Consider the following 72,089-nt stretch of genomic DNA (forward strand, 5'->3'; position numbering starts at 1 on the left):
TTCACATGTTTTCACATGCACATCTTATTTGTAATTTAGTTTTGTAAATTCCTAGGTTAATAATTAGTTTGTTCCCTTGTCATGTATTTGTTAGGCATTCATATACCAATGTCATTCTTGTAATTTGTTTTTGTCACAAGCATGATTCTATTAAACCCTAAACCCTAAACCTTAAACTCTAAATCTTCAATCCCAAAACTTAAAGGCTAAACTTTAGACCTCAAACCCTAAACTGACCCCCAAACCCTAAAGACCCAAACCAACCTTTACCCCATCACTCATGTATTTGCATTTCATTTTACATTGTTACATGCATCCTTAAAATTGTTTGTTATTCATACCATGTCATTCATATCATGCATATCATGCATTTATTTTCAAAAAAGAGTTTTCAAAGTAAAATATTCTAAAATAAGATAATATCTCAAGTAAATATAGTTATTGAGATCTGGACTAAATATATGGGGACTCTTGGTGATTATTATTTTTGTGAAGTATCATCCCAGTTTTATGGGACAAATTAAAAATTTTTAAGTTAGAAATATTTTTGAAACTCTTCATAAATATAGAAAAGTGGAAAAGGTATGTCAATATTTAGGAAGTTTTCATTTTGATCCAAAAATAAATTGATTCACTTTTCAAGAAAAAAATTAAAAATATTTTGTCTTTAAGAAAAAAAGAAAGAAAAAGATTTTTGTAAATAATAAAAAAAAAGAGAAATTAATCTTAAACATTAGAATAGGACCATTTTTAACCAAAGTTTAAGGATAACATACAGTTAATTGGTACCATCTTTGATGAGCACTATGTGGGTGCTAATATTTTCTTATGCATAGTTGACTCTCGAATCCTAAATCTGATTTTGTAGACCTCAATTTGCTGTTTCTAAAAAACTGTCAAATATTTTAAATGTTTTATTAAAAAGGATGAAAATTTTTGATTTATTAATCACACCCTAAAAAAGATTGATGGCATCTCTTTTTTTTTTTGTTTTTATTGAAAATGCTTTAAGTCCCCAATTTTCCCATCCCCCATTCATCTAGTGCTTGGGTTACCACCTTGGGTCCCAAAATGTCATGACAAAAGTAATGAGAATGTCATAACGTATCGGTCCGGAGACTCAATTGCTAGATGTAAAAATTTAAAAATCGTGAAAAACTTAAGGAATCGCTACCAATCTTTTTTAAGATATGATTTGTCACCCAAAAATTTATCTTTTTAATAAAACAATAAAATAGGTTTAAAGTTTACTAAAAAGACAGTTTTGGTCTACGAAAATAAGATCAAGTCCAGGAATTAATTACACATGGGGAAAGATTAGCACTCTCACAGTGCCTTCAAAATTGGTATCAATTAATCATGCGCTATCTATAATTTTGGATAAAAATAGTTTTTATATGAAATTTAATTGTAATTCCTTTCTTTTGTTGGGAAAGAAAATTAATTTAAAGAAATCTTTATTTAAGAATATTATGAAAATTTTAGATTAAAAAATACCTTCAAATTCTCATACATAAAGGCAGAATTCAAAACTAATCTTTCCATCTAAGATTTATTGTAACATTCTTTCAAAAATAACAAAATAATATTCTTTGTAAATGATAATCATTAATGACTTCCAATATCTAGGTAGAGCATCAACAATTATATTTTACGAAATACTATTTTAATTTTATTTACTTAAAATTAATATTTTAAGAATTTTTTAAGTAGTAAAAAAATGAAAAATAATATAATTAATATTGAACATCAATAATTAACACAAACATATATATGCATTACAAATGAACAAATTAATCTAAAAAATGAGACATTTGCAAATGATGATAAAAAGTGAATTTTTGAATCGGGTTTTCAAATATAAAAAGATCACTTGGACTATTCAACCTTTAAACAGAGTTTGGGTACAACTATTTACATTTAAAATTTTTTTTATAATTTTTTATAATTTTATAATTTTATATTCGTTATTTTAGCAAAACAAGGTTATTTTAAGTTGTGAAAATATATGAAAATTCTAAATGAGATAAAATTTCTTAAATATTTCATCATATAGGCAGTATTCAAGAACAAGTTATTTCACAAAAGGTTTCTAAACAAATTTTTAAAGTTTAAAATGATTTTGGGGACTTGCGACTTTAAGGTTTAGGTTTTCATTTAGGGTTTCAAATAGGGTTTTGGGCTTTACGGTTTAAGGTTTCACCTAGGGCTTTTGAGTTTTGCTTGGGGTTTAAAATTTCACTTTGGGTTTCACTTTAGGGTTTCACGTTAGGATTTCAATTTAGGGTTTTGTTTTAGGGTTTTAAGGTTTACCTAAGGTTTAGGGTTTCAGGTTTTAATTTGAAGGTTTCACTTTACAAATCTATGAACCTCTTTAAAAATCTCCAACATCTAGATAAAGTTTTGGAGTAAGCTCGTTTTTCGAGTTATCTAAAAATGAATTTTTATATTTTTATACTTATTTTTCTTTTCATTAAAAATTTTATTATTGTTACAATTTATTTGTCCTTTATTATTTTGTTTTTATTATGTAACCTAATACCTAGGCGAAATTATTATTATGAAGACATGATTTTTAATTCCCTTCAACATCTAAGAAAGGTTTAAAAATTCCATCACTTTTTATTTATGTTTTAGAACATTTTATTTTATTATTACTTTTAAAATGCATGATGGAAATAAATTTAAATGCATGGAGAATAAATTACACTTAAAGTGGTGTACAACATAGAAATTAAATTGCATAAAGACTAAAATAAACATAGAAATGAAACTAATAAGAAAGTTAAACATGCATGAAATTCAAATTATACTAAACCAACATAAGAAAAATATTCATGAGCATGAATGATATAACAAATGTATGAAAATGAACCTTAAAAATCAAACAAACTTTCAACCTGACATTTTTAAGTCTTTATTTATAAAAATTTTTATTACTTAAAAACCTAAACAACACGTCAAAATATTGACTTTTAAAATTTAATCCTGAAGTTACTTTTGGTAATCTTTTTACCAAGATGTACCATACAAGACTAGATTTCTCTAACAAAGAAGAAAAGAACCAATTTTGATATTAAAATTTTTCCCTATCATTTTCATACAAGTATGTACCAAAGAAAGAAAAGAAAAGAATAACCAGTACACTTATCAAAACCAGTACTGAGCATGCATTTTAACCAAATACAAATCAATATAATTCATAAACAACATCTCATGCGGAGAAAAAAATGCATTATGAATGAAAATGAACTTCGGGTTTTCATATAGAAGGAGACAACTTTAGCAAATTACCTTTTGTTCCTGTTTATGCTTTTATTCTGTTTAATCTTTTTGGTTTGTTTTTCTCGTTATCTTCTTCTCTTTTGTCACATTTTTTCTGTCATTTTTTTTTTTAGTTTTCTGTTGCTCATTTTTGCCTCAATTGTTTTGCATTTCCAAAGCTATTTTTTTTTATTTTTTTTCTTGCCTTTTCTTCCTTTATTGCTCGTGTTTTTGAGTCCAAGAGCCTTAATTATTTGCCGTCGGTTTTTACCTTACGTTCTCCTCTATTTTGTTTTTTGTTTACTTTGCTTCACCCTTTGTGTTTTCTCTCCTTGAATCCCTCATTGTTCTTGCTTTTTCACTTTTATTTTTGCTCTTTGCCATTTTTTCAAGCCCCACATTACCAGTTTAGTTTTGTTGAAAGCTTTTTTTTCACTGCTTAGAGCTACTAGTTACCTATTTTTCTATAGTTATTTTTTTGCTGGTTGTGCGACTATTTTTCTTTCATTTTTCCTTGCTCCTTTGCCCTTTTTATTATTGCCTCACACAATTTTTGGTGGCTTTTTTTCTCACTTATCCAGTTTTCTTTAGTTTTCATTTCTCCTACTTATCCTGTCTTCTTCTCTATGTCACCCCACGTTTTCTATGCAACCGTTGCAATTTTTGGTTCCTTAACTCCTCTCGCATGATGACTATTCCATGCAAGCTTCTTGTTTTTCACGTGGGGCCTTTAGTATTTAGCTTAACAAGGCCAAGTGAACTTTGTTTCCTCTATTTTGGCCATGTTTGATAGCCCATTTGGGCTTTTGTTGTTATTTTTTTTTTCTTTTTTGACTTTCAAAATAAATTTTTTTGTTGGGCCAGCTTTTTTTAGCTTTTTTAAAAATATTATTTATTAGTATCTAGTACTATTTTATTACTATTTATTTTTTATTTTTATAAATTTTTATCATTTTTAATTTTTATAATTTTAAACTTTAAATGTAAATTTAAATTTTATATGTTTATATTATTATTATTATTATTATTATTATTATTATTATTATTATTATTATTATTATTATTATGGCTATTAATGGACTTTTAAGATTGGGCTTTTTATCGGGCCATTTTGGGTCATTTAGGGCCACTACAATAGGTTTATATGGAGATCACATTGGGCTTTTATGGAGCCCACATTGGACTTCATCCCAAAACATTTAAAATGGATTGTGTGATGAGTTCAAAAAATTATAGTCAATGTTCAATTGAAAACCAAACTTGATTTAAAGAATAAAATATCTCGGATAAAATAAGGTATTTATAGTTTTTCCTATTTGTATATTTTTGAAGATCAGGAATAATGTAAAGATATAAAAAATAATTTTATCCAAATATTACCTTTTAAGGTAATTTTGTTTATTTTTATTATTTTTTAATTTTTGGTTTTAAGGTTCAAGATTGAACAATGAGTCAAGTAATTAAAGAATGACTGGGACAACACCGCAAGTCAAAAAATAAAGATCGACTGAGATAATGCCACAAGTTAAAAATAATAAACAACGAAGACAACATCGCAAGTCAAAGAATCAATGATGATTGATACAATACTGGAAGTCAAAAATAAAGGATGACTAGGACAATAACATAAGTTATAAATAAAATATGATCGAGACAACACTATAAGTCATAAATAAAAGATGATCATGATAACACCACAAGTTAGAAATATCGAATGATCGGGACAATATCATAAGTCAAATAATAAAGGATGACTTGGACAACACCATAAGTCAGAAATAAAGAATGATTAAGATAATATCGTAAGTCAAAAACTAAGGACAACCAGGACAACACCGTAGGTAAAAAATAAAGGACGATTGTGACAACACCATAAGTTAAAAATAACGAATGACTGGGATAACATCATAAATAAAAAATAATGAACGATTGGGACAACACCATAAGTCAAGTAATTAAGGGATAAAGTTTATTCTCAATGCCAGCTAAACTGGGCTTTAATTTTCATTAGATTCTAGCTAATCTGGGCTTAAATCTCCATTGGGTGCTTGCTAAACTTGGCTTAAAACTTCATTAGGTGCCAATTAAATTGAGCTTAAATCTTTTATTGGTGCCAAATAATTTGGGCTTAAATCTTTTCATAAAGGCCATGTGATCTGGGCTTAAAACTTCATTGAGCTAAGTAATCTGGGCTTAAAACTTTCATTGGATGCTAGCTAAACTAGGCTTAAGTTTTTATTGGTGCCAACTAATATTAGGCTTAAAACTTAGGTGCCTGCTAAACTCGGTTTAAATCTTTTCATAATGTGCCAGCTAAATTGGGCTTAAATGTTTCATTAATACCAGTCAAACTAAGCTTAAATCTTTTTATGATGTGTCAACTAAACTAGGCTTAATTTTTATTGGTGCCAACTAAACTAGGCATAAATTTTTTCATGATGGCTAGCTAAATTGGGCTTTAATCTTTTCATTAGTGTCAACTAAGTTAGGTTTAAATTTTCACTGGGTGGCAACTAGACTGGGTTTAAAACATCATTGGTGTTAGCTAAAATGGGCTTAAATTCTCGAAAATTGGTGATCCTATTAAAAATAAGAGGTAAAATTTTTTTGTCAAATAGATTGAATGGCTCAACACATTAAAGTTTTTATTTATTCAAAAGGGTTTCTCTACCTGAAGGGGATAAAAAAGGCATATACTTTCTTCATACAAGCTCATAAATTAAACATAAGTTTTTCAAAAACATGAATCCCTTGAAAACTAAACATATTCAATCATTTTCTTTAACCTTCAAATGTGACATTTTGATATATGTCAATGTTAGTTGTACAAGTTTGAGATTTTAGAAGGTTATTTAGGAATGGAATAAGGTTGAGATTTTTGAAAATCAACCTTTATCAAACTTTGGGGACTTTGATACTTAGATCTTTAAAAATGTTTGGCTTATCTTTATTCAACATTTTCCACATTTAGCATTAGGAGTGGCCTTCAAGGTTTGCTTTAGACTACCCTTTTAGGGTTTTTAACTTAAAGCCACATTTATTTTTTTATTTTTTCTATTTTTTGATTTTTTATTGATTATCGCATCATACACTTAAAAAATTCAAATCTAATCAAAAGGGGTTAATGGTCCAAATAGAAAATTAGGTAATAAGGAGGGACCAAAAGGTTCATAGGTTTCAAGGCCATTTTTTCAAGAAAAGCTCTTCAATTTTTAAATGTCCATGCTTAATCCAACATGGACTTTTCATGGGATGTAATATAGGCTAAGGTTCGGGGTTTTCAAAGAAAGGAATAAACAAGCAGAAATAAGTGTTTAAAGGTAATTAAAACCAATGATAATTCTTTCATTTGAAGAATTCAGTCCAAGGTATATTCCTTACCATTTTTCTTTTGCTTTTCACCTATTCATTTCTTTCTTTTTTTTTTCCTTTTCTTTTCTTTGTTCATATTTATTCCTTCATTTTTTTCTCTTTTTCCTCACCTTTTTCTTTTGTATTCTTTCATTTCTTTTTTTTCTTTAATGGATTCAAAACTTTTGGAAACTTTTATATTGGGTCTTTGCCCCAACCTATGAGATTTCATTTGGACAACACATTTTCAACCCTTTAAATGCATCTTTTTTTGCCTTTCTAGTTTGGAGAGTGATCCTTAGTTAAAGTTTACTTCGAAAGAATTTAATCAGGCTTAAAGGGGTAGTAAATGATAGATTTCAAGATTTGAAGAGATGATGAAAGATGACCATTTGTCATTTCAAATATGATTATCTAAATTGAAGAGCAATTCCCCTTTGAAGAAATGAATTTGAAGAAATATTTTTGTTTTAAAAGTTTTTTTCTGTTTTGAAATTATTGGCTTTCTTGATTTTCTTTTGGCTTTTTCTATTTTGGGCTATTGTTTTTACCTTCTCTTTCTTCAAAACTTTTGTATTTGTTAGGTTCTTATTTGAATTTATTCAAACTTCTTAAGTACATGATGTTATAACCATTTTTTTTATTTTTTTAATCTTTTGCTTGACATGGCCTTTCATAATTCATACCATAGTCCACTTTGTTAGAAATGCATTTCATGGAATGTGCCTTATTTTTAGAAATCACCTTTAATGAAAGTTATTACAAGAAAAGGGTTATGTGAAATGAACGAGAAAAAAGGGTCATATGAAATAAACCTGTTTAAGATATCAAATGATTCATGTCACTCCACAAAAAAGAATGACTATGTAGATCATAAATCAAGTTGTCTTAAAGGCAATGAGGTTTTTTTTTTTTGATCAACGTGTTTTCGAGATTATGGGTTAGGCTAATTTTAGGGTAAAAAGTTGAAAGTTTGGTAAGTTTCATTATCAACGAGCCCTTAAATCACACAGTCCATGTCAATTTTTTGGGTAAAAAGGTTGAAAAGTTGAAAAATTTGAGGTCATTTTATAGGACTTGAGTTGGTTTTGATTTTGAAAATTTTTAGAATTATAGTGTAACATTAACACATCAAATTATCGTATTTGGATTTTTAAAAAATGTTATGTTTGCCTGATCCTTTAAGAATCCAAATTTCTTCATTTTTAATTAGATGTTTCATTGTTTATTATCTTAGAAAAGAATATCACCATTTAATATAATAATATTATCAAGTGAAAGTAAGGTTCACAAATTCAACTTCATGGGTTTTGAAAAGTCATGGCTCATGAAATGGAGTCAACTGGATGATTTAAGAATTGATGTTTAGGTATTTGAGAAGTTCATAATAGGGATCACTAACTCGTTCAAGACTCAAAACTCTTTTTTTTTTTTTATCTTTTTCCTTCTTTTTTCCTTTAAGGCATTTTTTTTCTATAGCTTTGGTATTTAACTACGCGAGGCTTTTATTCAAATATAACATTTTTCCATTTTCTTTAATTTTCTTTCAAAGAAAACCTACAATATTCAAAACTTAAAGGAAATAAAAACACTTTAGATGATAATATAAACCCATAAAACACTATGATGCATAATGTCCATTCATGCAATGCAAACATATAGACTAGATCCAAAAATTTACAATCCTAATGGTGTTCTTGTGATGATAGTCAAAGTTATATAAACAAAAGTTCCCCATTTGACACTTTAGCATTATTGACTCATAATTCCACCGCTATCAATCATTAAAAGCATTAACCAGCTTTTTAAACTTTATGGGATCTGAGTCAATCAAATTTTGAATTGTATCCTTGAAAGTAATACAGTTTTTTATAGAATGCCCTTCAACCCCATCATCGAATTCACACTCTTATAAAACCTGCATGTTAGTAATTTCTTTGCCTTTTAGGGAGCTAGTTAATAATTGTCTTAACTCGAACATATGTGCCTCTATATTTAATTGTATTTCCATCACTCTTTCTTTTATCTCCTCCTATGCCTTATCAACCCTGTCAAACCTAACTGAATTCTATTCTTTCATAACTGAAAAATTAGAGTAGGTATTATACTTGTAAGGGATTACTTGAGCTGATTTCTTTGGCTTTGTTATCCATGAACCTCTTTTTATTAATCATGAATTAGAATGCATGGTATAATCATTATTATTATTAGATTATTATTATTATTGTTAATTTGCTTTTATTAATTTACATGTATGTAATAAATGTAATGTAATGCAAAAAGGGTATTGCTTGCTTTGGATTAATTTATTTAAAGGAAACATTTATTAACCATGGAAATCTTTGTACATCAACCAATTATTTGTGCATTAAAACCATAAAAACACTTAATTTAAGCATATTTCTCCTTAGTTTCATATATGAAACTTAACAATTGCTAACTGTAATACTGAGTCAGTATGACCTTTTGCTCAAGTTCTTTAGCTCTCTTTACCATTTCATTGGTTTTTTGCACCACCTTATAGATTTAAGAAGTTAAGTGCTCTATATATTATTGTCTTTTTAGGCTTTTTACTCTCTACATTTTTGAACATCCACTTCCATGTTACAGGTTTGAACCCAATAATCTTTTCTCTCTTACCATTCAATCAAAATCTTATCTATGTAATTCTAATTATTGATCATATGACTTTTCAAACTCATTAGCTCAAGTTCGAATGCCTTTATCTCCTGGTACAAATCAAAACTCCTATATTGTTCTTCTTTCAATCAAGCCCTTAGCTTCTTATTTTTCTCTTGACACTTGGTTACCTTTATAAAGACTCCAAAAAATTTATTTTTCCATTTGTGCTATTCTTTGGTGAATGTAGAGATCACGTCTTTATTTTCTCAAGCTTTACTCTTCCAATGCTTCATCATCTTTTTAAGTTCTTCCATATCTTTCCTAGATACCTTTAAAGGTTCGATGTCCATCTTTAATCTCTTATTCTCTTAGTAAAGATCTTACAAATCTCCTTTTAGTAAATTTTGTTCTTTGGTCAACTTCTGTAAGGCATCATCTTTTATCATTAAATCATACCTCAATTGGTTAACTTGAGCTATCATTACCATTTTCTCTTTTTTAATCTTTTTTTTTCCATCTCAAACTCTTGTTGAGTGATCTCAAAAGCTGACAATACCAACTCTGAAATAGGAGTGGGCAACTGATCTGAAACATCTACTAGTAGGGGCTAACTACATTGACTCAATTTTTTCTTTATGCAAGGTACCTTTTCGTAACATTATTTGCATATCTGACTGGGTTTATTAGATTAACCAGCTTTCACTCATTGATGACCTTTTGGACTTTTTTCATATAAGCAAGTGCCTCATAGTCAAACTTGAATGAGCTAAGTCCATAAGTCGTGAGGATGAACTGATGAGAATCATATTGCCTCTAAACCATGAACGGTGCATAACTCACTGGCCCTCATATCCCTAACTATGTTACCCATGACTTGTCTTTACAATTGTACAAAGTGGTTGCGAAAAGCATCCAAGGTGCCATCTATGTTACATCATCATCAGTAAACTTTAGAAAGAATGACATCAATTGACCTTTTTTCTAATCCTTTTGCCATTTATTGGTGGCAAACTCCTTGATGGGAATAAAATAAATGGAGAAAAGCGAAAATGATATATTTTTTCCCTAAAAAATGACTTCTAAGCCAAACAAAAAGCAACTAAACATTTCTTATGAATTGACCTTCACTCTTCTTTCGACACAAGTTAAGCAATCTAATGGTTTCTACTAAAATGGTCGATAAAAGATTTATACTTTTATCCAACTGTTCAAAAAAGTCAACCATTAATGCCTCTACATGTTCTAATACCTTGGGGAATATCAACAAGCCATACACAACGAAAGCAAACAAGTCCAATCCTTCGTCAACAGTAAGATGTTTCTTTATATGTTTTAACAAAAAGGCTGATGGAATGGTCTCGACCCTATTTTTTTCTTTTTATGCTTGTCTATCTCCTCGACCCCTATTTGCATAATCCTGGTTAACCTTTTTGTATATTTGATGGTCTTTTGCTTTTTCTAATAAATCTTCTCTTGATTGGCAAGCCTTAAAGATGAATATTCTTTAATGTGGGGCTAAGTCTTGTTGGTTGAACATGAAATACCAATAAGATAGATCCCAAAACTGTATCATGGTCATAACTAGTGCCTCATCAATCTTCATTAATAGGAGTAGTGCCATTTCCCTTTTTTTCTACTTCCTATTGGTGCCATATGGTTTCCAATTTGGCTACGTCATTCTAACTCAAATCCATGTGCACCAATTGTGAAAGTGTAGAAACATAACCAAACCCTAAGTAGTCCCTTTTTTTTTCTTTGGATGCTTTCTGATTGGCTATTGACTTCTAAAAAATTATTACTAGAGGCTGATGCTATTGATGGCTTTACGAGTGCTTCTTTTGTCATTGATTGACCTAAAACAAAAGCCCTTTTTAAAATGCAATATCTATATAATGTATGCAATAAAATTAAATGTTATACAAATAAAAAAATTAAAAGATAAAAGCAAACAAATAATAACAATAACAAAACAATCATATAATACAACAAAAATAATAGAATATATTTAGTGTCTTAACTTTTGGTAATTTTTTTAAAAAAAAGTGGCATGGCTCTACCTTAGGCAGGTTTCATATAGCTTATGATATATCGGGTTGGGTTTTACTTGTCTAAAGGTTCCCAAATCAACCTTACATCATTGTCCATTACAGACTAATAAAGTACACCAATCTTTACCCATTACAAGCTATAAACGAAAAGGGTTCGATTTGAGTGAAAATGTTTTACTAGCATACGCGGAGGTTATCACCTAACGAGAGCGTAGCTACTTTATTTCCTCCTAATAAGGATGGAGTTCGGGTCTAGAGCTCATGTATGTAAATGGATATGCAAAAATGTACAAAGTGACATATTAATCAAAATAACATAAACAAATCATAAACACAAAATCAAAACAAAGTAATAACTAACATGCAATTTATGTTATTTATTAACTTATGTTTTTTTTTTAAATTAAAATAAAGGGAATTAAATTAAATATCAAAAACCAATTAAATCCAAAACTTTTTAATAACACATAATTAACATTTAATTCTCAAGATGTCCTTAGTGAAGTTGCTAAGCTATCATAATGTATCGATCCGGAGACTTGATCGTTAGATGTAAAAATTTAAAAATTGTAAAAAACTCGAGAAGTCACTACCAATCTTTTTTAGGGTGTGATTGGCCACCCTATAATTTATCTTTTTAATAAATCAATAAAATGTGATTAAAATTTATTAAAATAATAGTTTTAGTCTACGGGATAGGATCAAGTTTGGAGTTGGTTATGCGTGGAGAAGGATTAGCACCCCCATAACGCCCATAAAATTGGTAACAATTAACCATGCACTATTTATAATTTTGGATAAAAATAGTTTTTATATAAAAATTTAGTTATAATTCATTTTATTATTTGGGTAAGAAAATTAATTTAAAGAAATCTTTATTTAAGAATATTATGAAAATTTTAGATTAAAGAAATACCTTCAAATTTCTTAACATAAAGGCAAAATTCAAAGATAGTATTTTCATCTAAGATTTATCATAACATTCTTTCAAAAATAATAAAATAACATTCTTTGCAAATGATAATCATTGATAATTATCCTACATCTAGGTAGAGTACCAAAAATTACATTTAAGGGAATTTTATTTTAATTTTATTTACTTAAATTAATTTTTAAGAACTTTTTAAACAGTAAAAAGTTAAAAATTAATATAATTAATATTGAACATCAATAATTAAAATAAACATATATATATATATGTATTAAAAATGAACAAATTAATCTAAAAAATGAGACATATGCAAATGATGATAAAAAGTGAATTTTTAAATTGAGTTTTTAAATATAAAGATACCACGTAGACTTCTCAACTTTAGGCAAAATTTGGGTATGGCTATTTATATTTAAAATCCGTTTTATAATTTTTTATTATTTTATATTTTTATATTTGTTATTTTAGCAAAAAAAGTTTATATTAAGTTTCGAAAATGTATGAAAATTCTTAATGAAATAAGATTTTCTAAATACCCTATCATCTATGCAGCATTTAGAAATAAGTTACTTCATAAAAGGTTTTCATACAAATCTTTAAAAGTTTAAAATGATTTTGGGGTCTTGAGACTTTAAGGTTTAGGCTTTCATTTTGGGTTTTATATAGGGTTTAGAGTTTCACCTAGGGCTTTTGAGTTTCACCTAGGGTTTAGAATTTTACTTTGGGTTTCACTTTAGGATTTCGTTTTAGGGTTTCACTTTAGAATTTCAATTTGGGATTTTGTTTTAGGGTTTTACTTAGGGTTTGAGGGTTTACCTAAGGTTTAAGGTTTTGGGTTTTATTTTGAAGGTTTCATTTTACAAATCTATGAGCTTTCTTAAAAATCTCCAACATCTAGGCAGACTTTTAAAGTAAGCTCATTTTTTTTTAGTTCTCTAAAAAATGAATTTTTACATTTTTATACTTATTTTCTGTTTCATTAAATTTTTTTTATTACGATTTATTAATCTTTTATTATTTTATTTTTATTATATAATAATTCCTTAATACCTAGGTGAAATTATTATTATTAAGACAAGATTTTTAATTCCCTTCAACATCTAGGCAGGGGTTTAAAAATTCCATCATTTTTTATTTATGTTTTAGAACATTTTATTTTATTATTACTTTAAAAATGCATGATGGAAATAAATTTAAATGTATGGAGAATAAATTACACTTAAAGTGGTTTGCAACATAGAAATTAAATTGCATAAGGACTAAAATAAACATAGAAATGAAATAGCCACTATAACTTCATTTTTTTGTAAAGGTTAAACATGCCTAAAATTCAAACTATACTCAACCAACATAAGAAAAATATGCATGAGCATGAATGATATAACAAATGTATGAAAATGAACCTTAAAAATCAAATGAACTTTCAACTGACATTTTTAAGTCTTTATTTATAAAAATTTTTATTACTTAAATACCTAAACAACACATCAAAATATAGACTTTAAAATTTTAATCCTGAAGCTACCTTTGGTAATTTCTTTACCAAGATGTACCAAACAAGACTAGATTTCTCTAACAGAGAAGAAGAGAACCAAACTTGTAATTTTAAGTTCTTCTCTATCATTTTCATTGAAATACGTAACAAAGAAAGAAAAGAAAAGAACAACCAGTATGCTTATCAAAACTAGTATTGAGCATGTATTTCAACCAAAAACTAATCAATATAATTTGTAAACAACATCTCTTGCATAGAAAAAATGCATAATGAATGAAAAATGAACTTCAGGTTTTCATATAGAAGAAGACAACCTTAATAAATTACCTTTTGTTCTTGTTTATGCTTTTATTCTGTTTAATCTTTCTAGTTTATTTTCCTTATTATCTTCTTCTCTTTTGTCGCGTCTCTTCTACAATTTGTTTTTAGGTTTCTACTGCCTATTTTTGCTTCCACTGGTTTGCGTTTCCAAAACTATTTTTCTTCAGTTGTTTTCTTGCATTCTCTTCTGCTACTACTAGTGTTTTTGAGTCCATGAACCCCAGTTTTTTGGTGCCAGTTTCTGCTTTATGTTTTCCTTTGTTATTTTTTTTTTTTACTTTGATTCACCCTTTCTAGTTTCTCTGTTCGAATCCTCTTCTTATACTTGGTTTTTCTCTTTGCCATTTTTTCAAACCCCACGTTGCTAGCTTAGTTTTTGTTAGAAGCTTCTTTTTTCACTACTTAGTGTTACTATTTGCCTTTTTTTCTATAGTTATTTTTCTATTGGTTACATGACTCTGTTCCTTTCATTTTTTCTTGCTTCTTTGCCCTTTTTACTATTGCCTCACACAATTTCTGGTGCTTTTTTTTTCCCATTCATCCAATTTTCTTCAGTTTTCATTTCTTCAGCTTATCCCAACTTTCTCTCCATGTCACCTTACGTCTTTCATGCAACCATTGCAATTTTTGGTTCCTTAACTCCTCACACATGATTGCTATTCATACAAGCTTCTTGTCTTTCATGTGGGGCCTTTAGTATTTAGCTTAACAAGGCCAAGTGAACTTTATTTCCTTTACTTCAGTCATGTTTAATAGTCCATTTGGGCTTTTGTTGTTGTTGTTATAGTTTTAATTTCTTTTTACTTTTAAAACAATTTTTTTTGGCTTTTTTAATATTATTTATTACTATTTATTACTCTTTTATTACTATTGTACTTTTTTTATTTTTATATATTTTTATCATTTTTAATTTTTTAATTTTAATTTCTTATTTCTAATTTCTAATTTTATATGTTTATATGTTATTATTATTATTATTATTATTATTATTATGACCATTAATGGGCTTTTAAGACTAGACCTTTTATCGAGTCATTTTGGGCTATTGCAATGGGTTTCACTATAAAGCCCATATTGGGCTTCATCCAAAGCATTTAAAATGGAATATGTAATGAGCTACAAAATTTATAATCAAAATCCAATTGTAAACCGAACCTGATTTAAAGTAATAAAATATCTTGGACAAAACTAAGTGCCTACAGTGAATATAAAGTTGGTTAAGGATGTAAGGTAAAGTATAACTTTAGAATTTATTTTCTTAACTCTTGAAGTGAAATCCTAGTTTGTACTTGACTTAATAGATGATTTAGGCCATTTTTAGACCATTTGAACCTTTTTAAGTCTATTTATGAACAAATCATCCTTAGTACTTTATTTTCAGCGTTCATATTCCTTTTTTCTTTGTTTATTTAGCCACATTAATAAGTCCAAGGCCTTTCTATACATTATTCATTCTTTTTCTCACCTAACCTACATTGTTTATGCATGTTAGGAACCAAATAAAAGAACAAGTCATATTTGAGAAGTAGCAGGCACAAGGAAGAAAGAAAAAAAGAAAAAAAAAAGCAAAAGCCAAAAATGGCTATACAAAATTTCAAAATAATAATGCCTCAAGCCTTGTAAAATTCTCAAAAGTTCTAAAGTCCAAGTTTTAAAAAAATTAAGTAAAAGGTTTTGAGCCTAAAATATCATTTTTTCTATCTTGACCCAAACCTTATATTACAAGTTTATAAAGAAATCTTAAGTCAAGTGTGTAAGTTTACATTAGTGGAAAAGGAAAAAGAAAAAGAAACATATGAAGTATACTCTATCTTTATGTTGCATACTTTTTACACAAATTACATGCGTAGATTAAAGATAGATTAACTTCACATACATGAAAGTTGCATGAAATTAAAAGCTTACTTCTGAATAAGTTTTTTTATCTAATTATATCCGTAATTGTTTTTATATTATACCATAGTGCATAATTGGTAAGTTGTGAAACTTTGACTTTAACTACATTTATTTTTATTGTTTAGTTTTGTTAATTTAAACATTTTGCTTAACGACAACCAAAAAGCTGAATGTGGGGTGTCATGAATATAAAAATTATAGTTTTTATAGGTTCATTTTAGCTCTAAAATTTTAATTTTTTATTTTTTTTTTTGTAAATTTGGTGCTTTTAATGTGTGAAATCTTGATTTTAGGATTTGGTACATATAGATGTGATGCCATGCAACATATGCAAGATGGTGGAGTTATTTGGCCAAGATCAAAATTCAAAACATTTAGCCATACATTAATGGATATAGGCAAGGATTGACCATGATAAATTTTGCCAAAAAGAACTTGTAAATGCATAAAGATTCTTTGTTTATCTTAAAAGAATTTTAAGCCAAGAAAAACACATTAAAAAAGGCTAAGGTTAAAGTAATGGTACAATAAGAACTCTTTGAACTTTTATCCAAAAGAGTTTGAAATCAAATAAACCAAATCTAGAAAAGAAGTCTTGGAATTTGCTTTAGCCAAAACTATTAATGAACGACAAGAACATGTTGATTTAGCAAGACACATAAGCATTAAAAGCCAAAGAAAAAATCCTATTCGGCCAACATAATCTTCATCTCATTCTTAAATTCCCATATTTGGCCAACCTCTTATCAAGTTCAAGGTTACATTGTAATCTTTTAGATTTTAAGTTAAAGTAAGACTATTTAGACTTTATCACTTTTTTTTCGTATCTAGCACTATAAATGGGTTATCCTTTATTGTTTGACCCTAACACTATAAATAGGCTAGGCATTCTCACTCGTAACACATATCACTTCTCATCCCATCTCATTATTTCCTTTTCTTTTTGATTTTTCTTTAGTTTTCTTTGTAATTCGATTAGGATGATAGACTAACTAACATTCTTGTATTCTATAGTTTTGTTTTCTCAAGCTTTCTTTAATACAAGTTGTTTTCATTCTTTATTCAAAGCTTTCTTTGTTTGATTTCTTAAGCACTTTATTTATTTTAAAAGCTTTCAAAATTCAACTATATTCTTTTATTGTTTTTTTTTTTTTTTTACATTGGGCCAACATTAAGTTCTTTACAAGCTTTTGGTTTTATTTTGTTTTCTTGTATAATCAACTTGCGCTTAGAGCTACCAAATGATAGTTGATTAGTTTGACATTCGGTTATTACATTTCAATCTTTACAATTTCCACTACTTTTATATTTTCAATCAATTAATCTTTTAATTCATTTAAATATAAAGTTAGTAAAAATCTCCTTCGGTACTTGGTTTTACACCATAAACATAATCTTCATAGGAATGGTGCTTTACTTCATCATTTTATTACTTGATAATGATCTGTGTACTTGCAAACTTAAAAAGCAGCAATCACAGGGCTACCTATCAACGATTATTGGGTCAGATTTTCTATAAGAGTACATGCCGTTCAAGTAATAATAGAGGTTAAAAGCCTAGATATTGATCCTACGAGGATTATATAAAGAGGTTCTTAGCCTAAATACCTTTTTCACCACACATTAACTATAGTTGGCTCAATCACAAAATAGGCATGAAATTAAACTAACTATGAAAATAAAATTGAACAAAGCATCAAACATGTAAACCAAGTAAAGTAAAAGAATATACAAAAACAGTAGATAAAATAGATTGCTATGACCTAAAGAAGAATTAAAATGTAATTTTAATCTAAGAATTGAAAATAGCAAGTAGAAAATGAAACAAAAACAGTAACTAAGTAAGTATAATCGAAATAACTAACTACAACTACCTTTAACTAACTCCTAGCTAACTTCAACTAACAACTCAAGAAAATTCTAAAAATTATCAAGATTTAAATCAAAACAAACTAAAAGTTAAGAAAAAAATAGCTTAACTATAGATTAAATGTAAATGAAGTAAAAATTAAAGGATGAAAATACAAAACTAACTTGAGCAAGGAAAACTTAAAGCATACTTTCAAAACTAAAAATTGCATATTCAGCAAGTGAAATGGATTTATCTTATATCAATTTGTATGGAATTAAGCTGGAAATTTCAAGAAAAATGAATGATCTAAATAGAAAACATAATTAAGAAGCAAATTAAGAAAGAAAATTTCAAGATCTAACTAAAAAGATTGAAGATAAAAAATGTTGAAAAATTTAGAAACCAAGTGTTCAATCTAAAATCTAGATCTAAATCATGTAAAATAAAATGAACATGAACTGAAATTTGAAAGTACAATGAAGGAACTATAAGAAAAATCAAATTGTCGAACAAAAACTAAAAAGAAATGGAAAAATTAAGAAGAGAAGTGAAAATTGAATTGAGTTGAGCACTAATTTCTACTAAATCAAGGAAGAAAAAAAATCAAATCTGAAAATTTCTAAAGAAAATGAGCTGGAATCGAGCTAAGGTAAGATATATCAACCCATTCACCACATGATTCAGCAAAAAAATCACATCAAATAATAAAATTCTAGCTTATTGAGCTACAAATTTAAACTAAGTGTAAATCTGAAAAAATAGAGCATTTTCAAATAAATTTATCCAAACAATAGGTAAAATCATGAAATTAAATGCAATCAAATGAGAATTAACAAGTAAACACATGAATTTAAGAGTTTAAAGTGCAAGAGATGCAAAACAAATGCCACGATGGAGAGAAGTCTCTTCATATGTTGTCACTCATTCAAAATTTAACTCTACCAGTTGAGTTTAATGGAAACTTTGGAGCTAGATCTAGAATTTTATGGATGGGATTTGAATGAAAATTTTTTCATATTTAAAGCTCTATGATTTAGGAATCTAAAAAAAAACATGGCTTTAAACAAGTTAGATTTGAGGAAGATTCGATCAAAACACTATAAAAAAGTTAAAAATTGTAACTACCAAACAACATTGATGATCATGTGAAATCAATGGAATTTAAAGACAAAAACATAATATTCTTGAAATTTTATTGAAAAAATCAAAAAGCACATTGAAAATTGATGTAGAAACATTAAATTTGCATAAAAAGTAAAGCAAAGAAGGCACCAAATAGCCTAGTTTAGAAAACATGAAAATGTAGAGAAAAAAAAGTGCAAAAACTTAAAATGAAAAATCTAAAAGTCTAACTAAAAGCTCTATTTGGCTGGTTCCTCTCCTTTATTTATAGGCAAATGAGAGCTGCCTCAACCTCTAAAATTTAAGTAAATATTCTAGATCCTTCTTCCTCTTTTTCTTCATTACTTTACTTGCTTATTTGGCCCTTTTAGCTCCCTTTGCTTTCAAGCCCTCTTTTCATGATCCCTTAAGAAGTCAAAATTATGACCAATGGGAGGCCTTCAAATGGCCAACTCAGCAACTCCATTTGGTATTCTTTGGATCTCCAAGAGTGGCATCAAAATGTATTTGATCATGTAGTGCTTATGTCTACAACACACTTGCACTTTTGCTACTTCATTTTTTGTGCCAAAAACAACAATTTATTCTTTCATTTTGCTACCAAAATTCAAGCCATTAAGTGAACAAATTTTATGTTATAATCATTGAAATTACCAATTTAAAGTTAACTTCTAACTACGTAATGCACCTATTATTTTTCAAACATCTATAAAGATTACGAAAAAAGTGATGATGCATTATTGAGTTAAAGAAGACAATTTTGAATGAAAGTTATGAGAATTGATACTTGAAATAAGATTCCATGAAATTCATTTGGGCTTAAGAAATTATAAAAAAAAGGGTTAAAAAAAAAAATCCCCTAGAAGGCAATGTAGCACAATTGCATTAGTTGTGATCTTTTCTAGCATTTAGCACCATATATTTTCACTTACACATGAGACAATTATGCATTTAGAAGTATTTTTGTCAAAATTCTCAAGGAATAAGCCAAATTTCCAAAGATATTGCACTAAAAATGATAAGAAAAATACTAAAATTTTAGTACAATCAAACCCTCAAACATAAGCTTTTGTTTGTCCTTAAGCAAAACAAGATAGAGCTAGAACGATTTATTACTTTCAATGCTTCATTCAAATTGATAAATGGATATAACTAAAGTAAAATCATGAAAATATGCTAATATACAATAATCAACCTAGGTTAAGCTTATTTCTAACTATAGTTTCCAAAAGCAAGCAATACCTTCCACACATTTTTGCATGAACTCTAGTAATGTTATGCAAAATATGAAAATTCAAGAACAAAGGTTAATAAAGTGTGCTCATTTCATATGTTTGCTTATCACATCTCTCTCCATTATTATAGATAAACTTATGACTAAGGATTATTTGGGACTTTATAAGTTTGTAATGTAAAGCTAGGGTCAAGATATGATGAAAGATATTTTTGGCTCAAGTACTCTAACAATGCATTACTTAATCTAGGATTATTCATAGTTGAACTCTCAAGGTAAGAAAAATTAAAGCTTGTCTAAAGAATCACCCCCAAAATTTGTTTTTGCCCATTTTATCTTTTTTTTTCTTCTTTTCTTTGCTTGTTCACCACTTTATTGTTAATTCTTTTCTTTTTTGCTTTTTTTTTCTTTTGCAAGCTAGCTTGACTTTTTATTTTTATTATTTTTATTCTTTTTTCAAGCTCTACCATTTTTTCCTAATAATGCATAATTCACAAATGGTGCATGAATGAGGTGATTATGGAAGAATTATATAAAGGTTGGTTTGAAAGGCTTAAACGATTTAAGGATGGCCTATATCATTTTTCCAATTATATGGTCTTTAATATTTCGCCTTAAGAAATTTTTAAAAAAAATTCTAGAACATAAGACACAACTTCAAAGATCAATGAAAAAAATATCATGCTCATATTATCAATCACTAGATAAAAAAAGTAATTCAATGATCAAAGTATTAACTCACAAATGAAAACTCATGCTCAAGAAGTCACTAAACCTAAGTATCATCTCATATATTAAATCTTTTCCTACAGCTATATTCATTCTCAGTCTCTACCTATCGTTGGCTTCATGAAGAACTAATCAAAGAAAGCATACTAATAGTTCAAGCTACCACAAGTCAAGCTCAATTTCAATGCAAAACTCAAGGAAATTTTGAAAAATTTTGCAACAATTTTGAGTAATTTTCTCATATCCCAAACTTAAAGAACACTTTGTCTTCAATGTGTAAGCATAAAGAAATAAAGTATAAAAAAAGAGAACAAGAAAACTCCCTATCAACATAGAAGCATGATGGTTGAATCTCTCATGAAGGCTTTGGCCGAACTAGTGCATCTTTCTTTAAGCTCTTATTCAACCTACAAAAGAAGGAAACAACTACATAAAGAAACTACATCAATATGTATAAAAAAAAGCACAACCAAATGAACAAACAAACAAACAAATGAACAAGTATGAACAAATATTAACAAATGCACATAAGAAAATATTAATAACATGAAAGCACATATATACAAAAGCATGAACAAAAAGAAATAACATGAAAAGTGAAACATAGGCTGTTTCTCAAAAAGTGCTTTCTTTTAAGTCAAAAGCTTAGACTATGAGCTGAAGAGATTCAATCTCTCAAATGAATTACTTTCATCACTCTCCTAACCTCTCATTTATAGTAATGCCTCAATCTATGCTCATTGGCTTTAAAATATATCTTTCTCATTTTATCCATGATTTCTATAATGCCATAAGGAAAAACTTATGTCACCATAAATGGGCCTGACCATCTCGACTTAAGCTTTCTTAGAAAAAGCTTTAAGTGAGAATTAAATAGCAAAACTTGTTGTCTGGGCTCTAATATCTTAACCAAAAATACACTTGTCATGTTACTTTTTTCATTTTCTCCTTAAACAATCGAGCACTATCATAGACACGCAAGTGGAACTCGTCAAGCTCATAAAGCTATAAAAGATATTTCTCACTTGCAGCATCTAAATCAAAGTTTAAATTCCTAGTAGCTTGATATGCCTTGTGCTATAGCTTTACTAGCAAATGACAAGCTTTCCCATATACCAACCGATATTTTGACATCCTAATTGAGTCTTAAAAGTGGTCTTATAAGCTCATAAAGCATCAATCAATCTCTTAGACCAATCTTTATGACTTGAATTCATGGTTTTTTCAAGTATGGATTTAATTTTCCTATTCAACACTTATACCTGACCATTACACCATGGATGATAGGTGGTTGCAACCTTATGAGTGACCCTATACTTAGCTACTAGAGTATTAAAAACCTTATTACAAAAATGGGATCTTTCATCACTAATGATTACTCTAGGGGTTCAAATCTAACAAATATGTTATTTCTCAAAAAGTTAAATACTACCTTAACATCATTGTAGGTAAAGCTACCACCTCTATCTATTTAAAAACATAGCCCACAACTATTAAAATATAATGGTTACCAGATGATGAAATCAAAAGTCCCATAAAATGTATACCCTATACACAAAAAATCTCAACATCTAAAATTAGGTTTACGGGCATTTCTTGTCTTGTGGATAAATTCCTAACTCTCTAACATCGATCACACTTTTAAACAAATAAATGTGCATCTCAAAATAGAATAGGCCAATAAAATCTTAATTGAAGCACTTTCACAGTTGTTTTCTATCTTTCAAATGTCCACCATAGTTAGAAGAATGACAATATTGCATTATATCATCAGCTTTCTTAATTGGGTTACCTTAAAATCTAATCTTTACACTGTTTAAACAAATAAAGCTCATCTCATATATAATACTAGACATCGTGTAAAAATTTTTTCTTCTAGTGAAATGATAGCTTTGGGGATAAAACTTGACCAATAATGAAATTGGCATAATTGGCACACCAAGGCAAGGTGTCATGTTGAAATGCCATTAACTATTTATTTGGGAAAGTCTTATTGATGCTTAGCTCACTATCAATGCTATTATTATCTAACCTAGAAAGATGATCAACCACATGGTTCTTTGATCCTTTCTTATCTCTAATCTTCAACTCAAATCCTTGTAGGAAGAGAATCAATTTAATTAACTTAGGCTTTACATATTTCTTGGTCATGAGATATTTAATCGTAGCATGATCAGCATAAGCTATAACCTTAGATCCTATGAGAGAATAAATTTATCAAATGCAAATACAACCACTAATAGCATTTTTTTAGTAGTTGCATAGTTTAACTAAGCTTCATTTAAAGTCTTGTTTGCATAATATATTGCATGAAATTACTTTTTTATTCGTTGACCTAAAATAGCTCATATTGTGTAATAACTAGTATCACACATCAACTCAAATGGTAAGGCCTAATTAAATGCTACAATGACCAAAGTAGAAATTTTTTTTTTTAAGCACTTGAAAGGATGCAAGCAATCATCATCAAATTTAAACTTCACCTCTTTTTCCAATAATCCACATAAGGGTTTAGAAATCTTGGAAAAATTTTTAATTACTCTCTTATAAAACTTTGCATGTCTAAGAAAACTTTTAACACCCTTAACTATAGTCGGATGTGGTAATCTTTCTATCAGCTCAATCTTAGCTTTATCAACCTTAATACTTGCAGTATAAACCTAGCACTATTCCCTTTCTAACCATGAAATGACATTTCTTTCAATTTGGTACTAGGTTGGTATCCTCGCATCTAGTCAAAATGAGAGCTAAATGATTAATACAATCCTCAAAGCTATCACCTAAGACTAAAATATTATCCATGAACACCTTAAGAAAATCTTCTACCACATCAAAAAATTGGCATTATACACCTCTGAAAGGTAGCTGGGGCATTATAAAGTCCAAATGGCATTCCCCAAAAGGTAAAGGTACCAAAAAAGCAAGTAAAAGTAGTTTTTTTTTAATCTTCAGGTGTTATAACTATTTGATTGTATTCAAAATATTTATCAATAAAGCAATAATACTAATGTCCAAATATTCTATCTAGCATTTGGTCAACAAAAGCTAGAGAAAAATGGTTTTTTCTTATAGCCTTATTCAGCTTTCAGTAGTCTATACATACTCGCCATACGATAATAGTCCTAGTAGGAATCATCTCATTATTTTCATTCGACATCATAATCATCTCACCCTTTTTTGGGATGCACTAATCAACCTGACTATTGCAGTATTTGAGATTGGATATATGATGCCAACATCTAGCCATTTAATAATCTACTTCTTCACTACTTCTTTCATGGTCAGATTCAACCTACGTTGCATTTAATGGTCTGTCAAAATCCATTATCTATCAAAATCTTATGCGTGCAAAAAGGTGGATTAATACTTTAAATGTTAGCAATAGACCAACCTATAGCTAGCTTGTGGTCGCGCAGGACCAAAAGAAGTGGTGACTCTTGATCATTAATCAAAGATGCTAATATGATTACAGATAGTGTCATCTTTACATTGGTAAGCATACTTAAGGTATAAGGGTAATGGTTTAAGCTCTGAGACTAGTGGGTCTAGAACAGAAGGTTTAATCACCTTAGAAAAAGTATTTGAATCAAGTAAAGGCTCGGCATTGGTAGTTGGTGCAAATCGATAAGTAGAGACCATTAATTTCATCATTATCATTTAAATCTATGTCTTCTACCTTTTCGATTATAGAGAACTCTTTAAGATGCGAGATAGGGTGCTATAGGTGAAAAACATCATCAATCAGTCCACTAACTATCTCTACCCTTAAGCACTCTTCAAAATTATAAGGGTAGTTTAAAGCCTTAAAAACATTAAATCAAACCTCCTGATCTTACACTTACATGGTCAATTCTTCCTTCGCACATTAATCAAAACCCTACTAGTGGCTAAAAAGGTCTTTTTAAAATGATTAGAATATCTTGATCCACCTTTATATCTATTACTATAAAATTAATGAGAAAGATGAATTTTTTTACTTGAACCAAGACATCTTTCACAATCTTTCCAGGGTATTTCAGTGACCTATTAACCAAAGGTAGAGTAACTGTAAGCCTAATCTATAAAAGGTGCACCAATGCATCAAGTTAATACTAGCACCTAGGTCATACAAAACTCTATCAAAGAACATACAACCTATAATACATAATGTGATAATACTACTAAAATCTTTTAACTTCTTAGGTAGTCCTCTCTGAATTAAAGATGTGCACTCATTAGTAAATACAATTGTCTAATAATCTTTCAGTCTCTTTTTCTAAGAGATAATGTCCTTTATGAATTTTGTATAGTAGGCATTTATTCTAATGCATCCACAAAAAAGATGTTGATATGTTACTTCTTAAACACCTTTAAAACTTGAAAAATTACTTCTTTTTCTTTTACTTTTGAAACCTCTGAAAGAAATGAATGTATGGCCTAGGTAGCCTAAATCTAGGATGAGTAAGCTTAGATTAACTAGGTAATAAACTCTGTGTTGGTGTTTGAGACAAATGGGTATGGGTAGATCTACACTATTATCCATTTTTTTGCTCTTATCCCTTTTTTGAACTAGGTCTTTCTTAGGCTCATCATCAATAGACTCTTCAATTATTGCATTATGAGAACCTATCTAGATCGAGCCATTAGCAATTTGCCTCTCATTTTGAAGTGTAATGGCTTTGCACTACTCATTCCCCTCTTTCCTAGTATTAAATTCTTTCTTATTGGGTAAGGTGCCCTAGGGTTGAGTATTCAAGAGGGTAGCTAACTAACTTATTTGAGTCTCTAGATTTTTAATAGATGTAATCTAATTATGAAACATGGTGTTTTAGGTTTACATGAAAGAGGTTTAAGCTTTAATAAAAGAACCTAAGAGGTCTTTAATGAAGGTATTCTTTTCCGCAAGTGGCACAAACAGATATGGAAGTGTATAATACTATGGGTGTTGCTACTAATATGATGGCTGCTAGAAACTTGAGGGTTAGTGGGCTAGTGAACTAGTGGTGTTGTGGTGGTGGTCCTTGACTAGGTTGAAATGATGTAAGGTGGATGTTTTGTTGCTATTGTTGACTCCAAGTGAAAATAGGGTTATTCTTCCAACCTAGGTTGTATGTGAAAGCATAGAGGCTGTTTTGCTACCTAGGGTTCTATCCTACGTACTGAACAATCTTTGAGTGATGAATAGGACATGACTCTCTTGGGTGACCTACCCCGCATACATTACATAGAGCTATAGGACTATGGGTGAACCTAGAATAACTAGGACTCAACTTTGAAGATGTATCCTTAAGGTTTAGAGACTTTAAAGATTTGGTTAGAGACTTTACCCTAGCACTTAAAGCTGTAAACTCACTAAGTTTGTACATCTTTAAAGCTTTCTTAGGATGCTATCTATAATTCAACCACTGATAGTTATTGGTGGCTATATCCTCTATCAAATTGTAATCACTGTCTGAAGTCTTACTTATCAGGGCACCTCCTGTTACAGCATCTAGGATGGTCTTAGTATTTGGTACCAACCCATTATAAAATATTTAAATCTCTAGCCATTTCGGTAGTCCATTATGTAAACACTACCTCAGGAGCTCCTTGTATCTTTTACACACCTCATACAAAGTCTTTAAGTCATGCTAGAAAAATGTAGTGATCTCATTTCTAAGCATGGCCATCTAGGCTAGAAGAAAGAACTTAGCGATGAACTTTTACACTAAATCATCCTAAGTGGTAATGGAATCTAGCGACATCAAGGCTAATTAACTTTTACCTCTATCTCTAAGGGAAAAAGGAAATAACCTAAGTTTAATGACATCCTCAATAACACCATTATGTTTGAATGGGTCACATATTTTCAAAAAGTCCCAAAGATGAGCATTTGGGTCCTTACTCCTATGAATACTAAATTGCATTAATTATTGTATCATCTAGATGATTGTATGTTTAATCTTGAAATTATTGGCTTGTATGGATGGCCTCTTAATGCTATTATAAAATCCACTAATATCGGGCATCATATAGTCTCTGAGGGCTCTAATGTCTTGCTCGACCATGATGATGGTAGGATCAAGCTGTCTCTTCTTTCTAAATCTTCAAGCTCGTGGTCTAGAGAGATTAACTCACATCTTTTGATTGATGCATACATAGGCCATAAGATCATTGACCAAAAGAACACTCTAAAAATGAAAACCTAAATATGTACAATTAATGAAAGTAAGCAACAAAAGAAGCTAGGATATGTACAACCTAAGGACACAAAATTAAATACACTTAAGAACTAGCCTAAGATATGTACACTAAGGGTGAGCCAATTTATAAAAGAGTATAGTGAATGATGATATTAGCCTGAGACTCTTTACTTTTAATTCCTGAAAACAGTGCCAAAAACTTGATTAAGATTTTTTACAAGTGCATAGGCTATTTGAGTAATAATAGAGGCTAAAAGCCTAGATGTCAATCCCACAGGGATTAGATAAAGAGGTTCCTAGCCTAAGTATCTTTGATCACTACACACTAACTAAAGTTGGCTCAATTAGAAAATAAGCATGAAATTAAACTATGAAAATGAAATTGAAAAAAAAAATTAAACACATAAAGTAATAAAGTAAAAGATGAAGGAAATTATGTATCATTATCAGAGTTAAAGTAGTGGAATTTTTAAATTTTAATTTCCTAAAGCCAAGATCAATCAACAAGATTATACAAACAAATATATATATATATATATAAGCATACATAGTTTTGACTAAGCGTGTTACCTTAAAAGTTGAAAATCCCTTGGTTCAATTTGATGATCTTCCAAATAGATTCCAAGCCAAGAAGCTACCCAAGTATTTAACCTCTAATAGTGATTCATATGAACTCTTATGAAAGAACATTCTCTAAGGTTTGGTAAACTCAAAGCCACACTATAACTAGTAAGTGTTTGTAAGCTCTCTTGTATTTTCTTAAGTGAAACTTTTTCTCTTAAGTTTTCCTTCCCTAGTTTAGAAAGGGAGCGGCTTGATGTTTCCTATCTAGGGGAAGTATTCGGTCACATTAGGTTTTATGCTTAGAACGCAAATTTTCATAATTAACCCAATATTAGTTGAATGTACCAAACAAATGAAACTTCAAAGGTTTGCAACTCAATTTTGCTGGAAGTAATCCTATTAAAAAAAAATTATAAATGGTATTGGAAACTTTAAAATAATATAAGGATTATGTTTCTGTGACACGTGTTTGCTAGAAGAATTGCTGAGATAAAGGGCTCCCCGCAGTGGAACCGGTTGTCCTTTGTTTCGTGTGCGTGCAACCGCCTGTTAATGCTAAAAGATTATTTCTTATACCCGGTTTCGTATTTTGAATTGTCTCTAGTTGTTTTTTGCAGATTACTTTTGTTAATTTCACCCTTTTTGTTTTGTTTTTGTAATTGTGCAATTGCTTGTATTTAGGCATGCATTTTTGCAGTTTCATTTTAGTAGTTGTTGTTTTGCTTAAAGCAGTTTTTAAAGTTTGTGGAGCTCTGAATGAGGGAAGCTTGTTAGGCTTTATTCATTAAGAAACCCACATAGGAAGTAATGAACTCTACTTTAACACTATGTTTAGATTGATGGGAGGGGAGGGAAAGGAGTTTAGCTAGTATTTTAATTAAAATAAAGGATAGGAAGGGTCCTGAGCACCACTCTATTTTCCTTCGAATACCACTTTTTTCCAATATTCCAGATCGGAGAAAAAGAGGGAAAAAGAAGTGATTGCTTTATGTTTTAGTTTAAAATTACTATCATGGCCTTACTATCTTCTTTAATTTTCAAACAAAACCATTTATAGCTTTTAACCTTTCAATTGCCTTGTTCTTCTCATGGCTTTCTTGTAGCTTCTCATAAACTCCTCATTTGGCCTTACCTAAGCATCTCCTCACGCCAACAGTTTTTTAGTTTTGACCTTTAACCAAAAAACTAAAAAGCCTTTCGTTTAAACCATGGTTAGAATTCAATGCTAGCACACTATCTGTTTCTTACTTAGCTCAGCATTTTTGTTGTTTTTAAATCTAGCATGAATTTTTTAGCCACCTACATGTTATTTAGTATATTAAGAATTTATATTAGTTTATTTTAGTTAAAGAAAAATGAGAAGATTAATAATAAAAAAAATTAAAATTTAGTTATTAATTCCAATCCTAATCACATGATTTCATTAACAAGCTTGTTGAACCTGGTAGATCTAGGAATGTTGATTCAATCTGTTCGGTTGACTTTTCATTTTGGGGAGAACTCCTATGGAAGTATAAGTTCAATAAATTTCTAGAATGTGAAGTATATTTTATTGTTGCTGCATGCGTTTTCTGTTTTGAGTAATGTAATGGTAACAGTGTAATTGGCAGTGGCTGAATACCATTTTGGGCAATCTTAGTATTTCAATGGTAGCAGTATCTTTTACGGTTTAAACTTGGCTATCTATTGCCTCAGTGTGTGTTGCTTCACTCTGCTTAATGAAATTGTTGTCATCTGTTCCTCTTTTGATTTTCAAATTTATCATTTCCTATGGTATTACTATGATAGGACTTCTATCTTTTATCCTACTGCTAAGCTTGTTATATTTTTTAATTAATTACTGTTCAAATATTGTGTCAAATTTTCAATTTACCTTTTAAAGCCATTGTCTGGTCTTTGTATTATTCAGTGATGGATTAGTTTACATCCTTTGCCCACTTGTTCCATTTGGAAGGTAATTTGTATTTTTTTTTAGGTGGGTATAATTGATTTTAACTTTTTTGCTATTTTCCTTTTTTTTTTATTCTTTTATTTTAAACAATATTTGCAACAAATGTGCTTATAAAGCTCATTTGAACTATGTAGGTACTAGTGTTACTGTATGCACTCCTATTTTATTCTACTTAGCTTTTAAGAAAATCAAGATACTTGAAAATTAAGGTTATGAAGATAAATTTTTTGTATTGCCATGTATGCCACATGCCTCAGGTCATGTAGCTGTATAGTTTAATCATTTCCTCTTCCTCATGTTGTTTAGTTGTAAAGAGCAAAGACTACTGCTTATTTCTATCCTATATTCTTTGTGGCCTAGAAATTTGACTTATGCCCTCTCTTTTGTCTTGCTATTATCATTACCATGCCACTGCTTGGAGAGTTACGTGTTACTTTGCTATCAGTTTCCTGGTATATTTGTTTTGACACATGGATCATTTATTTGGAAATAGAGTTTATAAATGGGATTCAATATTAGAGATTTATAGTGATGCTCATACTTTTGGATTGAAGTCAGCCAATTCGGCAGCAATTAGTAATTCTAATCTGGCAATCTCTTGGTTGGAGGCAACTTTTCCTGAGCTAGCTCAACAAGCAACAGATTGTGTAATGGTCTCAAGATTGGTTGGTTCTTGATGTTTTGTCTTGGTACCATCGTGTATTTTGCACTAGTCAAATTTTAATGATCTCTTAAATTAATTTTACTTTTAAATAATTTTTATATTTTGCACAATATTACTTGTTAACTTACTCTGATAAAGTATGTATTTAGATATTTTATAATATTTAATTAATATTCAATTTATGAATTTTAATTTGTTTTTATTTTAAAAAATTTTTCTATTTAATTATAATAATAAATATTAAAAGAAATAAAAAAGTAAATTTCCTCAAAAAAATAATTTTTTTTAATTTTGCAGTGTTTATAGTGAAAAATATCATTAGATCATCAAAATTTAGTAGTATTTTATTTAGAAGCTTCACTAAATTTAGTGAAGTTTTATTAAAAAATATCACTAAATTTAGCAATGTTTTATTCAAAAAAGACACTAAATTTTGTGACTTTTTTCAAAAACATTATTAAATTAATAACTTTTTGTTTTAAAACGTCATTATATTTCTCGATATAGATATAATCGATGCTTTTAGTGAAATTTTTAGCATACGTCACAAATAATTTAAACACCGTTAAATGTGAAAAAAAATTTGTTAAAGATCTATTCATCTATATTGAACATCACATCAACGTATCATCTCATAATAATTTAATTTGTCTCTTATTTATTTAAAATCATTAAATATAATTTACTCTTATTTATATGGGTTTTTTTTCGAGCTTTACATAGATTTTTCTATCAATTATCATTTAGTTAGGTCATATAACCATGTCGTCTGATATATAAAGGAAAAAAGAAGTTAATATACACATTTTGAACCCCTCACTCTTAAGCTTCTTTTGCAAACCATCTTTCTCCTCTTTTTTAACCATGATTTACTTGATTTGAGTATCAGAGAACGCCCAAGTAAATAATTTCTAATGCCTCTAGCGTGTTTTTTTATTGCAGATTAAAGCAATCCCGGCTCATCTTGCAAATCACTATCCAACTCACTTTTACTAATCAACACTGCTATTATTATACCTATACGTATTATTAAACCGAAAAAAGTCCTTCGCCTGTTTAGTCTATAATATACGAATGTGTATGTTGATATTAACCTGAAAAACAAAGTGACGGGATGAAAAATTCAAATGCTTGTCTCCGTTCGGCCTCCAAAACAACCAACAGGATAGAGGAGCAGTGGAACCAACGGTAGAGGAAAACACACGTGGCCGACATGCAAATCAGAGAAAGGGGAACCAAGGGCTGATGAGAAGGAGAATATACCTACATAGTGGGAGGTAGCATGATGAGCAATATAAAGCACAGGGGATCTTTCCACGATGGTCCCCACCATCTCTCCCCTTTAGTTGTTTCGGGTGGGGGGGGGGGGGGGGGGGGACCTCTTTAATTAGTCGTAGCCCACTGCCCACTTGCGTTGCATGACTTTTTTTTTGCGAATTCAATCATAGAGCACCAATTTCAAGCTAGGCCCTTTGGGAGGCTGCAGGTGCACTCACAACTCATAAATTGACATCCCCAACCCCTACAGCTGAAATGAAAAGCGGATGATCAGAAGAAAAGACTGCTCTTTAATTTTACCTTTGATACATTACCGTGTTGACTAATAATCCCAACAACCCACTTTGTCATTCTATTCCTCCCTCTCTTTGTCTTGGTGAGACATCGTGACACCCATTTTCCTTTGGTTGGTGTCGTGTGTCCCTTTAGTTGAGTCTAACAGAAACCCATAAGCTAGCTTCCTCTCTCTCTCTCTCTCTCAGCTCCCTCCTGAAATGCAATTGTAAATTTACAATTTAAATGCATGAAGCAATTACAATATCCCTTTCGTTCATCATTTTTTATGCAGTGCAATTATATTGCATCACATCTTCATATCCATTGATGTAAATATGTTAGCTTCTACTTTAGCAGCCAATAATGCTGGCTTTTTTATATAGAACGTGCTACTGCTGCTGCTACTGCTTCCGCTTCTTTCTCATCCTGCTGCACGCACTCTTGGAGTCTCGAGGGTAATATATTATTGGCATCCTATGTTCGTAAGAGTTGCTACTAAGCTTGGAAGAAAGTTGAAACTTCAACAAGCACATTATTGGGGGTATGTTTTTTGCTCTCTCTCTCTCTCTCTCTCGATATATATATATATGTATTAATTATATACTAATATCAATTTCTTTTTTAATTACTAGCAATTGTTTTTTCCTTCTGGATTTGCATTAGTTGAGTCCCACTCCCACAGTCCCACAGATGATACTGCAGATTCTGTTACTAACTGGGCTAAATTGGGCGATTTGATTGACAGAAATCTCCTTGACTTGTAATTATTGTTTGTTTCCCACTCAAAACCCCAACCGAAAGCGCTGCCAGCTTTTTCATACTGTCATCTATATACGCAGAAGATATAGATTACCATACGTCGCTTTGCTACAAGATTGAAAAATGTGGAAAAGAAACTTCGCCGTGGCACTTTTAATTAAAAAATTCCGAATAGGAAAAGGACAACAAGAAAACAGTAAAAACTTTTCTCTTTATCAGTTTTAAAAGAGTCTGTAGACATTTGTAGCTAACTACCGTAGTAGATGGAATCATGTTTTATCAAACATTAAAAGCCATCTGAGCAAGGCTAAAACATGTGCATGCATCGTAGTTATCGGTTCTTCATGTTCATAGGGTAAGCTTGCCTTCTAAAAAAGTTGTGGTCATTTTCCTGTTGGGAAGAAAAACCTCAATCTGCTTTTCTTCGAGTAATTGGATGCTGTGCTACATTAGCACACCGTGCAACCTTAAATATCTGTCAGGGAAAGCACAGACCACAAGTTTAGATTTCAGCCAATCAGTGTTGATAAAAGCACTTGGACCAACACCACTTTAATTTTCTCTTCGGTCGATCGGATCCATACGAACATTACTAGTACTGGTACTAGGCCCCCCTTAATTTCCATGGGGGAGGTATTCATTTTGTGTTGGCATTCGTGTCTAAAGGCACTTATGACAACTACGTAAGCAAAACTCAGCCACTTATTTTATAGTGTCTTTTTCCAAAGTATATATAAAGAGAGTAGAAGACTTATACAAGCCACTTTCCCTTTTATTATTAGTTGGTCATCTCATCTGAAGGATTAAATGAATATTAGAAAGTTGACAATTACAATTACTCATACAGCTCCAACTATATATAAACCTTTGTTAAGAAAAATAAGTTCAATATTAATTAATTTCCATCAAGTTTCTTAATATTCTAACTAATCAGATCATTTCATCCCTTCAACTCCAAGAACAACAATAGGAAAACCAGTTTTATTTATTAATTTGGCTGTGACTGATCACTGATCAGATCAGATACTGTTGCATGCTAGCACTCCATATTATATATCTATATATATATACTTCACGGAAAAACACCATCTGCACTAAGGCGAGATTAAAGTCGAGTTGAAGTACATAATGATCCATGATCCACCAAAACTAATGTGAGTGATCAGCTACTTCTGTTTTGTCTGCAAAGCTTATAATTGTCTGCCTACTTTCTCGCAGGGAGTTCTTAGTTTTAGATATTATTCTATATATATGCTTTATACATTAATTTCATCTGGTCTTGCTGATCAAAGAGTTTGGAGAAATATGTCAAAGGCATCTGCATAGACAGAATTATGAATCATTTGTGTAGATATTGATGCATGATTAATTTTGTTTTTGAAGTCTGGAATGATCAGTTTACTGAGATAAAATTAGGAAATTAAGTAGAGTTTATCATCAGTTTAATTATGCCCCTACCAAACTCTAAAAAGTTATCTCATTATATACATATAGCTAGACTGCTATATACGTATATGAGCATATATTAAAAAACATGCATGGTATACTGAATTATAATTTAAAGCCTATTCTGTCGTTCAGCGAAAGCATATATAATTTTGTAGGATGCTAGGCTGGTTCCAGTTTTTACAGAAGGCCCAAACTCTAAAAAGTTTTCTCATTATATACATATAGCTAGACTGCTATATACGTATATGAGCATATATTAAAAAACATGCATGGTGTACTGAATTATAATTTAAAGCCTATTAAGTCGTTCAGTAAAAGCATATATAATTTTATAGGATGCTAGGCTTGTTCCAGTTTTTACAGAAGGCCCATAGTAATAAAACTAAGATCATTGTTTATAGATGGAGAGTGAGCTTAATTTGTTGGTTCCGAGGTTCACGTTATGCATACCGGCCTGTTTCTTATGCCAGAACATTAGGCCTGAAAAAAGTAGTATTTTAATGAACATTGGCTCAAGCACATAACTGTAAGACTGCTAAACAACTTATTTCCGATATTTCCTTCAAGTCTAATCAATATTTCCTGCATAGATGGATGAAGAATCATGATATTATGATATATTTGCAGTCCATGCTTCCCAGAAAGGAAAGGAAAATTCATTTATATATGAATTATCAGCGAGCAAAAATGGATGGGCCAGATGTTATCAATTATGAGTAATTAATGGAATATATATATATATATATATATAAAATATATGTATATAGACTTTCACTTTCCAAAAATTATAGTATATGGAAATAGCTTTATAACAAATTCAAGATGGGTGATCTACCGATCTTATTTCTTTCGACTACAAAGAGAATGATCAGCAGTACTGTCGCTTTTAGCTAGGATATACCGAATTGAATTTGTGTGATTAAGGAATGAGTTCACAGAGCTGACCTGAATTTGCATATTGCTGCTTGGACGTTGGACCTAAGGGGTTCCATTGTATATAGTGGATTAGGGTGCATATATATGTAGATGTTATATTGAATTGCAGTTGGGAGAATGACGAGTTAAATGAGGTAATGGCCAACAAATGCAACAGTTTATTTCTTTTTCTTTTTTTTTTTTTTATAAAATTATCTAGGCAAAATTTCATTCATAAATCAGAACCGGATTCTTGGGGTTTTCAGTTTGTTGTAGTAACATGTGTCAAAGAATTGGCATAACAGGTTAAAAAACTTAAGAGTGCCTGCTTGCAATTGAATGGCTGAAGAAACTACATTGACTTCAATGAACCTGCCAAAGATATTAGATAAATGTTTTTCAGGACTTTCAGAACAGGTTTAGAGCTAAGCAGGAAAGGAATAGCTATTGTTTCTTCAAGACTCTTCTGGCTTCCACACCAGAAAATCTCAATATCTTCCAATGCATGACAGCAAAGAGTTGATTTATATACCTTTTTTATTTTGTAGGTGAAGGCATATTATTATTACAAGCTAAAGGGCTTGTAGGGTTCTATACAGGAACGGTGAAAATGATGGGACCCTTTGTTTGATAAAAGTTGAACAGGTGATTGTGCCTACTTTCCAAAGTTATGTAAACAAGACATTGCATTTTATATGTACTAGTTTTACATACTTATTACTGAAGCTCTAGTCTATAGATTAAGTATCAATCCTCCATGGACCTTCTCTTTTTCTTCTCCTTCTTCTTACTTCCTACTCCCCGGCCTCTCCCATTATTTCCTTAAAGCTTCTTGTCCCTAACATTTTCCTCTTTTCATTTTCTTTTTCTATGTTTGTCAAGTGCATAACGGTCCAGTTTATTCATTCAACTCCTGCAGCTATTAGGAAAAAAAAAAAAAAAAAAAAGAAAACCCAACAAAGTTGGCACCTACCCCATGTATTATAAGTATATTCTAAGTTTCTGGTCTGGCACCCAATTTTAGTAACCAGTTAAGCCGATGCTTCAGTTTCTTTGATGGCTCTTTCAGTATATATCTGCCAATTACCAAAAACCAATATGCTGAAAAGAAACAAAGGGTTATGTCGACGTAACCGTAATTAATTGAGTGGCTGCATCGCCTTTTAGCGTGCTTGTCAGAGTATGCACGTGTTTGTGCCTGTGGGTTTTCCTGACTGTTTGTATGCATATAATTTTCGGCAACTTCATTTCATGGTATGTTTATGAAAGCGTTAATATGTTTTATATTTTCAACATAAACCATTATATATGGAAATGTATTTACTAATATCATGTAGGCAATCTTGCATCTTTCAGAAACTGTCTTTCAAATGTATGTTGCAGTGTTGCAAGGGGAAAAATTAATCATTCACGACCTTTTGATCAAAGGAAGAAAAAAGAATGAAGTTTATGAAAATTGGAACAAAGCCAGACACCTTCTACACAGAAGAGGCTACCAGGTATAAGAAGTGTGACGATGCTTATTTGACAGAATTGTCAACAATCAAAAGCTAAACCTAATAGTGTTGGTAATTGGCAACGCAGGACTGTGATTTCAGACATACCAAGTGATCTTACTATAAGGATTAACAACATTTGTTATCTTCTACATAAGGTACAGTTTATTGGGTTCATGATATAAAGAAAAAATTTGCCTCAAGTAGTGGGATGAAAAATGGTCCTGAGGCCGAGCATTCTTCCTTGATCACACACACACACACATATAAATTATGTATCCTTGCCTTATTCGAATGGTATCTAGCATATGTCATATTTAGACTTTTAGATTCAGCATTTTGGAGAAGTGAAGTCCAGCATATCATATCTGTCAAGAAAACAGCTTAGCAAGAAATGATTTCCCTCAGTGCGCTTCTTTGTGAAAGAATAAGACACTTAGTACACTTGAGTATTATATATATAATCCGGAGAAATTAGTAAGATGTTAGCCTACTTTGACAAGAAAACATGACAGACTTGATGTAGACAGGTCCTTGGTTTTGGAACACACTTAGACTGAAAACATTAGCAAAATAAAGGTACCTGAAATTAGGTAGGAATTTGAATGTGAAAAGGGAAAATGATTCCCTCCTGAGAAATCTAGGCATTTTGACAATATATAAGTTATAAATGTTAATTGTTTTCAAGATTGGTAGATAACTTAGCCTCTTAATTAATCGTGCTATTCTTAGTTGCAGATTCCAGTTCTTCCAAAATGTGGCCTTCTACAACGGCTCTGCTCTGATTCTGATGATTCTGACATTGTAACCATAGACCTTCACGATATCCCTGGAGGTCAAGATGCTTTTGAACTCTGTGCTAAATTTTGCTATGGGATAACAATCAATCTCAGCGCCCATAACTTTGTACCTGCATTCTGTGCTGCTAAGTTCCTTAGAATGACTGAATCAGTTGAGAAGGGAAATTTTGTTCTAAAACTAGAAGCTTTCTTTAATTCATGCATTCTTGAAGGTTGGAAGGACTCGATTGTCACACTACAGACTACAATTAAGTTACCCGAGTGGTCAGAGAACCTTGGAATTATTAGAAGGTGCATTGATTCTGTTGTAGAGAAAATCCTCACACCCCCAGCAAAGGTTTTACATCTATTTTACTACTTGCATATTTTCCGCAGAAAGTATATCCAAAACAGTACTATTAGAAAATTGTTTGCTCTTCAAGGTATATATTAGGCTAATTTAGAACATGACTTCCTGCAGGTTTCATGGTCCTACACTTATACTAGACCAGGGTACATGAAAAAACAACACCATTCTGTCCCAAAAGATTGGTGGACGGAAGACATATCTGATCTTGACATAGACCTGTTTCGATGCATAATTACTGCTGTAAGATCAACCAATATGCTGCCAGCGCAGCTCATTGGTGAAGCTTTGCATGTTTATGCCTGTCGTTGGCTACCAGACACCGCAAAGTCTAGACCCCCACAGAGTTCAGGGTCTAGGACTGAAGAATCTAGGGAAAAAAGCAGGCGAATTCTTGAATTCATTGAGAGCATGATTCCTGCTGATCGAGGCTCAGTTTCAATAGGGTTCTTGTTAAGGCTCCTTAGCGTTGCAAATTATCTAGGAGTGTCCCCAGTAACAAAGACTGAACTGATAAGGAGAGCTGCTCTGCAATTTGGGGAGGCAAGAGTAGGTGATTTGCCATTTCCTTCACAGTTGTCCTCCGATCAACACTTTTATGATATTGACTTGGTTGCAGCAGTATTGGAAAGTTATTTGGTGCTATGGAGAAGACAATCCCCTGCATCTGCAGACAACAGCCACTTGCTTAGATCAATTAGAAAGACTGGGAAGCTTATAGATTCGTATCTTCAAGTTGTTGCAAGGGATGTGAACATACCTATATCCAAACTAGTTTCACTAGCGGAAGCATTGCCAGATAGTGCCAGGGAAAATCATGATGGACTTTATAAGGCGATTAACATTTATCTCAAGGTGAGGCCAATTTAGTAATCAAGTGCCAATTTTACATTTTTAGTAGTTTATGGAGACTGATATGCTGATATGTTTGATGTGAATTCTAATTTGTTTAGTCCTTTGACTCCTTGTGCTTAATTAAAGCATTTAGGAAAGTTAGATTGTTTAATGGTTATGCATGCCTAGTTGTTTTATTTATTCACCCATTCGATGCAAGTGGAGTTTTGGATTATTGAGTTGTGTATTGCCCAAAAAACATATACTAGCTAGTATAAGCACCAAAAAGTTGCATGGTAAAACCACCTGAGAAATGCTTTTTCTTTTTTGTCAACATGGTCCGATTGATTTAAGCAGGAGCACCCTGATGTAAGTAAAGCAGACAAGAAGAGGCTGTGCAGAATGCTAGACTGCCAGAAACTGTCCCCTGAGATACGTGCCCACGCTGTGAAGAACGAGAGGCTACCATTGAGAACAGTGGTGCAAGTCCTGTTTTTCGAACAAGAGAGTGGTTCCAGTTCCAGGGCAACAGCCACAGGTTATAAAGCCGAGGTAATGGGTAGAGCAAAAGAGCAGGTAAAAGCACAAGCTGAAGCTGCGGAAGAAGAGTGTATAAATAAGGTGCAAGAGGAAGCGAGGCGGAGCAGGGTTCCTGAAAGCAGCGAACGAGAGCGTCAGAAGAGATTGGAGGAAAAGGCGGTGAGAGGGGTAAAAGGGCAGAAGGGCAAAGAAAGGAGAGTTGAAGCGAATTGTGCAAGCAAGGTGGTGGATTCTAAGAAGATGGTGCAAAGGAGTAGTAGACATGGCAAGGAGTCGAATTAATTAATGCTACAATCAAGCCGAATTTCTCTATTTTTCATTTGCTGTATATATATATATATATATATATATATATATATATATATATTTTTTTTTTTTCATTTTTCTACACTTATGTTTGTATATAATTGCATTGCATTCCCATTTGTGGTAGGTTACGAAAGAAAGACCAATAAATTTCTATGTATAACTTAGGGGTACTACTACTGTTTAGTCTACTGTTGTTGAATACAATAAATCGTGAATACGTCGCTTATAGTAGGATTTCGGTTCATGAATTAATTATCAAAACAAATACTTTTTTATTTTCTTTTACAAAAATGAATAAGAAAATTAGTATAAACAATTCTATAAAACCTATTGTATCAATTAAAATTCTAAGATATTTAAAAAAATCTATAATTATTTTCAAAACTTGTATTTTAATTGTAAATTATTGAATTTTTTTTTTCATTGATTTTAAATTTCAATAAAATTTGTGGATTATGATGATGGCACATATTTTTTAATATATATTTAAAAGAAATAATTAAAAAAAGTAAGATAAGTGTAATAATTTTAAATCTGTTTGTAAAGTTAGTATAATTTTAACTCTATTAGTAAAATTAAAAATTTTATCATCAGTGTATTAAAAAATTTTTTTTCCTAAAAAGCATTCTAAAAAAAGTTTAAAATTTTAAGAAAAACAATTTCACTATTAGTTGATACTAAATTTGTATATAATATTAGGGGTGAAAAAAATTAAAAAAATTTAAATTTATTTAAAATTATAATATTTTGTTCAATTTGAATTTATTTTTTATTTGATTCAAATTAAATTATAATATTAAATATGTATTAAATTTGGATTAGATATAGAATAAAAACTAAAAAATCAAACAAGAAATGAACCAAATTGAATTATATATTTTATTAGCTTTTATATATTTTTTAAATTCTTATAAAATAAAAATAATTATTTTATAATTAAATTTATTAAAAATTATATTAAAATAATATATAAAAATAAAAAATTAAATTTAAAAAATTAATAAATCAAATCGAATTATATGAAAATTAAATTCAAATTTAAATTCAAATCATATTTTTAAAATTTAAAATTTTATATATTATCTAAACAAATTAAATTAAATCCGATTGAAAATGATGTCACTCGCATCTAATATGAAATGTATACATACACGTAAAAGCAATTATCAAATCACAATTCTCAAATATATTATATAAAAGCAATATATTATATGTACAGAATAAAACCTAAAAACTTCTTGTTTTTAAATAATAATAATAATAATAATAGTTATTATTATTATTATTATTATTAGTATATAATAATACTTGTCGTATAGTATAGTATAACCCACCTTGGCACATGCCACTTGCCACTTGCCAGTTGGCGAGTCGTCTTGTCCCCTCCGTAATCCAGACTGACAAAGCAAAACACAATACAAAAACACAGTTGGTAACTCGGTTAACACGTTTCAGGATCACAGCCTTGACTGTTCTTCTTCACCTTCCTTTCTCTTCCTCATTTCTCCTCTCTGCTTATTCTGAAAGGTAATCCTTTTTATTTTCTTATTAAAAAGCCCTAAATTTTGTTTTGGTTTTGTTTCATCTGTTGTAACTGCGTGAATCATGTCTGAATTTTTGGTTGGCATTGGAGTTTTCAGATCGTAAACTTAGGTTTGTTGGGTCCTCAATGTGCAAAGCCTTGATAAACTGCTGTAATCATCGGTTTTTTTTTCTTTGAATTGCTATTGCCAATTGCCAAAGATTCATTGCATATTCATAACATCACTTATAAATATAAAAGATATAAGCATCTCACTGGAATTTTACTCGTCTTAGTTTCTTTCTTTCTTTTGATATCTGATATCGAATGCAAAGATACCACTTTACCCTCTTTCACAACATTCTTGCCATATTCAGTTCAACCCACTGTGGCCTTTATTTACTGTCTAATTCTTAGAATGCCGAATATGCCACTTAATGTAAAACTTTCTCTCGCTGTCAATCAATTAGACTGGAGAGGAAGAATCTATGAATCACTTATTTGAGGCAATCAGCTTATTGTGATGCACTGAGTTCACTTTTTGGTTTACAACTTCTAATCCACATAGAATTTCTAATTATGACCGGGAAATTCAGAAGTTCTTTTTCTCTTCTCTTGCGGTCACAAATGCTAATCTTTTGGTCGTGACTTGTCCTATGATATATGAATTGATATTTTGTGGCTCAAAAAGTTTAGGGTATTCTTGTTTTTAGATAAATACAAGCTATGGAAAAAATTTCCTCCTTTTTTGCTACTGGGCAAAAGGTTAATTGAAAGGCTATCTACTATTCAATCTTTGGTCTGGTGTGGAAATTATATTTATTGCTTTTTGCGTTAATAACTTGCCAGTCTCTTGGGTTGTCTTCTTTAAAGTTCTCAAATTTTCAGAGTAGGGTTTTTCTTGTGTGCAGTTATGGAGTATTTTGATGTCTTGAAAAGATCATGGTGCAGTGTCTAGACGGATTAAAGCATTTATGTGTTGCAGTCATTAATTGTTGTTATGCTGATTTATATAAGTAACCTAAGGGTCTGGAAGATCCAGAGGCTCTGGCGACAGAGACTGTGTTCGTGTACTTTCTTTGTTATATTTTTGGCAATAATTGAAGAATGATTTCTTTGTTTTATTTATAGTTTTAAGTGAAGAATTGTTAGGTAAAGTGATGAAAAGCACTAGCATTATTATCTATTCTCTTATATCATTCAAAAAAGCTTATTAGATATCAATGAGAGTTACATATTTCTAAGTTTGGGAGCAAAAGTTTATTTAATCTATGCTTATTGGTTATTAGGATAATTCTGCCTTTTATCTAGATGCTTAATAGTGTTTTCAGAAATCCAGATGCTTACATTGTGGCATTTTTACTTCCTCCATTTCACATACATGGGTAGTTTAGACATTAATGTGAATAGATCTTTTTTTTCTTTTAAATGACTATGTTTATTTTGGAGTAGATAGGGCCATAGGGGTACATTACCTTAATGGATGCTAAAAGTGATGGCTGGCTGATTGGTGAAATTGTATTTTTTTGTGAATGTTTTTTCAATGTTCTCGCCTTTAGTGTCTTCAGATTAAAAGAAACAGGAAGCAAAGATTTGATTTGAAGATACTTCTTCTATCTTATTTAATAGCCAGGAATACCTTTGGTGGTGTGTATAATATAAGGTTGTCTGACGTTGAATGGAAACTTGATAATTTTTTATTTTACTTCTGTTTCTTGTTTAATTTTATTCTGTGATTACTAGTTGTACTTTTTCAATTTTCATTGGAAAAGAGAGATATGGACAGTGCCTTGATATTTACTTTTTCCCTTCAAATGCAGTTAGTATAAGCAAGATTGAAGCCCTGTATGAGCTATTTAAAAAGATTAGCTGTGCAGTGATTGATGATCGGTTGATCAACAAGGTAATTTATCACAACTTCTTTTATATGCTTGTGCTGTTACGTTATTTGCAGCTTCAGCATGAAAATGGACTTTTTGTTTCATCTCAATATAATCTAAAGGCAACCCTTTTAAGCAGAAATATTTCTTTCTAAAAGCTTGATGTGTTTTTAATTTTAGTTTATTTCTCTTTACTTATTTTATGTTACAGGAAGAATTTCAATTGGCAATGTTTAAGAAAGACAAAAGAATAGCTTATTTGCAGATTGGGAATCTTTTTGCTGTGACAATTTGAGTGTTAAATTGGTTTCCTGCTTTTCTCCCCTGGATTTTTGCCCCTTTAATAGTTCTTGCTCCGTGGATATTCTATAAGTTCGACACATACTAATGGTTCTTGACATTGCTATTAAAACTTTTTAGGTATTTGACTTGTTTGACACGAAGCACAATGAAATACTAGATTTTGAAGAGTTTGCACGTGCTTTGTCTGTATTTCACCCCATTGCACCAATTGATGATAAAATTGAGTGTAGGTCTACTTTATATTTCAAGGACTTTATTGCATTTGTAGTTAATATTGAGAAAATGTATAATGTATCCATTAAGGGTAAAGAAAATGAGCTATAGCTTGTGATAAGCACTTGTAACATGTCTCCGTTATTGAGTTTTTAGGGCGGACTAGCATATGAGTAGAGTTGGCAATTTTGGATACGATACGGTGATATGATATGAAAACGATATAGAAAAAAACGTATGTGTTTTAAAAAATATGTTTCATATTTATTCATATCGATATGAATTTTAACATGACACAATTTGTGTTTTATATGTGTTAACATGTCTAAACATGAGTAAGATACGAAAAATATGTTTAGATAAAGCGTGTCACATGGATACACGTTTTATATGTGATACGATATGAAAAACACGTTTAATTTAATCTTGTCATATGAATACATGTTTAATAATTTTTGACATTTATTTTAATGTAATATAAACATATAAAGATCATTTTAATTTTTAATTTTTTAATTATGATACTTAATTAGCTTTTTGATAGCATATAAAGATTATTTTAAACATTTAATTATTATACTCATTTAATAATTATTATAGAATAATGTTTTATATTAATAATATAAATACAATATAAATATTAATACTAGTCATATGCATTATTTTTTTTTTTAATCTTTATTAGTTCATCATTTTGAATTTGATACTAAAAACTAATATAGTTATGTAATATATATTAAAATTTAAATATATATTAAATACACATTAAATGGGCATCAAAATTTTTTTTTTATTTTTAATATGCATGTAAGATGCCAAGTTTATTAAGTTGTAAATGATGGATGGTTTATAGTTATTTATTATTTTAGTCGTGTTTTTGTATATATTCGTATTAATTGTGTCTATTCATATATATTGTGTTAGTCATGTCTGTTCGTGTATTTGTGTTTATACTTGTCGTGTTTAAATGGATTAATTGTATACGTGTTAATCATGTCGTGTCGCATGTAATACGTATAATAAATGTCATGTTTGTGTTTAGGATTTGAACACGTTTTATAATTTGTGTTATGTTCGTGTTTTAATAATTCGTGTCATTACACGTATCTAACACAATAAGAAAACATGAATTGCCTGATCTATATACAAGCCTCATCCAAGAGTGCCTAAATTATTATATATAATTAAGTTCTATAGTATTAGTCATCTCGCACTTTTTCTGAATTAGCTTTCCTGATTTCATGGCGATGTGCATTTAATGTATATTAGAAATCCCGTTTCGTTCTAGCTTTACGATCTCAAACAGCAAGGGTTCATAGAGAGACAGAAGGTATCTTATTATTGGCTAAATAATAATGGGCAATATATTGCTAAATGCTTAGTTAAGGATGTAACATTTGGGTGTTTTCTCAATTAAAGATATCACCTTTAATTTAGTTCAATTTAGGAGTAAATGTTTTTGGTTTGGTGCGAAAAATGAGTTAGTCATGGTAGTGATTGCTACATGGTGAGTGCTAGAGTGAATGTAATAAATTGTCCTTTGTTGGGGGGGGGGGGGGGGGGGGTAAAATTGTATTTTTACTTAAAATTTTATTAAAAATAACAAAAAAACACTATTAAAACTTTTTATCTCTAAAATCTGAAAAGGGAAAGGGTTTTTAGGGTTATTTCAAAATACATTGATGGCTTCTTCACGAGTAGATTGTAACAACAAGAGGATTGTAACATATTTGAGTTTATTGGCTAAAGCTGTAGCTTTGAAGTAGACTTGTTCAAGAGTCGAGTTATTCGTCCAAACTTGAAGGTTTGCTCAAGTTATCAGAGAGTCTGAATAAAAAATTAAAATCCGTTAAATGGGTTTAGACATAATTTTTAGGCTCGTTCAAATTTTGGGTCGAGCTTTGGACAAGAGATTTAAAGATCAAATTCGGCCTAATCCAACTCGAATTCACATATATATAAATTTTTTATTTTTATAAATGTGAATTATTTATAAATTAATACACGTATATATAAAAATTAAAAATAAAAAGTATATATGTTTTATTAAATTTAATTTTTATTTTAAATTTATATATATAATTTATATTTTAAATTTTTATATATATGTGAATTAAATATAATCTCATTAAATTTAATTTAATCACTTTTTTAGTTTTTTATTATATAAATTAAGTTTAATAGGTGGGTTTGGAATTTATTGTTTTAATTTGGTTGGGTTTGTAAAAATTTTGAGTTCTGAAATATCAAGTCAGTTAAACCTAAACAAGTATATAAGCTATTAATATCAAACATTAGTTCAATCCGTATCCGGTCCAAACCATAAACACCTCTACTTTGAAGGAAGGTGTGAATCTGGCCAGGAATGGTTATAGGAAGATAGCGTTGGAAACCGATTCTGAAATAATCTACATCAAATTGGAAAAAGCTGACAAAGAAGAGCAGTGGAAGGTAGGTCCAGTCAGTAGAGATATTAAGGCATTGAATAAATGGTTTGAAGGATTCAAAGTAAGATGGGTGAACAGAAACTAATAAAGCTGCAGATTGGGTTGCTACCCAAGCCAAGAAGGGGATGTGCATGAACAACTGGGTTTCTCTGCCCCTATTCTCATTGGTTTTCATTCTTAATAGTTCATTAAGAAGAGTTCATTAAGATGAAAATAGAAAAGTTCTCCAGTTAACAGAATTTTGAAAAATGAAAATGTTAGAAATGAAAAAAAAAAAAGGAAAAAAAAACACCCAAATGTCCATAAAATGCTTATAAGTTGAAGAGAAAAAAAATGGAATTAGAAAAAAGTAGACTAACCTTAAACACTAAATGCTCAAAGAACTCATTTCAAAAGGATTTGATTTTTGGATACTTTTTTTCCAACATTCAGGATTAATTTTTGAAATTTCAGTTTTTTTTTTTCTTTTTTTATCTGAAAATTAATAAGGAATATGATTTTGGTATGATAAAAAGAATAACTTGATGGCATAATTGAAACGCTAGTATACTTAATGGCGCGTGGCAATCACTGCTGTGATGGACTCTTTTTTTGCAGTAACCTGAAAATGTTTGCTCCTAAATTGAATCAAATAGGTAATTTCCTTAATTGAGAAAATACACAAACACTTAATGGAGCATTTAGCCGCAATATATATGACCTACATAGTTGTTTCTTGCAATGTATTATGTTCTATATTTTCTGAGACTTCTCTGAAGTACCATGACTGTAAATCTTTAATGTATAGTTAAAGCAAATGGTAGTAGCTACGCTTGCTGAATCTGGTATGAATCTGTCAGATGATGTTATCAAGAACATTATTGACAGGGTGCTTCCTTAATTGATTGTTTTAATTTTTCGGTTGAGCAAGCATGTTGTTATTTAGCTATTCCCCTAATATAGCTATTCGGGGCTGCCTTTTTGTGTTTGCCTTCTCTGATTTATATTATACTAGTGGAAGATTACTTGTTCATCAATCTACTCATAGACATGTTCCTTGTTATCATTCATTTTTTTGCTTTTTTCTTGGATATGTTTAAACTAATAGTTTGAAATTTTAATTCCTATTCATATATTGGTAACTTGGAAAGCTTTTTCATGTGTCGAAGGAAGCAATTATTAGGGAAAATGAAGTTTGAAGGACAATGTAACTCCTTAGTCGTACTATTTTGATAACATTCAAATATGAAGAATGTCACTATTTTGCTGTTAGATACAAAGAGTTGCGGTGTTTAAACTGAAATATGAATGGAGAAGCTATATTCATGGTGCTAAGTTACATCTTACAAAACACCAGTTGGGTTTAAATTTATGCTGGTTTTAGGGTTTTTGATAGATAATGAATTACATAACGCTGCAGATCTGACTGATGTTTAGAAGTAGTGTAAGCACACCTCATTGCTGCTTTTAGTGTTGACTTCATGAACTAATTAATTGATTTGCATGTATGGTGGTGTAACTATATTTCTCCTAAATTTGTTTATTTTAGACTTTTGAGAAAGCTGATGCTAAACATGAAGGAAAGATTAAGTGACAAGGAAGAGTGGCAAAGCCTTGTTTTGCAGCATCCTCTGTTGAAGAATATGGCTCTTCAATATCTCAAGTATGTAATATTAGCACTTCTTGTAAGACAAAACCTTAGCTAGTGATGTAACTTTCTCCATGTTGATATTTGGTTAATTCCTTTGAGGTAATATGATAAATGACACAGAATTTGAAAGCAAAATTATGCCTCTTGTTATTTTCCTCCAGTAGCAGGAGCGTATAGCATGTTTAGTTTAGGGCAACAAAGGTGTGCGACTCTCCTTCAATTTACTACTCTATTTAGACTGTATATGGAACACCAGTTTCGATAATTTGCTGAACAGAGACATCACCACTACATTCCTAGGTTTTTTTTTTTCACTCACAAGATGATACCTGAGGTTGGGGCCCAGTTGGAGTTTGTTGTAGGTGCAATGAGGTTTTGTGGGCTAGCGGCAATGTGGAAAGGGACGGGTCAGAGTTTGAGAGAATGGCGAATTTTTGGGTTTCAAAGAACTCATGTCATATGCTTTTCCCTCTTTGGATAGATGAAGTTTTGTAGCTTGAAAAAAAAAACAAAAAGGGTTGCCCTTGCTAATATTTGTTGTTAACTTGCCTGTTTATTGAGGAAGTTTGCATGATTTCATTGATGAAAGAGAAGAGGGGGAAGTCATGCATGGAAACAACCACGAATGGCGAATGATGGAATGTTTGGTATTGTTTCATTGATATGCCATCATAATTGTTTTGATAGTCTGCCACCGCCACCGCCACCGCCACTAAATAAACCAGTAAATCAAAGAGTAACTAGCCTAGGACAGGAGGAGCAATTACGTCATTACTGTGGGTGAGTGTTGCAAAATATTGGAGTCCTTTATGATATTAGTGGTAAGTTAGGGCGGTTTTTATTGTAAGTTTTTTAATTTTACAATAAGGTCAGTTGTTAATAATCAATAAATTTATATAGTTAAATATCAACTATTGATTAAAATTTAAAATAAAAAAAGGATAAAATCTGTTTATCAAGTAATTAGATTGCAAAACAAAATTTATAAAATCTTATACAAATATATTGACATCATAAAATTTAATTAATTATTGATCTTGTAAATATATATATATAGAAAAAAACTAACTAAATACTAAAAAGCAAATTGATAATGTAAATAAGTGAGAAATGTAAAATTAATTTTATTTTACGTAAAATGGGTAAAAAATCTCGTAATACACTAAAAAATAATTATGACAATTTTAAGCGTAATGAAAAAAAAAATCATAAAAATATAGTATTATAATATAAATAATTATGATAGCAATATAAAGTTTTAACTAATTATTGTTTTTGTATATGTAGGAAAAATAGCTAAAAATTAAAAAATAAATTAATAACATAAATAAGTGAGAAAAAAATGTAAAATTAGTATCATTTGATATAAAATAAGTAAATTTTTTTGTAACACGCTAAGTAAAAGTTATGATAATTTTAAATATAATGAAATATAAGAACAATCGTAATAAAATATTATTGTAATATAAATAATTATGTTAACAATATAAAATTTTAACTAATTATTATTTTTTAAAAATATATAAGAGAAATAGTTAAAAATTGAATAATAAATAGGTAATGTAAAAAAGTGAAAAAAATGTAAAATTAATATAATTTGATATTGAATGAATAAAAAAAGACGTAACACACTAAAAAAAGTTATGATAATTCTAAATGTAGATAAAAGTAGGAACAATCATAAAAAATATATATATTCTATTGTAAATAATTAAGTTACCAATGTAAAATTTTAGTTAATTTTTTTATAAATATAAAAAATAGCTAAAATTAAAAAAAAATATTGGTAATGTAAACAAATGAGAAAAAAAAGTAAAATTAGTATCATTTGACATAAACGAGGTATAAATTGTTGTAATACAGTAAAAAAGAGTTATAATAATTATAAATGTAATGAAAATTAAAAACAGTCATAATAATATATTATTACAATGTAAAATTTTAATTAATTATTCTTTTATAAATACATAAGGAAAATAGCTAGAAATTAAAAAATAAATTAATAAAGTAAAAAAGTAAGAACAAACATAAAATTAGTATTATTTGACTTTAGGTAAAAAATGTCATAACACATTAAAAAGAAGTTATGACAATTCTAAATATAACAAAAATTAAAAAATCATAAGAAGATATTATTATAAAATAAATAATTATGTTGATAACATAAAAGTTTAATTAATTAATGTTCCTATAAATATATAAGAAAAATATATAAAATTACAAAACAAATTGATAACGTAAATAAGTGAGAAGAAACATAAAAATAATATCATTTGGATGGATTAAAAGTGTAATAACACATTAAAAAAAGTTATAACAATTATAAACATAATAAAAAATAAGATCAACCGTAAAAAATATATTATTGTAACATAATTTATTATTGTTGTTACAAATATATAAGAACAATAGCTAATAATTAAAAAACAAATAAGTAACATAAACAAGTAAGAAAAACATAAAATTTATATTATTTGATGTCAAATTGGTAACAAAGAGATATGACAATTCTAAACGCAATATAAGGTAAGACTAAACGTAAGAAAATATTATTGTAACATAAATAATTAAATAGATAACATAAACTTTTAATTAATTATAATTTTTATAAATTTATTAAAAAAAAGCTATAAATAAAAAAACAAATAAGTAATATAAACAAGTGAGAAAAACGTAAAATTTGTATCATTTGTCGTAAAATGGGTAAGAAATGTCGTAATACACTATAAAAAAGCTATAACAATTTTAAACGTAATGAAAAATTAAAATAATTGTAAAAAGATATTATTATAATATAAATAATTAAATAGGTAACGTAAAATTTTAATTAATCATTATTTTTGTAAATATTTAAACAAAATAAGTAAAAGTTAAGAAATAAATAAGTAACGTAAACAAGTGAGAAATATTATAAAATGAATAAAAAATATTGTAATACATATTAAGAAAGAGCTATAATAATTCTAAATATAATAGAAGATAAAAACAATTGTAAAAAAAATATTATTGTAATATAAATAATTAAGTAAATAACATAAAATTTTGATTAATTATTATCTTGTAAATATATAAAAAAAGCTAAAATTAAAAAATAAATAAATAGGTAATGCAAACAATTGAGAAAAAGTATAAAATTTGTATTATTTAACTTAAAATGAATAAGAAGTATCATAACATAATAAAAAAAAGTTATGACAATTCTAGACTTATTAGAATATAAGAATAATCATACAAAAATATTATTATATTACAAATATTTAAGTTGGCAATGTAAAATTTTAATTAATTATTGTTTATGTAAATATATAAGGAAAATACCTAATAAATAATAATAAATAACTTAAATATGCGAGAGAAAATATAAAATTCTTATCATTTGATGTAAAATGTATAAAAAATGTCTTAACAATGAACAATTATGACAATTCTAAATATAATGAAATGTAAAAACAATTATAAGAAAATATTTTTGTAACGTAAATAATTAAATCAGTAACGTAACATCATATTTTAATTAATTAATATTTTTGTAAATATATTAAAAATTTATTAAAATACATATTTGTGTAATAATTTTTTTCACTGCATAGTAAAAATATTTTTGCAGTAGTAAAAAGTGTCACATTTTGATCAAGTGATGTTTCAAATATACTAAATGTTGTACAAAAAGATATCAAAATTTGCAATTAAAGTATTTATGAAAAAATTCATACAAATAATAGAGCATAATGGTAACTTTCACTTTTATGATTTATGTTAATGAATTTTTAAGACTAGAAAGAAAAATCATACAAATAAAATCATAAAATATATAATAGAAATAACTAAAAAACAATTTTAAGATTAAAAAAGACAATATAAAATAATTGATATTTTAAAATTAAAAAAATAAAGAATTATTAAGATGAATATTAAAATTTATATTAATTATTGTTGTAGTATTGTTATTTGTTAATAATGAGGAAATAACAAAATATTATTTGTTAAGATAATATATAACATAACTATAGTTGAATATTTATTTTAATGTTATTGTTTATAGATGAAAACAAGTATAAAATATGTAATATATAATTTTTTTATTTCTTAGAAAAATAAAACAATTAAAATTATTTTTATATTTTTTATTTGACCTGTTAAGCTATTCTACTATTTTTTATTTTTTTTTATTTTTTCTATTTCTCATGAAATATCATGATATCTTATGACCTTATAATAAGGTTGATAAACTATGACTTTACTCTAGACAAATCCGGTAAGTTAGGCTTATGTATGTTTGATGCAGTCTTTTACTTGAGTCTAAAAGCTCCAGTCGATGTCATGGGGTAGAATATAATAATAATAATAATAATAATAATAATAATAATAATAATCATAACAACTCAAGTAATTTTGACCGTATTTTTGGACATCATCATAACAGAGCCTAGCCCCAGAGGGCACGACATCTTCGTCTCAACAGACAACAGAAGAGAACACAACACAAGCTTTCACTCTTCAATGCTGGTTAGGCTTGCTCCGTTATATTTTTTGCAACTATTATTATTATTAGCATAATACCCGTGTGTTGTTGCGGGTCAAATTTTATTTTATTTTTGCTATTTTTACTTATAGCTTTTTATTGTAAAGTTCACTTAATTAAAATATAAAAAAATAAAAATAAAAATAAAAATAATCAAATGAAGTGAAATGTGAATATCTTGATTGGTTTTTTTTTCATAAAATTTTGATAAAAAATAAAAATAAAAAAGTGAAAATTGAAAAGGTAAAAAATAAACAAGGAAAAGGAAAAAAAAAACTCATAGAGAATACCTAATGAGTTTAAGATATTAATTTTTTAAATTAAAATATCAAATAATTAGTTTATTAATATAATATATAAAATTAATAATAAGGACAAACACGAGGCATACCTTTCATATTAAGTGAGTCTCATATAAAAAAAGCTAAAATCTAAAAATAAAAAAATTAAATCTGATGAGACATCGATACCCTCATTATTATCAAATTTTTAAAAAACCATCAAATGAAAAAAGAAGAAAATTTATGAAGAAATATATATTTTTAATCATAATATCATATGGGACTAAATTTTTTTAAAAAAAATATTTCAAAATGTTTATTAAAAAAATGGGAAACAATGCAAATAGGAAAAATATTAAAAAGCAAAACAAAAAAAAGAATAAAATTGCTTTACACGTGAGATACACTTGATATCAAGTGAGTTATAATAAAAAATATTTATAAAATATTTTAAAAAGTATTTTTTTTATATGTTAACACATTCATTGACATTATTTGCTTACAAAATTTATGTAATTTAAAAATAAATGAAAAAAAGCAAATAAAATAAAGAAAACAAAAAAAAAAAAAAAAACCGCTTTACTATCAAATTGAGCCGGTTTGAAATCTATAAAATATAAATTGTTTTGGCATTTTTATCATAAGCTCATTTTGTCACAAAAATTGATCTAACTAAAAAAAACAAAAGAGAAGAAAAACCAAAATTAGAGTGCCACTTGAACAACTCTATTGAGTTTTTTTGTACAAAATTTATCTAAATTAAAAAAATAAAGTTGAAAAAAAAAGAGAAAGAAATAAAAAGTGCAATGTCAACACCTTAAATGAGGATCAAACCAAAATAAAAATGAATAAATTTTATATAATAGATATATGCATGGATAAGTGGTCTATATATTAATGTATAAATATAATACTTTTAATAAATCATGATATTAAATAAAAACTTTATTAATAAAATACATATATAAATATAAAATTAAATAAATATTTTAAAATATAAGATTAAATAAATCAAAATCTATCGAATACAAACCTCACATATAAAAAAATGAAAAAAGAAAAAATATGAAGTCAAAATAGTAAAGTTTATAGAGTTGATGGATGGATGGTTTATATCTTAATTATAAATAAATATAGTATTTTTATTAAATAAAGATATTAAATAATAACTTTATTAATATAATATATATAAATATAAAGTTAAATAAATATTTTAAAATATAATTATATATATTTGGTGTAAGATGAAATATCTTAAATTCGTCTCCGATTTGACTTTTATTTTTGAAAAAAATTTGATCTAATCCCAAATAAAAAATGCACTTTATTGGATCCAAACAAATTAAAACCAATCAAATGCCTCATACGTAGAAAGATAAAAAAAAAAAAAAAAAATTTATCAATAATATCAAATGGGTTCCACACCCAATATAAAAAGGAAAAAGAAAAAAAATATAAAAACATATTATAAAATATTTAAAAAGGAAAAAGAAATAAATGCATTGGAGTATGATATAACACCCCCTCAAACTTTTGTACATATGCAAGATTTAAAATATAAACAAAGAAATGATGAAAACAAAAGATGCCAAATGAAAATGACGTGTGAATTTATTAGATTAAGGTATTAAATAATAATAATATTAATATAATACATATATGTAAATATAAAATTAAATGAATTATAAAATATACATTTATAAAATGAATTTCTTTTTAAAAAGGAAAAAATAAAGAAAGCCACCTAAAAGAAACAAAAATCAAATCTCATTTTGATGGTGACATTTCATAATATTTTTTTCATAAAATTATCAAATCAAAAAAGGAAGAAAGGAAAAAATATTTTTTTAATCAATAACATCAAATGGGACTTACTAAAAAAATTTATAAAATATTAAAATATTTCTTAAATATATATTAAAAACAAAAAAATGAAATAAAAATTAAATAAAAAAACAGAAAAAGGAAACAAATTACTTAACACGTGATATACTTTTAATATAAAATGAATCGCATAAAAAATTTTTAAAATTTTAAAATATTTATTAATATATCAAAAAATAAAAAAGTATGTGTCAGACCTTGATATTTATTAAACATCTTTAAAAAAATGTTTATAAAAAATTTTAAAAAGGAAAAGGAAAAAAGATTGGTTTAAAATGAATCCAACTTAAAAAAAATTAAATCTAAAAGATATTTAATTTAACAAAATCTTAAAAAGTAAAAAAAAGAAAATTACAAAAGGTTAAAAAAGACAAGAGAGTGCCACATGGCATTCCCAAGAGAGGGCATTATGTGTTGAATGTGAATCTCCGTCTGTATGCAAAATTTAAAATATATGAAAGAAGAAAGTCAAATGAAAATGGCATGTAGATTTATTATATTAAAGTATTAAATAATAATTTTATTAATATAATATATATATATATATAAATATAAAATTAAATGAATAATAGAATATATATTTATATCATGAGTTTTTTTTTTAAAAAAAGAAAATTAAAAAATTTGACAAAAAAGAACAAAAGTAAATTCTAACGTGATGACAATACCTTTGTAATATTATTTTTTAGAAAACTATCAAATAAAAAAGTAAAAAAAAATATAATCAATAAAATCAAATGAGCCTAAAAAAGTAAATTATTAAAAAAATATAAATATTTACAAAAGGAAACATGAAAGGAAAAGTAAGTAGAAAACCATAAATAAATAAATAAAGAAACAAAGAAAAAGGAAGCAAACAACGTGACACGCGATATAAGTTTGATATTAATTGGATCATATGAAAAAATTTAAAAATCTTTAAAATATTTATTAAATATATAAAAAAATAAGAAAAAAATAAACACATGATACTCCTTTGATATCAAATGAATCCCATTAAAAAAGAATTTAAAATCTTTAAAAAGTTTTTATAAAAAAAAGAAAAAGAAAAAAAATACAAGGGGTCTTTCTTAAAAAATTAATATAAAAAACATTTTATTTAAAAAATCTTGAAAAAAATTTAAAAAAATATATAAAACAAAAATAAGCATAAGATCACCACAAGGCAACTTAAAAAATTAGCACTGTAATTGTACATTTGCAACTTTAATTGTATGGACTAGAAAATTGCCTGCGCTTTACTGAAGGTACATTCTTTTCATTTCGACATATTTATTTAGAAATAATAAAATATTTAAAAATTATAATATAATAAATTAAAAAAAATAATGAATCAAAAAATAAAAAATAAAATAGAGTATTATAAAGTTTTAAATCAAATATGAAAATGCATTTGCTTGGAGTGGGAACATGTAAATTAATTGTTGTTCATGAAACAATTTCATAAATGAAATTATTTTTTTTATCAAGAGGGACTGAATTAACTCTTATTTATGAAAAATAATAGCTTTAATTGAGGGCAATGTAAGCCTAAAGTAATGAGCAGTGTCGACAACCACAACTTCAAAAGCCTATTCCATGACTTGCTTGGTATTCTTTTGTTCGCCTTTCATAATCCATTTTAGATCTTTTCCAACTCACTATAATCTAATATAATGCCCTATTTAAAAAACTTATCCAAAAAGCATGATAAAAAGTAAAACTAAAATGTAGTAAAGTCATTGAAACATAACAAAAGGAACAATAAACTTCACATAAAGCACAAAGAAAAACGAAACATAAAACAACAAAATCTACATGCATACAAAGATCGATAAACTAAATCCTCTTGATGCCTTGAAATGTCAAATACACGCCTCCAACAAACAAAATGAAATTAGTCCCTAGCGAACTTTGCCATGGAAATCCATTTGATTCATTGTTAAATTTATGATGTCACAAATTTTTTTTTTTTTAATATCTAATGAAGATTATAAGTATGCTTAATTATATCTAGAAAAGCATAAATAAGATGATAAAGAAGTTAGTACAGTACTAATTCTATTTGATCTAGTCATTGACTAAAAAAAGCACATGCATCCATATTACATTGATTAAAAGTCTTTAAGATATAAAAATAAAGTCATAATATCCAAAGTAAAAAAAAAAAAAACAAAAACAAAAAAGGGTAAAAGAGTAAATATGCTAGAAGGAATTCATGCATCCATATTTCTAGGTTGCTTTTTTTTTTTTTTTTTTATAAAAATTATATAATCTAAATATTTGGTTAACGATTTAATTGATGTATCATTTGCATATCATTAATGTAAAAAATATGTAATGCATAACAATATAATATTTCATCACATGAAATTTGATATATACAACTTAAACAAAAATTTTACCAAATTCAAATAGACAGATAATTATCAATTTTAATGATTGTCAATTTTAAAAAGGATTATGAAAAAATAAAAAAAGAAAAATTTGTGAATAACTTGATTCCATTAATAATATTGAATGATTGCAATATAGAAAAACGATATTTTCTTTATCTATTAAATGTTAAAATGTAAAAGGAATTTCTTGATCTATGAACACATACATTTCAATTTTTTTTTGGCAAAATTGAAGTTGATTGCAATATTATTATTATTATTGTTGTTGTTGTTATTGTTACTGTTGTTATTGTTTTTGTTGTTTTGTCATTATTATGATACAAAAAATTATATATTTCAAATTATTTATACATGAGATCATTCTTTCATAAATCTATGATAAATAATGAAATAAACATTTTCTTATGAGCTTTGAAGCTTTTTTAATTTGAATTTTATGTATAACAATTGAATCAACAATGAAGCTGCTAAGAAATATACATAAAACTTGCATCTAAAACTTCATCTCCAAGTAAATTGCAAAGAGATGATAAAAAATTTTAATCCACAAGTAAGGCAAATCAAGAATCAGATTTCAAAGCAAATGACTATAATTTGGCTTAATTAGTTATTTATCAATTCCATATTACATATAGCAAGAAAATGGTAAAAGGAAATAAATGTTCATATAGAAATTGGGCAATTCATCATGAAAAAATATGAGCAATAGGAAACATAGATTTAAAGACTTCTAAGAAGGTCATGTTATATAAAATATATCTATTTAGCTATATTTAATCCATAAATGCATAGTTGTGCATGCATCTATGCACATTCCATAATTTTAAAATTATGGAATTGTTTATTCAAAGCATAAATCCTAGACATTTTATTAAGTTTATGATGTAAGGAAAGCATATTGTAAGCTAAAGTTACCAACCAATGGAGACAAAACTAAAATTTCAGCAAAGAAGGATATAAATCAATACTTGAATCAGATAATAACTTCAAATTACAACTTAAAAGAAGAATATATAATAGCACAAAATTATTTAGTAGATCTAGGTTCCTTTATTAAAGTGAAGATTTAATAGCCATAAAGTTTAAGTTGGTGCCGGTCACATTATCAATTATTTTGCTCTAAACGATAATGTTTGTCACTCGATTAAAAAATTTTGATGCTTGATATATAAACAACATTTTTCATCTCTTAATCAAAAAATTTAGGAACTACATTCCCTTATAAAACTTTTTTTTTTCTTTTCTTTAGTCACCAATGTTATTTGATTTTGAAAAAAGTATGTTAATGACGTATGTACCTCGCAAATTATTTGAGGTTAACTAATTTCTTTGAATATCATTCAAATTCCACAGATTTTTCATCAAATAGACAACTTCAAAATTTTGAAGCACTACTTAAAAATTATTCAAAAAAGTTGCATATAACTAGAAAAAAGAGAAAAAAAAATAATTTATAGATCACTGGGGAGTCATGAAGGAAAGACTTACTTGCAAATAGAATTATTTTATTACTGTAAACCTCATTATAGCTTTATTTATTGCGACTATTCTGCCTAACAGAAAAAAAAAAGAAAAAGAAAAAGGAAAACAAAGAAATAATCAATTTATCTATGAGTATTCCTCAAGATACTCAACATGTCCACCTATATGTTCTTGAAAATGCCTTTCATAAATTTCATGTATCAACACTTTACAATTCCAACGCTTGTTTATAATCAAATAATGAATGTATCAACTAATATACAAATGAACTATCTACCGTCAATTGTTTCGTACAACTTTCAAGCATAGTCATTAAATGCTTTATATCTACCATACAATCCAACAATTACTTCACAATTTATGTCTGAAATTATCTTGGTTTCTATGTAAGATATTAAAATTTATAAGCATAATTAGATTCTAATTTGATCCAACAATATAGCATAACCTTGGTGATATTTACAATCTCAAAAATCATTCCAAATATAAAAGAAATTTGAAGAGTAAATGACATCATATGTACTTAATTTTAAAGATAAAGTTTAAAATCATTATAAAATATTTAACCTAAAATATCAAATTATTAAAGAAAAGTCCAAAAGTTCCATTTTATATACTAAAAGAAAATTTTAACCCAAAGCAATGCTCTTGTATAAGTAATACCTTTTCATATTAAAGTAACATAAGTCTCATGTAGTAGTTTAATTTTATATTAGGTTCCTCTTTGACACAACAATATGGTAGAACCTTGATCATATTGACAATCTAAAATAAGTTTCAAACATAAAAGATATTTAAAAAGTAAATGATGTCATACATATCTTAACTTTAAAGATAGGGTCTAAAATTATAATCTATTTAACCTAAAATATGGAATTATTAGAGAAGAGTCTAAAATTTCTATTTTATACATTAGAATAAAATGTTAACTCTAAGTAATGTTCTTATATAAGCAATATCTTATCCTATTAATGCATTATGAGTCTTTTAAAGTAGTTTATTCTAGATTAAGTTCCCATCTTTCATTTGTTGGAAAATATATTCTAAAGCAATTAATGTTATTATGATAAACAACACATCATCAAGAAGTATAAAAAATTAAAATTTTATACATTAATTGAAAAAGTTACTTGAAAATATTCTCAAGGATCACATTGATAGATGCATAGACTTTTGTTGGGCTTCATATTTTAAATGTTTTGAACTAACATTTCTTACTAAGGTATTCGACCTAATAAAGAATAAAATTCTAGTACTCATATTATTAATTAAGCATAAAAAACATCTGTGTAAGATGTTTTCAAAATGTAACATTTATTAAATTTAAATATATGAAACCTATGAATTAGCAAAATTAACTTGAAAAAAAAAACAAAGAACCTAATTAGTTAATTACCTTATCTAGAGTGTGAATATGAAAAAGCAAAAGAAATGAAAAAAGAACATTAAAATGTAATCCAAAAAATTTTTCTTTTAAAAAATCAAGTAATTGCACATATATATTGAACCATAGCTCTTTCACTATTGCAAGACGAAGTAATGTCCCCCTTTTTTCTTTTCAACTCAATTGATGATCAATTACTTTATTTTCTTTTTCTTTTTTTACTAAAATTAAAATATGAAATTCAAGAGGAACTAAAAACTAAGCATATGCTAAAAATCATTTAATTATTTATTCCAATAAATTATCATAAAGAATATTGCAAATAGAGATGACAGTTAAAAAACCAATCAACATAAAAATAATAAAAACACATAAATTAAAAAAAAATGAAATACTTACCATTTTAATAGTAAAAAGAAAAGTTGAAGTCAATATATCCTATCAATAGAAAATGTTATCAGTCACATAATCTTAAATATACAAAAAAATAAAAAAATCATGCTAATCTAATGAAAGAATTAGGAAATACTCTTAACATAAAATCTACCAACTGTTTTTGTCAATCTTTATCAATACATCAAAAACCTAAATTTGCTTACTACCAAAGTTTTGACGACATCTTTATTGTCTCATTGCTTTTGAAGAGCTATTGGCACTTTATATGCAATTATTCATTTTCATTGGTTGTAGACATCCCATTTCATTCGAGACATGCATCAAAATTCTCAGTTTCAATTTTGTCAAGATTGTCGGGCTTTGAGCCCAATATATTTGACTTTGATGTGGGCTTTGGCCTAACAACTATTTTATTTTTATTTTTATTTATTTGTTTATTCTTTAATAAAATTAAATAAATAAAAAAGTAAAAAAAAAAGAAAATAGAATTTTTCAAAAATCTTGCACAAGAATCAGGTAAAGAAGAATTTTTAAAATTTTTTCTTAACCTACATGAAATAGGAAATCAAATCAAAATGGATCATAAAGCATCAAAGTTAGGGTTTCTGATAAATTGATTTTACCTAAATTAAAAGGATTTAAAAAAACTTTGAAAATCCTTGACAATCAATGGAACCCTAAAATTTCTAATTAAAAAATTCCTATAAATTATTCTAAGGTAGAAAAAGAACAAGGATGGAGAAAAAAATTATACGAAAACTCATGGGAAAAAAATAGAGAAAAATCATTAAAAAAAAAGATACGATTTCTAGCAGTAGGTTTTTTGTTTTGAAATTCTTTATAGAATCTGAAATTATGAGGATTTATTTTAGTAAGCTATGTAGCCTAGCCACTTAGCCGAGCCGACTTTAGGTTTTTTATTTTATTTTTATTTATTTATTTGACTATCTATTATTCTTTAAATATTTTTTATAAAAAATATATTTAAATAAAAGTTTTACAAACAAATTGAAAGACAAATATTTTTTTAAAAAATAAGGTTTTACCAACATAGTGAAAAACCTTATAACCTTTTTTTTATTTAAAAAAAAAAAAAAAGCTTTACCAATAGATTGGCCGACCAATATTTTATTTGCAAAATAAGGTTTTGCCAACATATTGGAAAGCCTTATAATTTCTTTAAAAAAATCAAGTTTTTAAAAAAAATAATAAAATAATATTTTTTATCTTTTGCATAAAATCCTACTAAGAGATTAAAGGGATAATTTTCAATAGAAAATCTTACCAACAGATTAAAGGATATTTTTTACTATAAATTCAATTTATAGGTATTTATTTTTGGAAACAAAATTAAGTGAATTTGATGACATAACTTCTTCAAAATGTGACAAATAGTCTATTTGAATACTCTTAAAGTGAAAAAAATATTCTTAAATTATTACTAACATATTAGAGTAATTTAAGAAAATTTTCCAATATTAAAATTATTTGGTAAATTATAAATATAGTTTAAAGCTTGGATAATTTGAAATCAAACTAGTACCATTTTTTGGATGGACACTGTGAGGGTGCTATAACATTCTTTGCATGTAACCACACTTTTGAAACTAAATTTTGGTTTCGTGGATTAAAATTTACCATTTAAAAATACTCAAGTCAATCTTAGGACTCCTCTTTAAATGGGACAGATTCAATTAGGTGGTCAATCACACCTCAACAAAAAAGATTGTTGGTGACTCTTTTAATTCATGTTTAGCGATAAGCTCATAGACCTATACGTTATGATAGTTTGACTACTTCATTGGGGAGATCGAGAGTCAGGCCAGTAAATTATTTTTTATTATCTAAGCCTAACCTAATAAATTTAATATATTTTTTTTGTCTTGCTTGTATTTTATTTATTTATTTATTTATTTATTTTATATATCTATCATTCATTTGCATATGCATAACATGAGCTCTACAGTCAAGTTCTATTTTTTAGGAGGGAGTAAAGTACTTATGCCTTAGATTTCATGTCTCTGTATTGGCTAGCAAAAAACTACGACTCAAATTGATCCCTTTCAACTTGTAGCCTATAATGGGTAATGATTGGGATGTCTTAATAGTCTATAATGGACAATGATATAGGAAACAATTTAGGAACCCTTAAATTATCAAATCTTTGAATCTAGTATATAAATAAACCCTAAGGGTTTGAACTTAGGTTAGTGCCATGCCTTCCCTTATGTTAGAAATTCCTAAATAAAACATATGATGGTAAATTTATTCTACTTGTAAATTTATGTACTGTTTTTTCTCTATATATTATTTGCATGCTAACCCTTTATGTTGTTCTTGGTATTTATACATTGTTCTTTGTATGTATTATATGGTTATTAACTCTTTTCTTTTACTATGCATGTATTCATATCATTAGGTTTAACATAAGGAGTAATTGTTACAAAACAATTTTAACAAAAAAAAATCTTAGTTACATTTATCGAAAGCCTAGCAAAGCCCTCTATTGGCCTGAAAAGAAAGTCCGAAGAGTTGAAAGTTGTAAACAAAAGGCTTAAAAGGGAAGTTCAAGCACTTGAACAAGAAAAAGATGAATGAAAAAATTTGTTCACTGACTTTAAGACAACACGGTCATTTATCAATCAATAATTAGTCAAACTTTTGAAAGAAAATGGATGGTTGCAAGCAAAGCTATAAGAAAAAGAGGAAACACTATCCAAATGCTGAATGGAGTTATGGTTGAAATTAGAACACAAATGAGAGCCGTGAATGAATAGCGTGAGCAATTAAATGAGTCTTTGCTTGACCAAATCATTATAGCTACTTACAAAGCCAATGACACGATAAAAAAGATTGAAGAATGAAAGACAAGGGTGCCACCAGTGGGAATGCATGGCTAAGAACTACTAGATTTTCTTAATAAAGTGCAAAACCAGTATCGATAAATTAGTTATTTCTTTCCTTAGTAAATTCTAGATTTTTCATGGACGTGATATTGATTTGATTAAAAATAAATTTTAATTCAATAAAGATTTTCTTTGATAACAACTGTTATGTGGTAAATTCTCTTATTACATTCATGCTCTTTTTATATTCATTCTCATACATAATCTGATAGTTCCATAAACAACATTCTAAGTTTGCACTCTAATTATGATGAATCAAGATTCAAAGATAGCTCAACACCTAAGCCTAAACTAGAAGAATGGAATAAGATAATTCAAGCCCTGTTAAGTAATTAGAAAAGGCCCAAGAGAAAATTAAGAGAGAGCTTAACAAAATCCTTAAGGCATTAGGCAAGTTGAATAAAGGAAAAATAGTAGAAGAAGATGTTTGACATGACTTTGTTGATCCTCTATATCTTCAAGTTGTGGCTCATATTAGGCCAATCCATTCCAAGCTTTCCATCACAACATTTTGCATTTTTGACAAGCTATACTTAGAAATGTAGCTTGCACCCAACAAAAGAAATGTCCAAAGCTACAACAACCTTGCCCTTACTGAAAAGGTAATTGAACCGATTCAAGTTCCAAATTTGGACATTCTAAAAGAAAAATTGAAAATGGTTGAGGTTTTGAAAGATTCAAAAGCTAATTATAAGATGAACATGCTTGATGAGAGGTTGCAAGCTCTTGAAGGGATAGATTTTTATGGCACCATAAATACAGTTGGCCTTTGTTTGGTCCAAAATATTATAATTCCTTCAAAATTTAAAGTTTCAAAATTTAAAAAGTACAATGGTACTAAGTGTTTGATAACTTATGTCACCATGTATTGTAAAAAAATGGTTGCTTATAACAGTGATGAAAAGCTATCGATGCATGTATTCCAAGATAACCTTACTGGCTCAACTGCAATATGGTATGTTCAGCTAGATCAAACTCGCATCCATTCTTAGAATGAGCTCGTTTGGGCATTTATTAACCAATATCACCACATCATTGACTTGGCCCCTGATCATCTTTTTTTACAAAATATGGAGAAAAAGGCAATAAAGTCCTTCAAAGAATATACCCAACGGTAAAGGAGCATAGTTGCTCAGGTTCAGCCACCATTGACAAAAAAAAGACAATAGTTTTTTTTTTTGTGAGTATTTTGAAGTCCCTCTATTATAAAAAAAATGATAGGAAACACAACTAAAAATTTTTTTAATATGGTAATCTTAAGGGAGATTTTTGAAAATGTCATCAAGAGTGGCAAGTTTGAAGAAAGAGAAATAAATAATACTAAGAAAATAAGGATGCCCAAAAAGAAGAAAGCTGAAACCCAGGTTATGAGTTTTAAAGGGCTACAGTTTAGAGGTTATGCTCCATATCCACTAATGTTCATCTTACTTACTACCCTGCAATCAATAATATTGCACAACTCCCTTACCAACCTTATTATCCAACCATGAATAACATCTCTCAAAGCCATTATCAACCAGCTGTATATGGGCCTAGTATTGTCGTAACACTAGTTTCAAAGCTTAACAATAAAGCGAGTGGTTTGAGAAAATCCAGAGAGCTCACATTAATCCTATCCTTATAACATGCACTAAGCTATTCTCAGAATTGGTTAAGAATGACTTGGTATCTTTAGTTCTTTTGAAACCATTGAAGTCACTCTATGCCAAATTGTACAATGTTAATGCCACATGTGATTACCATAATAAAAGTGTGGGTCACTCTATAGAAACCTACCTTGCTTTCAAGCATAAGTTGCAATGTTTGATCCGAGAAAACTCAATAAGCTTCAATGAATCAAGAGAGCTAAATTTCAACAGGCCCTTTACCTAATCACTAAGGGGCATAATTGTGAGAAAGCTTATTTGAATTGCTTGTCATTTTAGAATTTCTTTGAAATAATAGACTTTTTTTATGTACTTGAATTTCATTTTATTTTTTATCATTTTAATAAAAGTGACAAATATGATACATTTTCGTGACACATCTTCTTTTGTGTGAATCACCATCATATGCTTTTACCTTTTTACATTTTTTCCTAGATCTATTTCTAATTTTCAAATAATAAATGGTCAAACAATCATGACAATAATTCAGGATTCAATTTTGAAAACATCACTTATGTTGGTAAATTGAGATTGTTGATTCATTAGGATTGCTGAATAAAAAAAGATAAATTTGGCAAAAAATTTCGCTTACTAAAAATGAAATTGATGGAGAACACAATCTTTGTTTTTCATCAATGAATATTCTTTATTGAGAGTATCTATATTTGAGATAAGAAATGGCCATCTTTCTTTTATGCTTTACAAAAATTGTAAAATTATCCATTTCTACCTCATTGGAGCTTGTTAAAATTTTTTTTCAATGAACCTTAATCAAGGATCACCCTTACACTGAAAAGCATAGTTTAAGAAGCTTGCAAAGTTGAGATCTTTAGTGATTTCAGGAGAAAAGCCCTTTTATACTTAAATCTTTCTTGAAAAATGATGAAAAATTAAATAATTGAATAAATAAATAAATAAAAGAGAAAGAAAAAGAAAAACAAAGAAGAAATTGATTCGGCAAAATATCAAGGTGCTCTACATAGAAAGAAATTATCCTTGGTTTGATTACCATTCAAATACATTTTTGGCATATTTTATCCATTTCTTTCATAACCCTTACCCTAGCCTACATTACATATTTTAAAAGTTCATTTTGATCAAATATGAATATTCAAATTGAAAAATCATGAATTGAACCAAGGTAGGTTTGCCATTAGATTGTTTGAAATTTTAATCAAAGTGTCACTAATGAATAAAGGAGAAAGAGAAATGAGAAGAAAAGATGAGAAAAAGATGTGCAAAAAAAAGCAAAAAAAAAGTAGAAAAAGAAAGACTTAAACTGAAAATCTGAAAGGACGATTTAAGTGAAAATAGAGATTCAAAAAAATAGCTTTATTTAAGAATCCCAATAATAGGGATGATGATTGGCTTAAAGATTGAGAATATCGATGGAATGTGTTTTTGAGAAAGAATTTTGAGTTAGAGTTCAAAATTGCTTGAACAATCATTATTCTAGATGTTAATACTCTATTTCCATAATATTTTTCTTTTATTCATCCTTGATTTGTTCTTGACCAGATTTCCTTTAATGAATACTCATTTTCTTGTTCTTTACCAAGTTTGCATCCCTTGAATGAATTGAAAAAGTGTATCATATTTGTCATGAATTAGAATGATGATAAATAAATGAATGACAATATTCGTAAATGAATTTTTCATTCTTTTTAAAGAAATCCAAGATGTAAGAAGTGTAAGAAGCTTGAGAAAATAATTTGAAAAGGGCAAATGAGGTGACCCAATGATGAACATAGTGATGGATTGATCGATAAAACTTGTGAGTTAGGATTAGATTGGCAAAATAATATAAATCAGATGACATAATTTTTTCTGAAATGATTAGTATTGAGAAGCTAAGAAGGAATGGTAGAGTTTTGAGAACCTTGTTACCATAATTGAAATTTCATGACATTGGTGTAGTGACATATGCATTACATACATTGTATTTACATTATAGTTAAATCCTTAATAATTGTATTTGCATCATGGTTGTGGCATATATTTGCATCATGTTAGGAACATTTGAATTATTGTATGAAATTTGCATTTATATCATTAAGTGAGAATATGGGTTGTTGCATTTGCATCATTTAGAAGGCAATTGCATTATTAGCATGACATTTGTCTTTGTTAGTAGAAAATGTTTGACTTTTGATTCCTCGAATAAGGAAAATCTTTCATGTTGAAATTTTTTTATAAGGAAAACTTTCAAACTTTTAAAGTTATAAAGCATTTGTTTAAAAGAGCTTTTCGAATGAGAATCTTTGAAATTTTAAAATATTTTCGAATAAGAATCTTTGAATATGAAGCCATAAAGTTTTTGAAAAAAAGACCTTTAAAACCTTAGATGCGAATCTCTAAAATGTTTCAAACAAGAATCTTTGAAATTTTGGATGGGAATTCCTAAAATTTTTTAAATGTGAATCTTTGAAATTTTGGATGTGAAACCTTGAAAATTTTCAAATGAGAATCTTTGAATTCTGGAAGTGAGCCTTGAAACCTTTGATGTGAATCCGTAAATTTTACAAATATGAAATTTTGAATTTTGGATGTGAGTCACTAACACAAATCCTTTGAATGTGAATCTTTGAATCTTGCATTACAATTTGCTAATCTTTACAATGGCAAAGTTGAATTACTTGCGAATCTAAAAATTTTTACAAACTTTAGATTCTTATGAACCTTAAATTCTTACAAACATGAAATTCTTATGAACATGAAGTTCTTACAAACTTGAAACTCTTGAGAACTTTAAGCTCTTGCGAACCTTAAGTTCTTAAGAATCTGAAGTTCATATGAAACTTAGATCCTTGTGAATCTAAATTCTTATGAATCTAAAAAATTCTTACGAATGTAAATTCTTGCAAATTTGAAAGTCTTGTGAAATTGAAATTCTTGTGAATTGGAACCTTTGCAAATCTAAAACCTTTAAAAAATTGAAATTATTGCAAATCTGGAACCTCTGCGAAACTTGGAACCTTGCGAATCTAGAACCTTTGAAAATCTAAAAAACTTACGAATCTGAAACCTTTACAAATCTGGAACCTCTACGAAACTTAAAATCTTTTACGAATTTGGAATCTTTATGAAACTTAGAATCTTTATGAATCTGAAACCTCTGAGAATCTTGAATCATTTATAAAACGTTGGAATCCTTGTGAAGCTTTGAATTTGTGCAAACCTTTGTGAATCTTGACTTTTGGTGAATTTTAAAATCATTATGAATTTTTTTAAGAATCTTGGAGTATTGGAATTTTTTAATTTTTATTATGGAACTTTGCGAATCTTTGTAGTTTGTAGACCCTTAAATTTTCAAATTGTGAATCTTTGGATTTCATGCTACAATTTTTTTAGACCTAGGTGAATGGATGTCTTTTGACATTTTTGTTAGCTTTTTAGGTGAGATAGTAATCCAAGATGGAAGTGAATTAGATTTCTCAAAATTTTTCTCAAATAATTATTTCAAAATAATTAAATGAAAATTAAAACCAATATAAAAATATGATGCAAATAACAATAAATTGATGTATTTAGAAGTATATATAATCAACAATGAAAATAAAGAGATAGGGATAGAGAGATTAAATACAAAGATTTATAGAGGTTTGGTCCTTTTTCACAAGGCACCTACGTCCTCTTTTTTTTTGTTGTCTACACCAAGACTTCAATCCATTAATTTTGAATTAAAAATACAACCCTATCTTTTTCTCTCTAAGACTTAAGATAGAAACCTCTACCCTTTATAGTTTTTTACCCAATCTCTCTACAAAGCTCTCAAGAGGATATCTCACCTTTTGTTCTCTTCCACCCTTGTATATCAAAGGTAATTTTGCAAACAATAGAACAACTTCTCTAAGGCTAAGTGTTTGCTAAGTTTTAAGTACAAAAAAATGATGAATAAACAACAAATATGATTTGGATACAATAAATACAAAGATATAGACTTTAAAGTTGATTTCTTTGAGAGAATGAAAATGTAGCTTATTGGTTCTTGCTCTCTTGATTCATTAATCTTCTTGGTGTGTTGGAGTGCCCAATTTATAGAAAAATTATGAAAATAGCTGTTGGGAATGCTTAGGAGAAGAAAATAGCCATCGAAGCTTGATAGACTAGCCATTGGAGTTGTTTCAAGGCCTACTCAATCTATGTCTTCCATGAGGGGATTGATTGGTTCAAGTTTTGGTGCCATTTTTCACTTCAAAAAACACGACCTAATCGATCTCTTCCATGAGGGGATCGATTGGTTCATGTTTTCGGAGCCATTTCTCGCTTAAAAATAACAACTAGATTGATCTTTTTATGTAGGGGACCGATCTTGTCGAGGGGGTGATCAATCTCCTACATAAGGTAATCGATCCTTTCTTCAACTTGGAGCACAAATATGCAATTTGGATAAAAAATCAATTAATCCCTTCCCTAAGGTGATTGATCTTGTCAAAACTAGATGTTTATTTCTTGTTTTGCACTCTACTCACTAATTTGATCATATCTTGAGTTATACAAATATAAATAAAAAAATCTTTTGAAATTTAGAAACTAGACTTAAAGGGCTTTCTATCCATATAAAATTCATCACCTAATTCATAGTGTACGAATTATATTGAATTTTCAAAGCTATCCCTTGTGCAGTTTTTAGTCAACTGCAAAGTGTCTAGTAAAAATTCAAAATCTTTTCTTAGAAAATTTAGATTTAGATTTTATTTGATCTATTAGAAAGTAGACTGAAAGAGCTTTCTAACCATATAAAATTCAAATATTAAAGCTTTGTGAATTAATATAGAAAAATAAAGTAAGTTCAATATTGAAAAACTTTATTCTTGTAAAATAACTTTCTTAAGTTAATCTATTTCTCAAAACCAATATTATTAAAATCATATTAAGTCCAAAATGAATACGTTCACTTTAAAAACAATAATTGGACTTTCATTTAAGCTCAAATAAATAATCTTTAAAGATAGATTTAGTTTGAGAAATATGAAAACAAAGAAAGGTTTATTTACACTATGAAAAATATATTATTTATTTAGTACCAAAATATAAAACTTAAGAACATGTACTAAATAAATTTTTTTCAAAATCTTAATCAAGTTTATTTAGCTTAATGTTTTGTCATTTCAAAATAAGAATCAATTCAAAGTTAACAATCTAACCTTTTTTGATATGACAAAACTTAAAGATAAATTTGCTTGATGAAAAACTTTCTTTGAAACATTTAAGATTTTGAAATACATTTTGAAAAACTCGTCCTTAAACAATGCATGGCAAAACTTCACTTCAATTTATATATCATAATCCAACACAACTCAACAAACATATATTAGTCATTTATATGAAATAAGCATAATCAAATATATGCATGTCAAGCACAAGCAAATTTATCCATATGATATTTCTCCCTCTTTTTGTTATAGCAAAAAGGCATGAGCAAATATATGAGCAAATAAACACAAAGAGACATCATTAACAAATGTATTCATGAAACATTTCTTCTTCTTTTTGTTTAAATTTTTTATACCAAATGTTTAAGCTCTTATATCAATTGCTATAAGCATACAAGAAGAAATATCTCTAAACTCTCTCTTTTTTTTTGTCATTTCAAAAGAAAGAGAGATTAATTCAAGACATGGGACAAAATGCTTGATACCAATAATATCAAGAGTATTTTGAATGCATGTAATCAAGTATAATATGCACAATGAAGTTTACATACATGTATTCAAGCACAAAAGCATAAGTGTATCCAATTTTAGCATTTTAGCACAAGTCATCAAATTTATTATATGAAATTTATGAGCAAAAGATAATGAATGATATGCAATCTACTCATAAATCATGCTATATTAATAGTAATTAAGCATAAGTTTAAGCACATGCATACAAGCTCATACTAATTGTTAAGGATATCAATTATTAAAGATATGTTATCATAAAGCATATGAATTGTTATCACAAAACAAATCAAGCAAAATTGTATTCTAAGATTTTTTCTCATTTTCAAAATAAGGATTAATCAATATAAGGCACATACAATTTTGTATGAAAAGTATAAGCTATATCAAAGATAGGCATATAAATAAGCATATATAAAAGTTCAAAAATCTTTAGCAATTTTGATACCAATTGTTAGCAATTTTATTCAACAATTTTCATAGAGCACAAATACTTCATACATATGAAAGATTCATTCAATACATGCATAAATGATAATAGTGATCTTTCATAAGCTATCCTATCCAAACAAGAATAAAAAGTTCAAATGTATATAATAAATCATAGGTACTAATGAGTGATGAGATTCAATCATAATGTCCTAACAAAGATTATATCAGCATGATTTTTCAAACATGATGAGCATATATGCTATAGCAAAGAAATAATGAAAGCATAATTATTCAATTATAATTCAAATTATTTCAATATAAAGCAATATTCTTAATCCAAACATATGCAAGTACATAAATATAGTTCAAACATATTTTTCAATTAAAATCATACAAGCATATGCAAAAACATTTCAAATCACATTTAGCAATATACCAATAAATATACAAACATTTAGATATAATGTGGTATATGCTATCTCAATGATCTCAATCAATGAACATGTATATAAATTTTAAATTTATAATTCATAATCTATGGGTCAAATCAATTTAAAAATCAAGAAATCAACATAGCTAACTCATAGGCATGTTCAAAGATTCAAACGAATATTCATGCTATAAAAATTGTTAATCAAAGCAATCAAGAACTAGGCATGAATATTAATCAATCCAAGCATTTAACAAAGTTAAAACAAACTCTATCAAGTAGCTTGGTGATTAATATATGCAAAGTGTTCACAAATTCAAACATAATATCTCATTTTTGCATATATCAAAGCAAGCATTTATCAAATCATGTATTAAAGGTATATGAATTTGAATCAATTAAGTTGGAGGTTACCTTAGGCTCTTCAAGAGCTATGAGATATGATGCATTTTGGTTGAAAATTTATCTTTCATGTAGTTCATCCAACTTCCTTCATATTTCATTTAAAGTGGAGCAATTTGAGACTAAGTTGAAGTTGTGAGAGTCAAGAGCTCTATAGAGAATGCACTTGGCTTTTGCATCATCCATCACTTGTCTCATATAGTTTGCATCATTTGAAGGAATTCCAAGTCCTTTATCTATGACATTTCAAGCTATAAAATCTTGGGCCATTATGAACATCTTCATCCTCAATCTTCATTCGTAAAATTTAAATTTATTAAATATAGGAGCTTTGAGGACTTTCTCACCATCTTGGAACCTAAATTGAGCTATAGGATCTTTACTCAAGGTGGTTAAACTTACAAAAAGAGATTAAAGCTCTAATATCAATTGTTAGCTTTTTAGGTAAGATGGAGATCCAATAGGAGGTGAATTGGATTTTTCAAAATTCTTTTCAAACAATGATTTCAAAATAATTGAATGAAAATTACAACCAATATCAAAATATGATGCAAAGAATAATAAATTAATGTATCTAGGAGTATATATAATCAACAATGAAAATAAAGAGATAGGGATAGATATATCAAACATAAAAATTTATAAAAGTTCAATCTTTCTCCATTAGGCATCTATGTTCTTTTTTCTTAGTTGTCCACACCAAGACTTTAATCTACTAATATTGAATTGAAAATACAATCCTATCTTTTTCTCTCTAAGGCTTAAGATAGAAACCTCTACCCTTTATAGTCTTTTACCCAATCTCACTACAAAGCTCTCAAGAGGATACCTCACCTCTTGTTCTCTCCCACTCTTGTATATCAAAGGTAATTCTACAAACAATAGAACAACCTCTCTAAGGCTAAGTGTTTGCTAAGTTTAAGTACAAGAAAATAATGAATGAATAACAAATATGATTTGGATACAATAAATATAAGGATATAGACTTTAAAGCTCTAAAACTCTTGATTTCTTTGAAAGAATAAAAATATAGCTTGTTGGTTCTTGTTTCTTGGTGTGTTAAAGTGCCCAATTTATA

The 72,089-nt window shown here is 28.3% G+C and overlaps 1 protein-coding gene and 1 long non-coding RNA gene across 9 annotated transcripts; both read left to right on the forward strand.

Annotated features, from left to right (window-relative positions):
• The first annotated feature begins 31,679 nt into the window (after positions 1-31,679).
• LOC111274069 (BTB/POZ domain-containing protein At5g47800-like) lies at positions 31,680-39,467 on the forward strand. 8 transcript variants are annotated; one of them, XM_089755696.1, is made up of 8 exons: positions 31,680-31,859; positions 32,143-32,300; positions 35,431-35,527; positions 36,266-36,381; positions 36,467-36,536; positions 37,111-37,515; positions 37,639-38,379; positions 38,716-39,467. In XM_089755696.1, the coding sequence occupies exons 4-8, from the start codon at positions 36,323-36,325 to the stop codon at positions 39,178-39,180; spliced, it is 1,740 nt and encodes a 579-aa protein (XP_089611822.1). In that variant the 5' UTR covers positions 31,680-31,859; positions 32,143-32,300; positions 35,431-35,527; positions 36,266-36,322; the 3' UTR covers positions 39,181-39,467. The 8 variants fall into 8 exon arrangements, with proteins under 8 accessions (XP_089611822.1, XP_089611821.1, XP_089611825.1 ...); XM_089755695.1 differs by lacking the exon at positions 31,680-31,859 and adding an exon at positions 35,952-36,136 and having other exon boundaries at positions 31,879-32,300; positions 36,239-36,381; XM_089755699.1 differs by lacking the exon at positions 31,680-31,859 and adding an exon at positions 35,952-36,136 and having other exon boundaries at positions 31,879-32,300.
• Positions 39,468-40,571: 1,104 nt separating this feature from the next.
• LOC111275300 (uncharacterized) lies at positions 40,572-47,896 on the forward strand. The gene is made up of 3 exons (XR_002688310.2): positions 40,572-40,734; positions 42,550-42,632; positions 47,101-47,896. It is a non-coding gene; the product is annotated as an uncharacterized LOC111275300 (long non-coding RNA).
• The last annotated feature ends 24,193 nt before the right edge of the window (positions 47,897-72,089 follow it).

This window comes from Durio zibethinus, chromosome 26, assembly GCF_047325235.1.
Source record: "Durio zibethinus cultivar Kanyao isolate XHJ-2024 chromosome 26, ASM4732523v1, whole genome shotgun sequence".
NCBI classification, from domain to species: domain Eukaryota; kingdom Viridiplantae; phylum Streptophyta; class Magnoliopsida; order Malvales; family Malvaceae; genus Durio; species Durio zibethinus.

Bases quoted from the DNA above. Each gene is read 5' to 3' on its own strand.
- LOC111274069 (XM_089755696.1), top strand. From the start codon at position 36,323: ATGAAGTTTATGAAAATTGGAACAAAGCCAGACACCTTCTACACAGAA. The intron at 36,382-36,466 runs GTATAAGAAGTG...TTGGCAACGCAG, and splicing joins TACACAGAAGAGGCTACCAG to GACTGTGATTTCAGACATAC. The intron at 36,537-37,110 runs GTACAGTTTATT...TGCTATTCTTAG, and splicing joins TTTGTTATCTTCTACATAAG to TTGCAGATTCCAGTTCTTCC.